Genomic DNA, 72,089 nt, shown 5'->3' on the forward strand with positions numbered 1-72,089 from the left:
TTAAAGGGGCGGGCACTGTGGAGGTCACTGTTAAGCGAGGAGGGGACTGTGGAGGCCACTAATAAAAGAGGCAGCCGGGTACTGTTAGGTCACTGTTAAGGCAGCAGGGTACTGTGAGGTCACTGTTAAGGGAGCAGGTACTTTGGAGGTCCCTGCTAAGGGAGCGGGGTACTGTGGCAGTCACTGTTAAAGCGGCAGTCTCTGTGGAGGTCTCTGTTAAGATGGCTGGGAATGGTGGAGGTCACAGCTAAGGGGACTGTAACCTATGGTCAGTGTTAAGGGGTGGGTACTGTAGAGATCACTGTTAAGGGGCAGGCCCCTGAGGAGGTCACTGTTGAGGGCATGGGGTGCTGTGGAACTCACTGTTTAGGGGGCAGGCTGCTGTGAAGGTCAAAGTTAAGGCGGTGGGCTGCTGTGGAGGTCCATTTTTAAGGAGGCGGGGCACTGTGGGGGGTCAGTGTTAAGGGGTGGGGGGCTGTGGAGGTCACTGTTAAGGGGCGGGGTACTGTAGATGTCACTGTTATAGTGGATACTGTCGATATCTTTTAACAACACACACAAACAATAAATGTTTTCTTTTACTCTCTGCCTTCCCAGGGCAATAACATTTTTTTTACAGTTCACATAACATTATGAGGGTTTGTTTTTTGCGGCACAAGTTGCACTTTCTAATGCCACTAATTACTTTTAGATACAATGTAGTAGACAGCTGGAAATTTGAACCCCACCCCCCCACAATTCTGCCATAGGTTTATGGGTTTTGTTTTTACGATATTCCGTATGCGGTAAAAAATGACATTATCTTCATTCTGCGGGTCAATTCAGTTACAGTGATACCAAATTTTTATAGTTTTTCTTCTGTCTTAATACTTTCAGGTGTTATGGGACACGACCATACATTTTTTTTTTTGTTTAATTTTATTTGTAAAATTGAAAAATGGGGATTATTTGAGTTTGTATTACTTTTTGGCTTTTTATAGACTTTTAAAAACATTTCTTTACTTTTTTTTTACATTTTTTGTCCCATAAAGGGACTTTAGCATGCAATTGTTTGCCTCTCCCATAGACTGCAATGATTTACCAGCTTGATACGGTTTAATTAGAACTTAGCTCTGACAGGAATCGGTTCCTTCAGAAAGTCCCAGGCTGCCAAAGCAACCAAAATGCACCTCATAGAGGGAGAAACAGTTCAATGCTCCTGGAAAATAGAGTAACCACTTAGTTGCCATGGTCACAATTGACCATGGCATCTGAGAGGTTAAAAGTCTGTGATCAGCATTATCACTGATCACAACAGCAGGCATCTGGTGGGTATGGCAATAACTGAACTCCAGAGTGAGCGCCATTTTTAAAGATTCAACATCTGCTGTACATTTATGACAGATCTCAGGAAGGAGTTAAATTTCTCACCTCTCTTCCAGAGTAACAGTATAGGAGCTGTGAGGCTAGATGGAGAAGGACCTTTGATGATGTCATCAAAGCCAGGTCTTGCTCCCTACTAACCTTGGAACTACACGCTTATCAGTGTAGTTCCTGCACTCTTAAAAGGTTAAATGGTTTCTACCACCTCATTTGGACCTAATTAGCTCTCAGACACTAGCGATCTGCTCTACCTAACAATGCTATTTTCAGACCTTTGTGTGGATCCGTTTCACTAAAAAAACAACTTTTATTGATATGCTAATGAGCCTCTAGGTGCTATGTGGGCGTCTTTTCAGCACCTAGAGGCTCGGTCTACTCACACTGTATGCCGCTCCGCTCGTCCATCAAGCCCGTCCATCTCCTCTAGAATGCCATCCTCCATCTCAGCCAGCGGACGAATTCTCGCGCCTGTGCCGTGCGCGTCTGTGTTCAGCGCAGACACAGTGAATGACCACTCCCTGCACAGACATCTCCACTGCGCCTGCGCCGATTACGTCAGAGTGCTCCGAGGAACAGATGGCGCAGGCGCAGTGGAGATACCGGCGCAGGGAGCGTTCAGACAGTCACTGCGCCTGCGCTGAATACAGACGCGAACGGCGCAGGCGCGAGAATTCGTCCACTGGCTGAGATGGAGGTTGGCATTCTAGAGGAGATGGGCGGGCTTGACGGACGAGCGGGGCGGCATACAGTGTGAGTAGACCGAGCCTCTAGGTGCTGAAAAGACACCCCTGTAGCACCTAGAGGCTCATTAGCATATCAATAAAAGTTGTTTTTTTAGTGAAACGGATCCACACAAAGGTATGAAAATAGCATGGTTAGGTAGAGCAGACACTAGCAGATCGCTAGTGTCTGAGAGCTAATTAGGTCAAAATCAGGAGGTAGAAACCCTTTTAAGGACCTGTGTTGACATAACCTTGGAACTGCAATTCCTATAAGCTCAGAGGGTTAAGGAAGGAAGGGGGGGGGGGGGGGGGTTAAAGGACCTGTGATGATAATATCACTCGGAACTGCACTCATGCTGCAGGTTGCATCTTGAGTGCAGTTCATATTCATGTCAGGCAGTCCCCTGACAGAGCGGTCCCCCAATAATTATTGGAAATGATAAAATAAAGAAAAGACACAACATGTATTGAATATTTTATTTATTTATTTACATGTAAACCAGTAAGCCTTCCTTTTGCCATATGCAGATAATGCCAGAACTACTTTCTGCCACAGACAGCTTTTGAAATTCCGCCAATTGATTTGCTGAGCATCTCACATTGATAGGGCTGGGGGTCCATTGCTGTCTAAAAGTCCCTAGTGAAATGACACTCAATTATAATACATTTTACTCAAACCTTTTGAACAATTCATTTAGTTGCAACTGTTTCTTTGGCTGTAAAAATCACTTTAAACTGTTTACAGTTGCTATATGCTCCCCTACTGATCATCGGTGTGTCACGTAACAGTGGAAAAGCTGAAAAGCAGATTTTTCTTACAAAAAAATCAAAACAAAAACAACTGCAGTAAACAGTTATCAATATTAATATAAGCTCTAATCTGTCTGCGACTCAAACAAAATACACTCACATACACATCTAATGAATAGCATAGGCAGCTAACAGTTTAATAAGAAAAATATTCATTATTTCAAAGAAAAGTATAGTGCAGGATGTTGTAGCGAACAACAAACACAACATAACATTACGGCTCATCTCTATTACTGGCTGAAAATAACAGCTATTCTTGCAGCTTGGGAAAATAAGTTACACAACCATTTTCAGCCCACACAACATTGCTCAGAAAATGACGTAGTGTATTTTATGCTCACATTGGTTAACGTTTTAACACCAAAAGGTTAACGTCAAAGTCAACAAGTAAGAAACTTCCAATTTTTAGGCCTGGTCTACACTGTGACTTTTTGTAGTGTGACTGATTGATTCTAACTATTGACAGTTGCAGTCCACAAGATTGCAGTCACCTGAATGCATTTATTTGGACTGCAGCGTTAGTTCAATAGTGAAAATCAATCAGTCGTGCTACAAAAAGAAAAATTGCAGTGTAGCCTCACCATTAGGCCTCTTGCACACAACCTAATGCCCTCTGAGACATAAGGTCAGTGAGCGGGCCATATGTCCCGGAGTGGCATTGCTCGTGCACATGGGAGTACACAGCATCATATATTACAATGATGCTGTGCACATCGGGCCACCCGCAGGGCTATTGTCCCGCACTCATAAGATCATATGAGTGCGGGACAATAGCCCCACAGGTGGCCCGACGTGCACAGCATCATTGTAATCTATGATGCTATTTACTCCGGTGCTCACGATCAATGCCGCTCCGGGACATATGGCCCGTTCACAGACCGTATGTCTCGGAGGGCATACGGTAGCGTGCAAGGGCCCTTAAGTGAACAAAATAAGTCAAGAGGCTAGACCGTGACATAATTACTAGCAGCATGTTGTAGCTCTTGCCTTTTTTTAAAACGTTTTGCTAACACTCTCTTTATGGGGAAAAATGCCATAAAGAAAATGCTAGCAGTGATACAAGCTGTGTGGAAAAAAAATGACAGCAAAAAACCCCCCACAAAATTATGCAAGGCCCCAAGGTCTAACCTGCAAGTGCACTTCAAGAACACTCTGAGACCGCTGAAGCTATTAAGGGCATTCGCATCTGCAAAGCCAACAAATGCTTAAAAGATGTCAACCTGAAGACGAAGTGCATACCATTCAATCGTAACGATGTAACAATTGAGGTGTTAACCGTTATGCCAGTCCAAGCATTGGGACTGGACACAAGGATGTTGGCCGAAGAAAAGCACAACATTTTTCCTGCATATATTACAAAACATAGAGAGCATTGCAGAACTGAAGAGGTTGGATGTTGATTGTCAGGTTATCAAGCACATTCAGGTGAACAAGGCCTTCAAGATTCGCAGATGAACCTACCACGCTCACGGACACATTAAACCTTACATGAACTCCCCCTGCCACACTGAGATTCTGACTGAAAAGGAGCAGATCATCCCCAAACCAGATGAGTAAGTTGCCCAAAAGAAAAAGATCTCTCAAGAGAAGCTTAAAAAGCATAAGCTCTGCAGAAAAATGTCTAGGCAGAAAAATTTAAATGTACAGAAATCGAGTCTTTCTAAAAAAAAAAAAAAACTGCAGTTGCTTATTCTGACTTTTTTTTTTAATGGTAGATAAACACCAGAGCCAAATTCATGTGTGGAAAGATCCTAAAACTGCAATTTCTGTAATTTATTATGGACCAAGAGAAATAAAATTAACTGTTGAACGGGCAAAACACTTGCCTGGAGTCCTCCTTTTCATCTTTTCAGCTACAGATTAGCAAATTCTTCTCCTACCCTTCTGCCACACCACTTCTCAAAACGACATGATGCATACTGTGCATTTGGTAGCCCAAGACAATTTCGGCAGCCCCGGATTGGCCATCACTGTTCACATGAGCCGCCTTCTTCTGGATCAACACAGTAGGATTATAGGTTTGAGTTGATGGACCTGTGTGTTGATGTTCCTGTGTTCACCTGTATGTTCTTCTAACCTTACCAACTATGTAATGTGGGGTTTCGCTCTGTTAGATAGGGTATTTACAGAGGCAAAATACAAGTTCTTAGCTCAAAACTTCTGTGTTTATTCACACTTGAGGCAATTGCACAAAACAGCACGTAACTTTGCAGTCTTGGTGTTAATTCACACATGGAAAGTTCATATAACACAAGTCACCTTGCTGGCAGTTCCGCTTCCAGTAGTCAAGAGCAGGCTTTAGGGGGCATGTTTCCCCAACAAGCGGTTCTCAGCCCTCCAGCATGGCACAAAGCCTAAGATCCCAAAAAAACTGAGACTTCTCTGCTGAGCCCAGCTGTCTATTTAAGGACTTTTTCCTGGGGCTCAGTGACAATGTCATGCTGAATTATGGAAGTGCTTTCAGGGAGGTCCGAGAGCACATCTGTGTTCCTACTAACAAACTCCCTGTCCTCCTGAGTCTGTATAGAGTAGAGGCTGTCAGCAATTTTTACTGTGGCAGCCACCTCTCTTGCATCAGACTGAGGCTGCGGGCTGTCTTCTGTACAGGTTTCCCTATCTTTCCACTGTTTGAGTAAATTCACATGGTAAACCTGCACGGCTTTCGCCGCCCTGGCTGATGTACCTTGTAGCTTACATCTCCAATTTTTTTGAGTACCTCGTAGGGCCCCTGCCACCTAGTCAGGAAATTACTGTCCACGGTCGGCACCAGAACCAAAAGCCGATCACCCGGGTTAAAGATCCGGACCCGAGCCTGCCGATTATAGACCCAAATCTGGGCTCGCTGAGCTGCCTCCATATGCTCGCTTACAAGAGGCAACACTGTCTCTATCCGATCTTTAATCTGAGTAATGTACTCAATTACACTTTTATGTGGAGTGGGTTGTTATTTATAAGCCTCTTTGGCCACGTCCAAGAGACCGCAAAGGTGTCTGCCATATAGCAGCAAGGGCTGAGAACCCAGTAGAGGCCTGTGGTACCTCTCTCACTGTCAACATGAGATAGGGCAGAAGGAGGTCCCAGTCCTTCCCATCTTTAGACACTACCTTTTTCAACATATTTTTTAATGTTTGGTTAAACCGTTCTACCTAGACTGTCCATTTGCGGATGGTAAATGGACGTCCGTAGTTATTTTATGTGTAGCAACTTACAGAGTTCCCTCATCACCTTGGACATAAAAGGGGTCCCTTGGTCAGTCAGAACCTCTTTAGGTAGTACTACTCGGGGAACATCTCCATTAACTCCTTAGCTATGAGTTTGGCCGAGGTATGTGTCACCGCCTCGGGGAATGAAGTGACGTAGTGTAGAATGACTAAAATGTGTTGATGCCCTCTGGCGGACTTCGGTACTGGGCCTATGAGGATCATAGCTATTCAGTAAAAATGTACTTTGATAATTGGGAGAGATACTAGGGGACTACGGAAATGTGGCAGGGGGCTAATTATCTGACAGGTCGGGCAAGACTTACAAAACTCTTCCACTTCTTTGAATATGCTGGGCCAGTAAAACCGCTGTAGAATACGATCCTGAGTTTTCTGCAGCCCCAGGTGACCCTCGAGAATGTGTTGTGGGCTAGATCTAACACAAGCTTGCGGTAAGCCTTGGGGACCACCAACTGTTCAATAGGCTCACCCCGTAGTTGGTTTACCCGATACAACATATTCTGATAAACCACAAAACTGGGAAACACTAACTCTACTCCAGGTTGTTGTGGTTCACCATCCACTCTCAACACATTTTCCAAGGTGCGGGATAGGGTTGGGTCCCAACGTTGGGCGGTACCAAAATTATCCCTGGAGAAATTGAGGTCTGCCATTTCAGGATCCAGCGGCAAGTCCTCCACGTCTCCCACCATCACATTTTGTGGGGCTGTCTTCCACCGAACTGGGGGGTCACCCCTACCTCTGGTCCTTCAGTCTCAGGTTCCCAGGGTTCTGGTTCCCCCCCTAAGCCAGGCTACTCTGCTAGGGTTACCCCTGTCTCATGGGTATCAGTCACTCTCATAGCAGGCCACAGTGCCGGGAACTATCTCCCTATTATAAGTTCGTAGTGTAAATATGGGGCAATTGCCACTACATGAGTCCATCTGCCAGCCCCTTTGGTTAGAGACACCAGGGCGGTTGAATAGTCTTTTAAGTCTCCATGGATGCACATAACCCCAACTTTCGGCCAGTTTACTCCACTGACCATACCAGGGGAGCCCTTACTAGGGACACCAGGCTCCCTGAGTCCAGCAGAGCCTCCGCTGGAGTGTCTCTTACTTCCACCTGGCACAGTTTTTTTTAGAGTTTTTGGGGTGCCTGCATCACACAGCTTCCTGGCATATAGCGACTGATGGTAGCCATAGTTAGTATCCATGGGTTCCACCTGATGGGTACAGTCAGCTCTTACATGGCACAGCTCCTGACTCCGCCAGCAGACTATCGGAGCCAGGTCCGTAGAGGGTACACCTCGGGTGGGTTTGGATGGCACAAGTCACCGGGTCTAGGATGGATATTTACGGGGTTACATAGTTACATAGTTAATATGGTTGAAAAAATACTTACGTCCATCAAGTTCAACCAAGGGATAGGTGGTGATGCGAATACCAAAAGAAATTGAGACTCCGATTTCTACACATAAAAATGTTTTTTACTTTTAAGAATTTGTCTAAACCCTTTTTGAAACTGTCTACTGTTCCTGCTGTGACCACGTCCTGAGGAAGTCTATTCCACAGATTCACAGTCCTTACAGTAAAGAAGCTTTGACGCTTCCTGAAACTGAACTTTTTCCTCTCCATTCGGAAGCAGTGCCCCCTTGTCTTTTCACCGTATTTTTTGTATGGCCCATTTATATATGGGCCATACATGTCCCCCCTTAGATGTCTCTTCTCAAGACTAAATAAATTAAAATATTTTAATCTTTCTTCATAACTAAGATCCTCCATTCCCCTTATCAGTTTAGCCGCTCTCTCCTCTGTACTTTTTGCAGCCGCAGTGAGTCCTTTCTATGTACTGGTGCCCAGAACTGAACTGCATATTTCAGATGAGGCCGCACCAACACTTTGTAAAGTGGTAGTATTACATCCCTGCACTGCGAGTCCATGCCTCGTTTAATGCATGACAATATTCTGGTGGCCTTAGAAGCAGCTGATTGACATTGTATGCTGTAATTTAATCTACCATCTACAAGGACACCCAAATTCTTCTCTATAAGTGACTCTCCCAGTGCTACATCATCTAGGACGTATGAAGGACCGAGATTATTACTACCAAGATGCATAGCTTTACATTTGTAATTTCACTCAGAGTGTTCAAGTCAGCTTGTAGTTTATGGACATCTTCCATAGACTGTACAGTTCTAAACAGCTTAGTGTCATGTGCAAAAATAGATATGGTGCTATTAATCCCGTCCTCATTATCATTAATAAATAAAATACATAATAAAGGTACCCAGCACTGAACCTTGGGGTACACCATTTATGACCTGGGACTAGAGTTGAGCGAACACCTGGATGTTCGGGTTCGAGAAGTTCGGCCGAACATCCCGGAAATGTTCGGGTTCGGGATCCGAACCCGATCCGAACTTCGTCCCGAACCCGAACCCCATTGAAGTCAATGGGGACCCGAACTTTTCGGCACTAAAAAGGCTGTAAAACAGCCCAGGAAAGAGCTAGAGGGCTGCAAAAGGCAGCAACATGTAGGTAAATCCCCTGCAAACAAATGTGGATAGGGAAATGAATTAAAATAAAAATTAAATAAATAAAAATTAACCAAAATCAATTGGAGAGAGGTTCCATAGCAGAGAATCTGGCTTCCCGTCACCCACCACTGGAACAGTCCATTCTCAGATATTTAGGCCCCGGCACCCAGGCAGAGGAGAGAGGTCCCGTAACAGAGAATCTGTCTTCATGTCAGCAGAGAATTAGTCTGCATGTCATAGCAGAGAATGAGGCTTCACGTCAGCCACCACTGCAACAGTCCATTGGCATATATTTAGGCCCAGCACCCAGGCAGAGGAGGGAGGTCCCGTAACAGAGAATCTGTCTTCATGTCAGCAGAGAATTAGTCTGCATGTCATAGCAGAGAATGAGGCTTCACGTCAGCCACCACTGCAACAGTCCATTGGCATATATTTAGGCCCAGCACACACACAGGCAGAGGAGAGAGGTCCCGTAACAGAGAATCTGGCTTCATGTCAGCAGAGAATCAGTCTGCATGTCATAGCAGAGAATGAGGCTTCACGTCAGCCACCACTGCAACAGTCCATTGGCATATATTTAGGCCCAGCACACACACAGGCAGAGGAGAGAGGTCCCGTAACAGAGAATCTGGCTTCATGTCAGCAGAGAATCAGTCTGCATGTCATAGCAGAGAATGAGGCTTCACGTCAGCCACCACTGCAACAGTCCATTGGCATATATTTAGGCCCAGCACCCAGGCAGAGGAGGGAGGTCCCGTAACAGAGAATCTGTCTTCATGTCAGCAGAGAATTAGTCTGCATGTCATAGCAGAGAATGAGGCTTCACGTCAGCCACCACTGCAACAGTCCATTGGCATATATTTAGGCCCAGCACACACACAGGCAGAGGAGAGAGGTCCCGTAACAGAGAATCTGGCTTCATGTCAGCAGAGAATCAGTCTGCATGTCATAGCAGAGAATGAGGCTTCACGTCAGCCACCACTGCAACAGTCCATTGGCATATATTTAGGCCCAGCACACACACAGGCAGAGGAGAGAGGTCCCGTAACAGAGAATCTGGCTTCATGTCAGCAGAGAATCAGTCTGCATGTCATAGCAGAGAATGAGGCTTCACGTCAGCCACCACTGCAACAGTCCATTGGCATATATTTAGGCCCAGCACCCAGGCAGAGGAGGGAGGTCCCGTAACAGAGAATCTGTCTTCATGTCAGCAGAGAATTAGTCTGCATGTCATAGCAGAGAATGAGGCTTCACGTCAGCCACCACTGCAACAGTCCATTGGCATATATTTAGGCCCAGCACCCAGGCAGAGGAGGGAGGTCCCGTAACAGAGAATCTGTCTTCATGTCAGCAGAGAATTAGTCTGCATGTCATAGCAGAGAATGAGGCTTCACGTCAGCCACCACTGGAACAGTCCATTCTCAGATATTTAGGCCCCGGCACCCAGGCAGAGGAGAGAGGTCCCGTAACAGAGAATCTGTCTTCATGTCAGCAGAGAATTAGTCTGCATGTCATAGCAGAGAATGAGGCTTCACGTCAGCCACCACTGCAACAGTCCATTGGCATATATTTAGGCCCAGCACCCAGGCAGAGGAGAGAGGTCCCGTAACAGACAATCTGGCTTCATGTCAGCAGAGAATCAGTCTGCATGTCATAGCAGAGAATCAGGCTTCACGTCACCCACCACTGCAACAGTCCATTGTCATAAATTTAGGCCCAGCACTAGTGTTGAGCGGCATGTCCCATATTCGAATTCGCGAAATTTTGTGAATATTCGAAAGAATATTCGTAAAATATTCGCGATTATTCAAATTCGTTATTATTTCGCATATGCGATAATTCGAATTATCGCATAATACATATGCTATGCAAAATTCACATGTGCGCTAATGAAATCGCCTTACGAAGATTCGCAACTCAATTCAATCACTAATGTATGAATGCAATGCCCTTTGCCTCTGTTCTGGGACAAGTGTAGATATTCGCATGTGCGCTAATAAAATCGCCTTACGAAGATTCGCACCTCAATCACTTTCTAGGGAATGTGAGACTTTTGGGAATCAATCGAGATACAGTGGGGGGTGATGACAGTAGTTGACAGAGTACAGATCAATGTAATCTGTAAGGTGGAAAGTAAAATAAAAAATACGAATATTCGTAAATCGACTTTTACGAAGTTCTACGTATTCGCGAATATGGTGCTATACTATATGAATGCACAGGCCTTTGCCTCTCTGTTCTGGGGACAAGTGTAGATATTTGCATTTGCGTTAATAAAATCGCCTTACGAAGATTCGCAGCTCAATTCAATCACTAATGTATGAATGCAAAGCCCTTTGCCTCTGTTCTGGGACAAGTGTAGATATTCGCATGTGCGCTAATAAAATCGCCTTACGAAGATTCGCAACTCAATTCACTAATGTATGAATGCAAAGCCCTTTGCCTCTGTTCTGGGACGTGCCGATATTCGCATGTGCGCTAATAAAATCGCCTTACGAAGATTCGCGCCTCAATCACTTTCTAGGCAATGTGAGTAAGATCTGAGCTGTTGGACCTTTGGGAAACAATCAATTATATGTGTACTGTAATTTTGTGGGGGGGGGGGGGAAACAAAAAACGAATATTCGTTTTTACGAATATATAGCACTATATTCGAAATATTCGCGAAATCGCGAAGTTGCGATATTCGCGAAAAAAATTTGCTTTTCGAATATTCGCGCTCAACACTACCCAGCACCCAGGCAGAGGAGAGAGGTCCCGTAACAGAGAATCTGGCTTCATGTCAGCAGAGAATCAGTCTTCATATCATAGCAGAGAATCAGGCTTCACGTCACCCACCACTGTAAGAGTCAATTTTCATAAATTTAGGCCCAGAACCCAGGCAGAGGAGAAAGGTCCCGTAACAGACAATCTGGCTTCATGTCAGCAGAGAATCAGTCTTCATATCATAGCAGAGAATCAGGCTTCACGTCACCCACCACTGCAACAGTCAATTGTCATAAATTTAGGCCCAGCACCCAGGCAGAGGAGAGAGCTCCCGTAACAGAGGATCTGGCTTCATGTCAGCAGAGAATCAGTCTGCATGTCATAGCAGAGAATGAGGCTTCACGTCACCCACCACTGCAACAGTCCATTGGCATATATTTAGGCCTAGCACACAGGCAGAGCAGAGAGGTCCCGTAACAGACAATCTGGCTTCATGTCAGCAGAGAATCAGTCTGCATGTCATAGCAGAGAATGAGGCTTCACGTCACCCACCACTGCAACAGTCCATTGGCATATATTTAGGCCTAGCACACAGGCAGAGCAGAGAGGTCCCGTAACAGACAATCTGGCTTCATGTCAGCAGAGAATCAGTCTGCATGTCATAGCAGAGAATGAGGCTTCACGTCACCCACCACTGCAACAGTCCATTGGCATATATTTAGGCCTAGCACACAGGCAGAGCAGAGAGGTCCCGTAACAGACAATCTGGCTTCATGTCAGCAGAGAATCAGTCTGCATGTCATAGCAGAGAATGAGGCTTCACGTCACCCACCACTGCAACAGTCCATTGGCATATATTTAGGCCTAGCACACAGGCAGAGCAGAGAGGTCCCGTAACAGACAATCTGGCTTCATGTCAGCAGAGAATCAGTCTGCATGTCATAGCAGAGAATGAGGCTTCACGTCACCCACCACTGCAACAGTCCATTGGCATATATTTAGGCCTAGCACACAGGCAGAGCAGAGAGGTCCCGTAACAGACAATCTGGCTTCATGACAGCAGAGAATCAGTCTGCATGTCATAGCAGAGAATGAGGCTTCACGTCAGCCACCACTGCAACAGTCCATTGGCATATATTTAGGCCTAGCACACAGGCAGAGCAGAGAGGTCCCGTAACAGACAATCTGGCTTCATGACAGCAGAGAATCAGTCTGCATGTCATAGCAGAGAATCAGGCTTCACGTCAGCCACCACTGCAACAGTCCATTGTCATAAATTTAGGCCCAGCACCCAGGCAGAGGAGAGAGGTCCCGTAACAGAGAATCTGGCTTCATGTCAGCAGAGAATCAGTCTTCATATCATAGCAGAGAATCAGGCTTCACGTCACCCACCACTGTAAGAGTCAATTTTCATAAATTTAGGCCCAGAACCCAGGCAGAGGAGAAAGGTCCCGTAACAGACAATCTGGCTTCATGTCAGCAGAGAATCAGTCTTCATATCATAGCAGAGAATCAGGCTTCACGTCACCCACCACTGCAACAGTCAATTTTCATAAATTTAGGCCCAGAACCCAGGCAGAGGAGAAAGGTCCCGTAACAGACAATCTGGCTTCATGTCAGCAGAGAATCAGTCTTCATATCATAGCAGAGAATCAGGCTTCACGTCACCCACCACTGCAACAGTCAATTGTCATAAATTTAGGCCCAGCACCCAGGCAGAGGAGAGAGCTCCCGTAACAGAGGATCTGGCTTCATGTCAGCAGAGAATCAGTCTGCATGTCATAGCAGAGAATGAGGCTTCACGTCACCCACCACTGCAACAGTCCATTGGCATATATTTAGGCCTAGCACACAGGCAGAGGAGAGGTTCATTCAACTTTGGGTAGCCTCGCAATATAATGGTAAAATGAAAATAAAAATAGGATTGAATGAGGAAGTGCCCTGGAGTCCAATAATATATGGTTATGGGGAGGTAGTTAATGTCTAATCTGGACAAGGGACGGACAGGTCCTGTGGGATCCATGCCTGGTTCATTTTTATGAACGTCAGCTTGTCCACATTGGCTGTAGACAGGCGGCTGCGTTTGTCTGTAATGACGCCCCCTGCCGTGCTGAATACACGTTCAGACAAAACGCTGGCTGCCGGGCAGGCCAGCACCTCCAAGGCATAAAAGGCTAGCTCTGGCCACGTGGACAATTTAGAGACCCAGAAGTTGAATGGGGCCGAACCATCAGTCAGTACGTGGAGGGGTGTGCACACGTACTGTTCCACCATGTTAGTGAAATGTTGCCTCCTGCTAACACGTTGCGTATCAGGTGGTGGTGCAGTTAGCTGTGGCGTGTTGACAAAAGTTTTCCACATCTCTGCCATGCTAACCCTGCCCTCAGAGGAGCTGGCCGTGACACAGCTGCCTTGGCGACCTCTTGCTCCTCCTCTGCCTTGGCCTTGGGCTTCCACTTGTTCCCCTGTGACATTTGGGAATGCTCTCAGTAGCGTGTCTACCAACGTGCGCTTGTACTCGCGCATCTTCCTATCACGCTCCAGTGCAGGAAGTAAGGTGGGCACATTGTCTTTGTAGCGTGGATCCAGCAGGGTGGCAACCCAGTAGTCCGCACAGGTTAAAATGTGGGCAACTCTGCTGTCGTTGCGCAGGCACTGCAGCATGTAGTCGCTCATGTGTGCCAGGCTGCCCAGGGATAAGGACAAGCTGTCCTCTGTGGGAGGCGTATCGTCATCGTCCTGCCTTTCCCCCCAGCCACGCACCAGTGATGGACCCGAGCTGCGTTGGGTGCCACCCCGCTGTGACCATGCTTCATCCTCATCCTCCTCCACCTCCTCCTCATCCTCGTCCTCCTCGTCCTCCAGTAGTGGGCCCTGGCTGGCCACATTTGTACCTGGCCTCTGCTGTTGCCAAAAACCTCCCTCTGAGTCACTTCGAAGAGACTGGCCTGAAAGTGCTAAAAATGACCCCTCTTCCTCCTCCTCCTCCTCCTCCTCCTGGGCCACCTCCTCTTCCATCATCGCCCTAAGTGTTTTCTCAAGGAGACATAGAAGTGGTATTGTAACGCTGATAACGGTGTCATCGCCACTGGCCATGTTGGTGGAGTACTCGAAACAGCGCAACAGGGCACACAGGTCTCGCATGGAGGCCCAGTCATTGGTGGTGAAGTGGTGCTGTTCTGTAGTGCGACTGACCCGTGCGTGCTGCAGCTGAAACTCCACTATGGCCTGCTGCTGCTCGCACAGTCTGTCCAGCATGTGCAAGGTGGAGTTCCACCTGGTGGGCACGTCGCATATGAGGCGGTGAGCGGGAAGGCCGAAGTTACGCTGTAGCGCAGACAGGCGAGCAGCAGCAGGATGTGAACGCCGGAAGCGCGAACAGACGGCCCGCACTTTATGCAGCAGCTCTGACATGTCGGGGTAGTTGTGAATGAACTTCTGCACCACCAAATTCAGCACATGCGCCAAGCAAGGGATGTGCGTCAAATTGGCTAGTCCCAGAGCTGCAACGAGATTTCGCCCATTATCACACACCACCAGGCCGGGCTTGAGGCTCACCGGCAGCAACCACTCGTCGGTCTGTTGTTCTATACCCCGCCACAACTCCTGTGCGGTGTGGGGCCTGTCCCCCAAACATATGAGTTTCAGAATGGCCTGCTGACGTTTACCCCGGGCTGTGCTGAAGTTGGTGGTGAAGGTGTGTGGCTGACTGGATGAGCAGGTGGAAGAAGAGGAGGAGGAAGCCGAGAAGGAGGAGGTGGCAACAGGAGGCAAAGAATGTTGCCCTGCGATCCTTGGCGGCGGAAGGACGTGCGCCAAACAGCTCTCCGCCTGGGGCCCAGCTGCCACTACATTTACCCAGTGTGCAGTTAGGGAGATATAGCGTCCCTGGCCGTGCTTACTGGTCCACGTATCTGTGGTTAGGTGGACCTTGCTACAGATGGCGTTGCGCAGTGCACACTTGATTTTATCGGATACTTGGTTGTGCAGGGAAGGCACGGCTCTCTTGGAGAAGTAGTGCCGGCTGGGAACAACATACTGTGGGACAGCAAGCGACATGAGCTGTTTGAAGCTGTCTGTGTCCACCAGCCTAAATGACAGCATTTCATAGGCCAGTAGTTTAGAAATGCTGGCATTCAGGGCCAGGGATCGAGGGTGGCTAGGTGGGAATTTACGCTTTCTATCAAATGTTTGTGAGATGGAGAGCTGAACGCTGGCGTGTGACATGGTTGAGACGCTTGGTGACGGAGGTGGTGGTGGTGGTGTTGGTGGTACATCCCCTGTTTGCTGGGCGGCAGGTGCCAACGTTCCTCCAGAGGCGGAGGAAGAGGCCGAGGCGGCAGCAGCAGAATAGGCCGAGGCGGCAGCAGCAGAAGAGGTAGCAGGGGGAGCCTGAGTGACTTCCTTGGTTTTAAGGTGTTTACTCCACTGCAGTTCATGCTTTGCATGCAGGTGCCTGGTCATGCAGGTTGTGCTCAGGTTCAGAACGTTAATGCCTCGCTTCAGGCTCTGATGGCACAGCGTGCAAACCACTCGGGTCTTGTCGTCAGCACATTGTTTGAAGAAGTGCCATGCCAGGGAACTCCTTGAAGCTGCCTTTGGGGTGCTCGGTCCCAGATGGCGGCGGTCAGTAGCAGGCGGAGTCTCTTGGCGGCGGGTGTTCTGCTTTTGCCCACTGCTCCCTCTTTTGCTACGCTGTTGGCTCGGTCTCACCACTGCCTCTTCCTCCGAACTGTGAAAGTCAGTGGCACGACCTTCATTCCATGTGGGGTCTAGGACCTCATCGTCCCCTGCATCGTCTTCCACCCAGTCTTGATCCCTGACCTCCTGTTCAGTCTGCACACTGCAGAAAGACGCAGCAGTTGGCACCTGTGTTTCGTCATCATCAGAGACATGCTGAGGTGGTATTCCCATGTCCTCATCATCAGGAAACATAAGTGGTTGTGCGTCAGTGCATTCTATGTCTTTCACCGCTGGGGAAGGGCTAGGTGGATGCCCTTGGGAAACCCTGCCAGCGGAGTCTTCAAACAGCATAAGAGACTGCTGCATAACTTGAGGCTGAGACAGTTTCCCTGGTATGCATGGGGGTGATGTGACAGACTGATGGGGTTGGTTTTCAGGCGCCATCTGTGCGCTTTCTGCAGAAGACTGGGTGGGAGATAATGTGAACGTGCTGGATCCACTGTCGGCCACCCAATTGACTAATGCCTGTACCTGCTCAGGCCTTACCATCCTTAGAACGGCATTGGGCCCCACCATATATCGCTGTAAATTCTGGCGGCTACTGGGACCTGAGGTAGTTGGTACACTAGGACGTGTGGATGTGGCAGAACGGCCACGTCCTCTCCCAGCACCAGAGGGTCCACTAACACCACCACGACCATGTCCACGTCCGCGTCCCTTACTAGATGTTTTTCTCATTGTTATGGTTCACCACAACAACAAATATATTATTTGGCCCAATGTATTGTATTCAAATTCAGCGGGATATAAATTTGAGGCCTAGTATTTAGGCGCTGGGTGACCGGTATGGATTTAGTGACAGAATTAGACTTGGAAATGCACAGAAGCGTGTGTGTGTGAAGTTATTCTGAATGACCCAATGTGCACCTTGAATATTATATACCCTTTTAGGGATAGATTTCAAATAGCTCTGATATAGCAGAAACCACTAAATTATGAAATTGCTAAATTGGGAATTGTACTTCAACCCAGAACAAAAAATGTGCTTTGACGGACACTAAATATCTTGCCCAGCAACAACAGTACAACGGTGGGTAACGAGAGATTTAGAGGGAATTAAATTTGAGGCCTAGTATTTAGGCGCTGGGTCACCGGTATGGATTTAGTGACAGAATTAGACTTGGAAATACACAGTAGCGGGTGTGTGTGAAGTTATTCTGAATGACCCTATGTGCACCTTCAATATTATATACCCTTTTAGGGATAGATTTCAAATAGCTCTGATATAGCAGAAACCACTAAATTATGAAATTGCTAAATTGGGAATTGTACTTCAACCCAGAACAAAAAATGTGCTTTGACGGACACTAAATATCTTGCCCAGCAACAACAGTACAGCGGTGGGTAACGAGAGATTTAGAGGGAATTAAATTTGAGGCCTAGTATTTAGGCGCTGGGTCACCGGTATGGATTTAGTGACAGAATTAGACTTGGAAATGCACAGAAGCGTGTGTGTGAAGTTATTCTGAATGACCCAATGTGCACCTTCAATATTATATACCCTTTTTGGGATAGATTTCAAATAGCTCTGATATAGCAGGAACCACTAAATTATGAAATTGCTAAATTGGGAATTGTACTTCAACCCAGAACAAAAAATGTGCTTTGACGGGCACTAAATAACTTTCCCAGCTACAACAGGACAACGGTAACGAGAGATTTAGAGGGATTTAAATTTGAGGCCTAGTATTTAGGCGCTGGGTGACAGGTATGGGTTTAGTGACAGAATTAGACTTGGAAATACACAGTAGCGGGTGTGTGTGAAGTTATTCTGAATGACCCTATGTGCACCTTCAATATTATATACCCTTTTAGGGATAGATTTCAAATAGCTCTGATATAGCAGAAACCACTAAATTATGAAATTGCTAAATTGGGAATTGTACTTCAACCCAGAACAAAGAATGTGCTTTGACGGACACTAAATATCTTGCCCAGCAACAACAGTACACCGGTGGGTAACGAGAGATTTAGAGGGAATTAAATTTGAGGCCTAGTATTTAGGCGCTGGGTCACCGGTATGGATTTAGTGACAGAATTAGACTTGGAAATACACAGTAGCGGGTGTGTGTGAAGTTATTCTGAATGACCCTATGTGCACCTTCAATATTATATACCCTTTTTGGGATAGATTTCAAATAGCTCTGATATAGCAGGAACCACTAAATTATGAAATTGCTAAATTGGGAATTGTACTTCAACCCAGAACAAAAAATGTGCTTTGACGGGCACTAAATAACTTTCCCAGCTACAACAGGACAACGGTAACGAGAGATTTAGAGGGATTTAAATTTGAGGCCTAGTATTTAGGCGCTGGGTGACAGGTATGGGTTTAGTGACAGAATTAGACTTGGAAATACACAGTAGCGGGTGTGTGTGAAGTTATTCTGAATGACCCTATGTGCACCTTCAATATTATATACCCTTTTTGGGATAGATTTCAAATAGCTCTGATATAGCAGAAACCACTAAATTATGAAATTGCTAAATTGGGAATTGTACTTCAACCCAGAACAAAAAATGTGCTTTGACGGACACTAAATATCTTGCCCAGCAACAACAGTACAGCGGTGGGTAACGAGAGATTTAGAGGGAATTAAATTTGAGGCCTAGTATTTAGGCGCTGGGTCACCGGTATGGATTTAGTGACAGAATTAGACTTGGAAATACACAGTAGCGGGTGTGTGTGAAGTTACTCTGAATGACCCTATGTGCACCTTCAATATTATATACCCTTTTTGGGATAGATTTCAAAGAGCTCTGATATAGCAGGAACCACTAAATTATGAAATTGCTAAATTGGGAATTGTATTTCAACCCAGAACAAGAAATGTGCTTGAACGGACACTAAATAACTCGCCCAGCTACAGCACTAGGGACAGATTTAGCTGGATATAAATTTGAGGCCTAGTATTTAGGCGCTGGGTGACAGGTATGGGTTTAGTGACAGAATTAGACTTGGAAATACACAGTAGCGGGTGTGTGTGAAGTTATTCTGAATGACCCTATGTGCACCTTCAATATTATATACCCTTTTAGGGATAGATTTCAAATAGCTCTGATATAGCAGAAACCACTAAATTATGAAATTGCTAAATTGGGAATTGTACTTCAACCCAGAACAAAAAATGTGCTTTGACGGACACTAAATATCTTGCCCAGCAACAACAGTACAGCGTTGGGTAACGAGAGATTTAGAGGGAATTAAATTTGAGGCCTAGTATTTAGGCGCTGGGTCACCGGTATGGATTTAGTGACAGAATTAGACTTGGAAATACACAGTAGCGGGTGTGTGTGAAGTTATTCTGAATGACCCTATGTGCACCTTCAATATTATATACCCTTTTTGGGATAGATTTCAAATAGCTCTGATATAGCAGGAACCACTAAATTATGAAATTGCTAAATTGGGAATTGTACTTCAACCCAGAACAAAAAATGTGCTTTGACGGGCACTAAATAACTTTCCCAGCTACAACAGGACAACGGTAACGAGAGATTTAGAGGGATTTAAATTTGAGGCCTAGTATTTAGGCGCTGGGTGACAGGTATGGGTTTAGTGACAGAATTAGACTTGGAAATACACAGTAGCGGGTGTGTGTGAAGTTATTCTGAATGACCCTATGTGCACCTTCAATATTATATACCCTTTTTGGGATAGATTTCAAATAGCTCTGATATAGCAGAAACCACTAAATTATGAAATTGCTAAATTGGGAATTGTACTTCAACCCAGAACAAAAAATGTGCTTTGACGGACACTAAATATCTTGCCCAGCAACAACAGTACAGCGGTGGGTAACGAGAGATTTAGAGGGAATTAAATTTGAGGCCTAGTATTTAGGCGCTGGGTCACCGGTATGGATTTAGTGACAGAATTAGACTTGGAAATACACAGTAGCGGGTGTGTGTGAAGTTACTCTGAATGACCCTATGTGCACCTTCAATATTATATACCCTTTTTGGGATAGATTTCAAAGAGCTCTGATATAGCAGGAACCACTAAATTATGAAATTGCTAAATTGGGAATTGTATTTCAACCCAGAACAAGAAATGTGCTTGAACGGACACTAAATAACTCGCCCAGCTACAGCACTAGGGACAGATTTAGCTGGATATAAATTTGAGGCCTAGTATTTAGGCGCTGGGTGACCGGTATGGATTTAGTGACAGAATTAGACTGGGATATGGCCAAAAAATGAACAGACTATTGCTGGTTAAATGCACTTGGTGTCACAGCTTCACCCTGATGTAGGCTTTAGCCAAAAAACAACCACACCATTGAGGGTTAAATGCACTTGGTCGCAGCTTGTGCTGGCGCACCACAAGACACAAAATGGCCGCCGATCACCCCAGAAAAATGAGACTGACAAACGGTCTGTGCAGCCTAAAAACAGTGAGCAATTGAGGATCAGCAGCTCAATGATCCACAGCTGCAGATCGATCAGTTAATCAAGTCCTTTGGAGGAGTTAATCTGCCTAATCTCGCCCTACTGTCGCAGCCGCAACCTCTCCCTACGCTAATCAGAGCAGAGTGACGGGCGGCGCTATGTGACTCCAGCTTAAATAGAGGCTGGGTCACATGGTGCTCTGGCCAATCACAGCCATGCCAATAGTAGGCATGGCTGTGATGGCCTCTTGGGGCAAGTAGTATGACGCTTGTTGATTGGCTGCTTTGCAGCCTTTCAAAAAGCGCCAAGAAAGCGTCACAAAAGCGCGAAGAAAGCGACGAACACCGAACCCGAACCCGGACTTTTACGAAAATGTCCGGGTTCGGGTCCGTGTCACGGACACCCCAAAATTCGGTACGAACCCGAACTATACAGTTCGGGTTCGCTCATCCCTACCTGGGACCATTCTGAATAGGAATCATTGACCACAACTCTATGGACACTGTCCTTCAGCCAGTTTTTAATTCACTTACAAACTATACTTTCCAAGCCTATAGACCTTACTTTACCTATTAAGCGTCTATGAGGGACAGTATCAAAAGCCTTTGCAAAATCCAGAAACACTACATCCACAGCCACCCCTCTGACTGCCTTCCTCCCAAAATAACCCCCTATAACAGTCTTAGTAGCCTCGTAGCGCTCCACCACTTCAACCATTTCTAGGGCATTGCCAGGAGACACCTGGCCGATCCAGTGCTGGAGAGGGGGTGGCAGAGCCCTCCAGAACATATCAGCCAATAGTCTATCCAGCATATCCATGGGACTCAGCACATCATCAGGCTGTAGCCACTTTTGCAAGAGGTGGAGTAAGTCATAATACTGGATCCTCGCAGGCTCAGTCGGCTTAAACCCCCACTGATGTACCTGCTGGGCCCAGACCAACACATTCACCCCCAGTCTTGCCAAAATCTCACCCTTTACTTTTTGGTAGTCGGCCGCTTGAACGCCTGGCAAGCCGAAATAAACCCGCTGGGAATTGGATGCCAGTAATGGAGCGACGGCCTCAGCCCACTGGTCACGGGGTAGCTTTTCCCTGATGGCCACTTTCTTGTACATCGCCAGTTAGGTTTCGATGTCGTCTGCAGGGGTCATCTTAGGAATCATGGCACAGACATCTCTGCTGAGCTCAGCTGTCTATTTAAGGACAGCCAGGTGTTGCCAAAACCCAGACCGGCATTTAAACTCTGGTCCGGTATTTGACCTCACCTAGCTGGAAACCAGCCCAGCCGCACATGCTGGGAAGAAAATGCCTGCCTTGCCAGACACAACCCCTCACTGTGTCACAGTAACTATACAGTAAGTAACTATTTCATAGTTTATTTGTGAAACAAGGGATAAGAAATAACCCTGTTGACAAGTAATTAGCCATATAATTATATCAGAGCATTGGACCACTGAAATGTTCTCTTGTACACTGGAGGTATTGTCGAAATAGCACATGCTTAAGTCTGCTTTGCTGAATTTTTTTTTTTTTCCCCAAGGGTGTAGGGGATAGGGGGAAGGGATTTTATTGTGCTTGTTACTGTGTGCTAGCTGAGGATGTATTTTATCTTTGTTCTGATGTCTTATCCACATATGGTATAGTATTAAAAATTTTGATCAACACATCTCAGAAAAAACATACTCTACCTATTTCCAATTATTTTAATATTATTCTTTTTCCTGCCATGACTGCTATTTATTCTGAAAAGTCAATCATCATCATAGAAGACAATGTATCACGACGATTAGCCGTGGGCTATAATGGACTGGAGCGTATGTTCTCGTTTTTCTCTGTAAAAAATAAATAAAAATATCTAATGCATATGATCTAAAAAATTGATGGTTTTATGTTATGGATCAATATTCTCTAGATATCACATTGGACAGCTGATAGAGTTTCTGTTTCCAGCACATATCAATCACTTCATCTACTCAAAGGTCTTACCAGTAACTTTCTGAACTTAAAGGGACACTGACAGGCCCAAAAAGCATATTATGGGTTATATATGACAGTATAGGTCTTATAAAGGGATCGCATAGCGCATCTGCAGCGCCCGGCGCATGCGCATAAAACAGATGCGCGATGCGATCCCGGCCAGTGAGGGTGCCGGGCGCATGCGTTGAAGATAGACGGGGACACTAGTACAGCGCTTCAGAGTAGCCGCCCAGCTCAGTGAATATTGATGAGCTGGGCGTAGCTTCAAACGGCAGTTGTGGCGAGGCTGGCTGGGCGCAAGTTGATATGAAGCACCGCTCCTTGGGCAGATTGAACAAGAGGAAAGCAGGTTATAAAACGTCATATTATTGTATTTATGAGGTGGACAGGGGCGATACTTAGATGATTCTAATACCCTTTATAAGACCTATACTGTCATATATAACCCATAATATGCTTTTTGGGCCTGTCAGTGTCCCTTTAATCTTTGATAGTTGTCTCTGGGATGCATTAGTAAGGGTGGTCAATGTAATCCACTGTCATAGGCAGTTCATGTCATGAATTCAGTAAATCTTGGAAACATTATTTCTTTCCACAAATAATGGATTTTTTTATATTCACATAAGATAATTTTTATCACAACCCAATATCAACTTGTCTAATCTGCTAAGAGCATCTGCAATTGTATATATCCTTTCTGTGTTTGCCTAAAATTAGTATTATTATATCTGTGTGCTTTTTATGCTGCTTATTTCCACCATTTGTTTTTAATTAGAAAACTTAACTTACTTGTCACAATGATACTTTCCTGCCAGCCATAAGATTCCTGGGCTACAAATTTTAATTGCGATGATGATAACAAAGGAACTTTACCTTACATTACCTTTTTTTTAAGTTTATTAACTGAAATGCAACTTTTGATTTGCCATATAAACATAAATGTAAAATATAACAGAATAGTTTTTTAAAGGATGTGCCATTCTAGTGAAATAATCTATTCTCACAGAAATTTAATAGAGTTTAAAGGGTTTCTGTCACCAGATTTAACACTATTAAGCTAGCTGACATTAGCGATGTGCTAATGTCAGCCTAATCTAGCCTATTCCTACTTTTATCTATGCCCCCATGACGCCAGAAATCTAACTTTTATAATAGGCTAATTAGCCTCTAGGAGCACAGGGGTATGGGTTCCTGCTCCTAGAGGCTCCGTTCTCCCACCTTTGTCGCCTCCCTCCAAGTCCTGATTGACAGGGCCAGGCAGCGCTCGCATCTGTCTGCAAGCCCTGTGCTCTGGTGAAATCTCACACTGTTCAGTATTCGGCGCAGGTGCGGTGAGGAAGCTGGCAGCCTGCGAGCGTCTTTCCCTCACCACGCCTGCACCGTTCACCAGATCACAGGGCTGGCAGACAGATGCGAGCACTGCCTGGCCCTGACAATCAGGACTTGAAGGGAGGCGACAAAGGTGGGAGAACGGAGCCTCTAGGAGCAGGAGCAATGCCCCCCCCCCCTTATACTAGAGGCTAATTAGCATATTATAAAAGTTAGATTTCTGGCGTAACGGGGGCATAGATAAAAGTAGGATTAGGCTAGTTAGGTTTAGCTGACATTAGCACATCGCTAAAGTCAGCTAGCTTAATAGGGTTAAATCTGGTGACAGAAACCCTTTAAAAGGTTTACTGATGACCTATCCTATCCTACCCAGGACCCGCACTGATCAGCATTTTTAAGAAGGCACCGACACACCAGTGAGCACCGCTGCCTTCTCTCAGCTTACCAAGCACAGCGCTGCACATTGTATAGTGGCTGTGCTTGGTATTGTGATCTGCTAGGCCACATAAATGATGAATGTGACATCACTGGCCTAGGAATGGCAGAAAGAAGGCCATGGTGCTCATAAGAGTTCTAGGTGTTGGACCCCCACCGATCAGATACTGATGACCTATCCAGAGAATAGGTCATCATTTATCATCTGTCTCATATATTAGTTTCTACTGTTTTAGGCTTAGAAAATTATCTAGATCTATGCCAGCAAGGGAGCTGGCATAGATTTAGACAGGATGTGGACACCTTTACATAAATTCGGCACATCCACCACCAGCTAAAATGCCGGTCTTAATAAATGACCCCCACATTTTTTTTAATCTTTGTAAATTTATTGTAAAGGAAAAACTAAAATATTAATTGACCTAAGTATTCAGACACTTTACTTAGTACTTAGTTTAATTTACTTTGACAGAGTTTTCAGCCTCCAACTTCTTGGGTATAATGCCAAAAGGTTTGCACACTTGGATATAGGGAGTTTCTGCCATTCTTCTCTGCAGATCCGCTCAAGCTCTGTCATGGCTCTGGCTTGGTCACTCAAGGACACTCACAGAGTTACCCCAAACCACTTCTGTGTTGTCTTGGCTGTGTGCTTAAGGTAATTGTCTTGTTGAAAGATAAACCTTTAACCCTGTCTGAGGTCCAGAGCAATCTGGATCAGGTTTTCATTAAGAGTAGCTCTGTACTTTGTTCCATTCTGCTGTTGAAAATCACCCTTACAGCAGGATGCTGCCACATTGGTATTGGGCAAATGATGAGCAGTATATGTTTTCCTCAACACAAAAAGTTCAATCTTGGTTTCATCAGACCAGAAAATTGTATTTCTCAAAGTCTAAAGTCCTTTAGGTGCCTTTTTTTCAAACTTCAGATGGGCCTTCATTTGTCTTACTGAAGAAAGGCTTCCATTGAACCACTTTGCCAAAAAGCCCAGATAGGTGGGATTGATGCAGTGATGGTTAACCTTCTAGAGGTTTCTCCCATCTGCACATAGGTTCTTTGTAGATCATCCAGAGTGACCATTGGGTTTGTAGCCTTAACAAGGCCCTTCTCCTCCGATTACTTAATTTGGTGGGGCATCCGGCATCAAACTTTTTCCATTTGAGAATTATAGAATCCACTGTGCTCTTGGGAACTTTCACTGTGGCAGAAATGTTTACCATTCTCCAGATTTGTGCCTCTACACAATCCTGTTTCTGAGCTCTGCAGGCAGATTGTCCATTGATCTCAGGCTTCATTCTGAATTTAGATTCTTGAAGCCTCAAAGGACAGACCAAGCATCTAGCATAAAAATCCAAAAACAAAGTCAGCACTAGAAGTACTAGTGCACTACATATAGTAATCCATGACACATAAAAGTACTTAGACTTGAAGGGTTACTGCGTTTTCAAAACACTTAATTGATATGTCATAGAGACATATAAAAAGTTCAGATCGCTGAGGGTTTAAGTACTGAGAACTCCATTGATCTTTAGAACGAGGAGAGAGAAACACTTATAATATTGTTGTCCCTCATTGCTGTAGAGGGCAGAATAGAGATGGTCTTCTATTGCGCCTTTATTGATTAGAGAATGTATGATATGCGAGTTCAAACATTTTTTGAAAACTTAGTGACCCGTTAAACAGTCAGAGGTAAGTGTTGTCAGAAAGGAAGTTGTCTGTTCATCCTTAAGTACGGAATATTCTTCTTCTGCATAGCACTCTTACTATCTGAGTAGAGCAGCCAAATGGAAATATATAGAGTGGAGCTATTACAGGAACCAGGGTAAGAAGTGTATCATCCTGGATCCAGAAGCAATAGATTTGTCGAGAAAAGGGGATATTGTACTTTACCATCAAAAAAGGAATTGATTGGCATCTAGGTACTGGGATTATATACATGTATACTGTTCAGGTTCCAGCTGAACACCTCCAGTTGGGATGAAGACGTTAATCAAAACCTATAAGAAAATAATCTTAGCTTTTTTTGTCAGATGGGCACCATCATTGTGTAGTGTTGACACTTATTATGTGTTCTTTTGCTTTACTTGTTCTGTCCTAGATATTGGATATAATAGAAAATCCACTGGTGTTCAAAAGACAATATAGAATATATAGTATAGAAAATGTCATATTGTCCCCATGGTCTCTGCCAGACAGGTGAATGAGGTCATATTGCATTTCCTAATTTCAATGTTACTGATAGCATAATGTATTTTCATGTATGAATTTTCATGCTGTACAGTTTTATACAGTTTTAATGTACTAAACTCTCTGTCACAACATTGTGAGTGCCATTTTCTCTTCTAATTACAGTCACTGCCAAAGGAAAAAAAACATTGCTTTTGTAAAGTTCCATCCATGCTGTCAGCTATAATTGCGGGCATACCTGCTCTGACCTTTATGTTGTTCCTAGCATTATCAAACTGGTCTTTTTGTTCTGCATTTCAAATCTTAACCTAAGGGAACCATCCAAACATAGTTTTACTTAAATGAAATTTTTCTTTGCTTTATGCAATACTAAATCTAATGAAATAACTATACATTTTTTCCTATTATTGTCAAAGCCAAAATGATTGTTCTAGATTGTGAAATTATAGTGTAAAAAAGATCAGTTACTACATGGATTAGGAATACAGATTGGTTACAATTGACATGAAATACAATTGTAGCACCTACACTTTAAGCCATGAGACACAGCCAGGAGGTTGTATGTACTGGTGGTAAATGTTGCTGTTCTTGTCACAACCTTATCCCTACTGCTTCTATCTCTTGTTTATATATATTAATCATATAAAAAGGGGTCATCAGGAACAGCTCTAATAAACCAAGGGCAGTGACAATTAATATTAACTAACCTGATGTAAATGCTGTTTGTAAATCCATTGTGACAAAATCACTTTAAATAATTATGCAATTTAGTAGTACCATGCACAGAGGGTGCATGAAAGATCCCCTCCTTCAACCATCCAGCTACTCCCTCTGAATGTTGATTGACAGGGTCAGGCATTATATACATCATCTTACCTGTGCCTGTTTTCTCGCATAATTACCATGCTATTACACATTATTGCATGTCTGGTTGGCTTATTTTCATCCCGGCAGAGACTTTGGGCTCTACTGCTTATGTGCTAATGTGTAATTGCACAGGACTTGCACTAGCAGGAATGACTAAGCACAGAAGGAATGCTAATCTTATGCTTCTCATTCATTACAAATGACAAATATTTGTTTAGCTTGAAATTAAACTTCAGACGTTAGATAAGTTGCTGTTATCAACTTTCCAGTGAGCAATCAGCAACAATTCACTATTTGTCATCCTACTGTGTCATAGTGTTGATTGCAAATATTCTTATTTTTTCGTGAATATTGGCACTTTGAGAATTTGCAAATATTTAGAATATAGTGCTATATCTTAATAATCGTGAATATTCTAGATTTTTTTCATCAGTACCCATGATCCTTTACTGCTTCTTGCATGTGGGCCAATGAGAAGGCTGCAATAGCTTTGAATTTAGGATTTTCGTATCGCAAAATTTTAACGTAAATTTTCCATCTGCCGATTTTCGAAATCAAGAAAATAATGACTGGAGATCACGAATTTTCGAATATATGACGAATATTTGCCCAAATATTCGCAAAATATCGAGCATTTGAATATTGCCCCTGCCGCTCATCACTACTGTGTCATTTGTCAACCCATAGAAACATATCTGTTACCTGTAAAGAAATAAGCCTACTTGGGGCACTAGGGCATTTATTCTATCATGTATTATGCATTATAGTGACTATGATGACTACTGGAATATGTAAAAATACTACCTAAAGTGCAATTTTTCCAACCCAAATATCCAGTGATAGCTTAACAAAACCTGCTGAGCACCTGACCAAACTGATAGATCTAATCTTTGTACCTAAACATGTCTATTTTAGAAGCGCAAGTGAATGATGAAAGTGCTTCTAATTTATACATTATTTGATAGATATTGAGGCTGTATATATCTCAAAACTGTTACCAATTCCATTCACCATAATAAGGAGACAGTTTGCAAACAGACCGATTTCTAACTCTTGTGTCTCTTTGGCAAATAAATTTACTTATACTTGTGGTTGGATCGGCTATCAAAATCGTCCTATCCTACATCACCCTAGCTATACCTAGCAGTTGAGTTGTGCCATAACTGCTGTAGTAGGGCAACCTAAAGGGGACCTTAGGTTTCAAAATATTTATTTAAACATACTATTACATCACCAATATCCGAAAAGCGAGAGACATTTCATGATGAGGGTCTGGAATATATTGAACATAACAGCATGATTTCCACCGGCCCAATCACTTAATGATGTGCACCGGGATGTTGTTTTTGGAAGCAGCTGACGCAGCTCCAATTCTGAAGGAGTGGCCAGATATTGACATAGGATTCACCCCCATATTGACTAACAAAATGTGAATGTACGTCATGAAGGTGTGAGTACTGAGGGGTGCGCTATTAATGGCTAACAATGGCGACTCCTCCGGAGCAGCCATGACTAAATCTAACCCCTCATTAAAGACCCTGACCGGGCACCAACTGTTACCTATTGGCAAAATATTTTACCTCTATTAGTTCCCCAGGCTGAGCTGTTTTAGAAGAATCCAAAGTCAAAATATAACACAAGTTATGCCATACAAGCTGACCTTTACGTAAGAAAGCTTTAGGCAATGCGGAACGTGTAAATTTACTAGGCCTAAGAAAACCGTAGAAACTTAAATACATAGCTGTTTTAATCAATAGACTAATAGTATGGCCGAAAGGTTTGTTTTGCAACAAATCAGATAATAATCTAAACATCTGCCCTGATACTGGCTGACGAGTAGACTGACTCTTGGCAGTCACTTTCTGAATTCCTCTTAACACTGCTGTGAGATTGTGGATAAGCTCTGCATGTGTGATATTTACGTTGAAATTGTATTGGAGCTGTCATTTGGCATTCCGGGCACTAGAGGCCACTGTTTTGCAGCACAGTCAGCACACTCTGGGATCTGCATATGCAAAGCAGATGATGACTCATGCTTCTGTGTGAACCAGGAAGTGTTGATCTGACATGGTGGAAGGATTGTGCTGTGAGGGACTGAATCCGATTCCATCCTGGCTTGCGGATGTCCGGCAGTGAATGGACGCTCAAAGGAAGGAGAGTATCTGCTATCCCCTGTCTGGATCCAGCTCTTTGAAAGAGACGTTGTCCCAGGAAGACCAGTTCCAGTGTATGGACAGAAAAGGTTATCATCAAGCAAGGCCACACGGAGTAACAGAGACTAGCCTAGGCCTTGCATTAGCTAGTTAGATAGGGTTATAGCTTTGTTAGGCCTTACTGTACTGGACTGCAGCGCAGTAATTGACTTGCAAGTAACAGAGACTAGCCTAGGCCTTGCATTAGCTAGTTAGATAGGGTTATAGCTTTGTTAGGCCTTACTGTACTGGACTGCAGCGCAGTAATTGACTTGCAGGCTCTGCTGCGTCTGCCACTGGTTAGGTGTGTCCTCTATAGCGGCTCAGTACGACTTGTAGGCTCTGCTGTGTACGCCAACGGGCCTGTCCCTCGGACAGGGACGGTGACTGTGAGCCTGGGGTATTACTTATACTGTTTGTACTTGTGTTAATACTGTTTCCAAAGTAAAGTTTCTATTCTTGCATATAAAGCTGGTGTCAGTGTCGCTTTCCTTGTCTGTGACTTTTCTGTGTCCTGGGGAGCCCACCCCGGTAGACGGCTTACAAATTGGCGTAGTCGGCAGGATACAGCGACCGTTATGGACGGGAACGCGGCAGGAGATCATCCCCTGGCGCCAGTGGTGCACAGGCGCAAGTCCAGCTTGCCCCCAACAATATGGCTACCCCAGTAGGATACATCCCTGTAGGGGCACTGCTGCCTCATCTGCCAAAGTATGATGGTAGAAACATGACATTGCAGGACTGGACTGAAAGGGTGCGAAGTGCGGTTAAAATGTGTAACCTGACCCCCGAACTGCGGGACGAGGATGCGTTGGGAGCCCTAGAGGGTGACGTCAGGCGGACAGTAATGGTAAGGCCTGACTCCGAGAGAGATACCCTAGAGAAGATATTCTCCCTGCTAGAGAGAGCCCAAGGGGGGCGGGCCAAAGTGGTACAGTTACGGAGTCACTTCTTTAACCGACCCCAGCGAGAGGGCGAGACCCTGATGCAATATTCCAATGCTCTACAGAAGACACTGAATGAGATACAACGACGAGACCCTGAGGCAATGGGCGCCTTCCGGGAGGTGGACCGGCTTCTACGAGTTCAGTTCATATTGGGACTCTCCAATAAATTTTTACAAGATAAATTACAAGAGATGACCTGAACAATGGCCGATATAACATTCTACAGCTCTACTTAGCCGCCGTAGAGAGAGAGGAAGAGCCCATACCTGCTGCAGCGAGAGTGGTGAATAGCACGCATGTTACAAGGGAGCGGCCGGGGTCTGAAGAATCAGAGTCCTTAAAGGATGTGGTCCAAGCCCTGTGGGCGGAATTGAAAGAGCTCCGGCTGGAAGTGCCCCAGATGAAGGCAGAACCGTCCCGGCCTCCGGAAATGGCCCTCGCACCTCGTGCCACTCCACCCAGAACAACCCCGGTGAGGAGGCCGGTCAGAAGAGGGGCACTCTGTTGGGCTTGCCGAAAGTACGGCCATATGGCCAGAGAGTGCCCAGAACAGGAAGCGTCTGAGCCGACGTTAAACTTCCGACCGCTGCAGTAGCTGGGCGTCCTGCGGCGGTGCACCAGAAGTTAAGCCCTCTGCTTGAAGAACGTGATCTGTATGCCAGCAGCCCCGTATTAGAAGCCAAGTTGTCTGCTGCCTAGTCGATACAGGGTCAGAGTGCACCCTAATGCCTCTGGAGTTCTTCGAGAGACACTTTGGGCATATGATGGAGCCCGAAGATGGGAGCGTCATCAGGCTGATGGCTGCCGATAATAGAGAGATGGATGTTCGAGGGATAGTCTGGATGCAGGTTCGACTGTTTGCGCAAGACATCGGAAGAAAGGGTTTGTGCTGGTGGACCATTCGTCCCGGAAAGGAATGGACGTGACCCTGGGCATGAATATACTGAGAGACCTAGACAATCAACTCTATGACAAGGAAGGTCCGAAGTACTGAAACGGGCCACCGCACACCGGCCTACCCAGAAGGTCCTACAACAAATGGTGAGGAGCTGTAGCCTGCAAAAGACTAACCTGTCCGGACAGGCCATTAGAGACGTGAGGGTGCTAAGGAGGACTCCGTTGAAGATCCCACCTCGACAGGAGCAAATATTGATGCTGCCAGTGGGGGCTGGGCGACGACTGAATGGACTGAAGGTCCTGATCAAGCCCGCTTATCAAGAAGAAACGCAGATTCGCCCACTGGTAGCCTGGGCCCTCGCTGTTGTGAAGGACGGATGTGTGCCTATACGTTGCTGTAATGTTGAGGACTGCGAATTAACCATCCCTGCAAACACCCTGCTGGCCAAAGTTTATGTGTCTGAAGGGGGTATCACTCGACGAAGGGGCTTCACGCTGCAGCCGGATAGGAGATCAGACTGGACCTATGCTGTGGAGATCCATTCAAGGGAAGCCCCGACAGCGGAGAGGAACGGTCGAGTGATCATGGCCCGTATGGGGGTGGACTGCAGAACCCTGACCCCGGGGGAACAAAAGCTGCTGGAAGACACCCTCTGGGAATTTCAGGAGGCCTTCTCAAGACATGATGAGGACTTTGGGTGTGCTACTGCCATCGAACATGAAATCCCAACGGGCGATGCCGCGCCGATCAGGGAACGTTACCGGCAGATCCCACCTAAGATGTATCAGGAGGTGAAAGACATGTTGGCCAGCATGTTGGAGAACCGGGTGATGCAGGAGAGTCAAAGTCCGTGGGCTGCTCCGGTAGTCTTGGTGCGGAAGAAAGACGGGAGTCTCCGGTTATGCGTGGATTATCGGAAGCTGAATGCTCAGACTGTCCGGGATGCCTACCCCCTTCCACGGATTGAGGAGTCATTATCAACCCTAAGCCAGGCAAAGTTCTTCTCAACTCTTGACCTGGCTAGTGGGTACTGGCAGGTGCCGGTGGCCAAAAAGGACAAAGCCAAGACAACCTTCTTTCTACCTATGGGACTCTACGAGTTCAACCGGATGCCCTTCGGCCTCTCCAATGCTCCGGGGACATTCCAGCGATTGATGGAACACTGTCTGGGGGACCTCAACTTCGAATCAGTATTGATATACCTGGATGACATAGTAGTGTTCGGGTCTTCCTTTGAAGATCACCTTCAGAAGCTGCGACAAGTCTTGGGACTGGCTACGAGACCATGGGCTCAAGATCAAGCCAAAAAATGCCAGCTGTTCCGACAGCAGATAGAGTACTTAGGACATGTGGTCACCCAGGAGGGGTTAAACCGGCCCCCAGCAAGGTGGAGGCTGTTCAGAAGTGGCCCCGGCCAAGTACGCTATGGGAGGAACTGGCGTTCATGGGACTGGCTGGCTACTACAGGAGGTTTATACCCAAATTCGCTCATCTGGTGGGCCCGTTGAACGAGTTGCTAAGAGGCATGGCTGGACACCCGAAGAAATGCCCCGTCGACTGGGGGCCCCCGACAACAAGAGGTCTTTGAAACGGTGAAAGAGGCGATGACGAATGCGCCAATCCTGGCTTATGCGCGGTTTGATACCCCATTCCTGCTGTATACTGATGGAAGCCTACATGGTCTGGGGGACGTATTGTCCCAAGTCCAGGATGGACGGGAGAGAGCCATCGCCTATGGGAGCCGGTCCCTTAGAGAGTCAGAACGCAACCCTGATAACTATAGCTCCTGTAAACTGGAACGGCTGGCACTGGTGTGGGCCATGACCGAAAGGTTTGCAGAATTCCTGACTGGTGCAGAAGTGACCGTGATGATGGACAACAACCCGTTGGCACACCTGGAGAATGCCAAGCTCGGTGCACTCAAGCAAAGATGGTTGGCCTGCCTTTCTAAGTACCAATACCGCATCAAGTTCCGGTCCGGTACGGAGAATGGCAACGCCGATGCACTCTCTCGAGTTCCAGTAGGACAGTCGACTCATAGAGCCGATGAGGAGTTAGAGGATACTGAAACTCCTGACCTTGGTCGTTTACCTCTGTTCCCGGATGTGGCACATTCAAGTGGTGTGGCGTCTGGAACGACGCTGGTGCTAGGGAAAACGTTGACTGATTGGGAGAGAGTCCAGGATAGCTGCCGAGACTTGTGGAAATTGAAAGAATGGGTTCGGAGCAAGATCTGGCCTCGGCCAGAAGAATGAGCTCCCTGGCCCCAGAGGGTCAGAAGTTGTTGAGGCAGTGGGATAAGCTGACAATTACCCAGGGCCTCCTGTGCCGTATCGTATACTTACAGTCAGAGCTGCAGTACCAGCAACAGATTGTCATTCCCATGTCATTGGGACCGGAGGCCGCCAGGGAAGCTCATGAAAAGGGAGCTCATTTTGGGAGCGACAAAACGTTCAAGTGGCTCCAACGGCTGGTATATGTCATGGTCTTACCTCCTTGCTGTTCTCCTTCGTTTGACATGTGCTGGCGGCCATATTGGTTTCTGGGTTTCTTGTAGCCTCCCACCCTGCGGCTCCTCCTTCCCACTGGGAGGAGCTGGATGCCTAGCTCATATATATAGGAGGTCTGTGGCTTCAGTTCCCTGCTTGGTCCTCCTGTGCTCACATGCTTCTAAGACTGCTGCTGCTTCTGGTTCCTGATCCTGGCTTCGTCTGACTACCCTGCTGATTCCTGATCCTGGCTTCGTCTGACTACCCTGTTGGTTCCTGATCCTGGCTTCATCTGACTACCCTTCTGGTTCCTGATCTCTGGTTTCGCAAGACCCTGCTTCGGTTTAGCCATCCGTTTGGACTTTTGCCTTACAGCTTTATTTTCAATAAAGCCTTCTTATTTCCACTCATCTCTTGTTGTACGTCTGGTTCATGGTTCCTTGACAGTATACTGTCAAGATCTGGCTGACATGGTGGCCGTGGCATGTCTTAAGTGTCGATCCTGTGGGTTGAGTAAGAGTACTGAACAGCGGGCTCCTGTGCAGACCATCCGCACCTCAGCGCCCCTAGAACTACTGATGATCGATTATGTACAGGTTGAATACTCTACCTTGGGACACTCATACTGTCTAGTTATGACAGATCACTTTACCAAGTATGCGGTGGCTGTGCCCACCAGAGACCAAACCGCAGAGTTGGCTGCCAAAGCTGTTTGTAAACACTTTATACAGGTGTTCGGGTGTCCACGGAGGATACAGTCTGACCAGGGAGCATGCTTTCAGGGTACTCTAATGAATGAACTGTACCAACTGTATGGGTATGAACGCTCCCGCACCACTCCGTATCACCCACAAGGAAACGGGGCGCGCTAACGCTTCAATCACACCTTGCTTCAGATGCTGCAGACTCTAGAAGACAGTCAAAAAGACCAGTGGCCCGTGTACCTGCCTGTGTTGATGTGGGCCTATAAAAACAGAGTACACAGTACCACCAGATACTCTCCACATATGTTGTGGTGGAGCTCCTGGGACAGGTGGTACACCCTAACCCAAGACCAGTGCAGAAAGATGGGTATGTCCCTGGTGATCGGGTGATGGTCAAAGCCAAACGGCCGTCAGGGAAGTTGGATGGATGGTGGGAGGCAGTTCCATACACGGTGAAGAGAAGGGTAGACCCCGCTATTCCGGTCTATGAGGTAGAGCCAGTAAAGACAGGGGGACCCTCACGGAACTTACACTGTAATATGTTGAGACATTGCAATTTTGATGAGCCGTTGTGCGTGGAGGGGGTGCCTTCTCACACTCAGGGTATGGAGGAAAGTCCCTCAGATGAGGAGAGGAGGAATGGTTGGTCGTCCACACAGGTTCTGGCCATGGCAGGTTTGCCACCCAGATGCAATGCTGAGAAATCAACAGCTCCTCTCTTGTCAAATATGCCTGATGCCCCCATTATTTCTGAAACCCCCAATCTGAGAAAGGTCAGCGAGGCCCAATGCTGGTGTGCCTCCACAGAGCTATGCCCAGAATGAGTTTGTATGGGGAGAGTTGCCAAGGACAACTTCTAGTGGGGTGGCATGTGAGATTGTGGATAAACTCTGCCTGTATGATACGAATTATGTTTAAATTGTATTGAAGCTTTCATTTGGCATTCCGGGCACTAGAGCCCACTGTTTTGCAGCACAGTCAGCACATTCTGCAAAGCAGATGATGACTCATGCTTCTGTGTGAACCAGGAAGTGTTGATCTATCACGGTGGAAGGATTGTGCTGTGAGGGACTGAATCCGATTCCATCCTGGCTTGCGGATGTCCGGCAGTGAATGGACGCTCAAAGGAAGGAGAGTATCTCGTGTCCCCTGTCTGGATCCAGCTTTTTTTTTTTTTTTTTTTTTTTTATTCAATTTTTATTGTAGGTTATACAATATAACAAAAGGGACAAGTATCAAGGTGTAGGCTCGCAGGCCTCAACTTACATATGTAAAAATATGTCACATACATGTAAGGATCGACAAAGGCATAGTATACAGATGCAAATGTACAGGGCCGTCGGCTACTATTAACAAAAAAAGCATCCTAACTCTAGGTGAGGTAACAATGGATCAGTTAATTAAAGCCTAGAAAGAAGAGAAGATCCTGTCGAAAAAGCAAGCTGACTCCTATGCATGGGGAGCGTGTAATCAGGTAGGCATAAAGGCATTTGAACCTCAATGGTCATTAGCTAAAGGGTCAATTCCTCCAATGAATCCCAATGGGGAGCCTAGGGTTTGGGGGATCTGAAAGTTGCCCACAATAACCATTTTTTAAGGAAAACTAGATGTGTACGGGATTCCCACGACGATAGTTCCTCAAATCTATGGATCTGATCAATTTTCTGCATCCACTGATCTAAAGTTGGGACCGTGGTCTGAAGCCAAAATTTGGGAAGCAGAAGGCGGGCCGCTAATATCATCTGCTTAAACACAAATGGGGGATTGTCCTTACCGGAACTCTGAGGGAGCGAAAGAAGGGCGACTTGCGGGGAGGGCTGGAGTGTTGTTCCACAAACCGTATTTGCAGTATTGAAGATGTCACTCCACCACCTCTGTATGGGGGGGCAGGTCCACCAAACATGGAGGAAGGTACCTCTCTCCCCAAGGCATCTCCAGCAAGCGTCAGACCCCGTTCCGACAAATCTTGATGTCTTATCCGGAGTGTTGTACCACCTTGTGAGGATTTTATAGCTGTTTTCTCGGATCCTAACACAGCGGGAGGTGCCATGGGGGGAGTCAAGAAGTCTGGGTAGAGATTCAAAGGGGATTGTGATACCCAAATCCAATTCCCACTGTTTAACAAAAGAGGGTTTAGCTAGCATGGGGGGTTGGCGTAGTTTGCTGTACATCCGTGAGGTAAGCTTTCTAGGTAGTGTATGTGAGGCAGACAAGGCTTCAAGCCAGACTAAGGGCCGAGAGAGGTCCCCTACCTTGATGTGCTGCTTCAAATAAGCCCTGAGGTAAGCTACCTGTATGAAATCTCGTGGGTGAGGATTAAGTAGAGTATTTGTGTCCCTAGAATCCATCCACTCTCCATTCGGGAGAGCTAAAGACATTAGATGTATCGAAGAGGACAGCAGTCCTGGTGAAGTGGCCTTCCTTAACGCTAGGGGGGCCGTGTTCAGCGCATCTGATACAGTCAAGGTGGGTGAAGGGAAAGGGATGGAGCAGTGTGTGTGCGACAGCCACTTCCATGCTTCCAGTGTAGCCCGGATAATCGGGTATGCGGATGTATGGCCGGGAAGAGCGGTTTCCTGACCCAGTAGGAGCGCCCTAGCTGGTGTATTTAGTATGTCTATTTCTATCTGCGCCACTACAGAGTGTTGGGGAGGGTTCAACCAAGTTAGTGCTCGGGAGAGAAGAATAGCCTTCCCATATAGCTCCGGGCTCGGTAATCCTATCCCTCCCGCGTCTCTGGGCTTGATAAGTAGGGATTGGGAGAGCCTCGCCTTCTTCCCATTCCAGATGAAGGAACAGAATTTCCTCATTATCGAGACATAATAATGTTTGGGGACGGAGATGGGGAGAGCTTGTTGTAAATATGTCAGTCTGGGAAGTATCAGGGAGGAAAGAAGGTTCTTTCGCCCAAACCAAGAAAGAGTTGGGTTGGCTCGAGCCAGTTTGTCAATAGAATCAATGATAGACTTCCTCAAGGGAATATAATTAAGGGAGAAAAGCTCTGTTATGTCTGGGCTTATTTTGATCCCTAGATACGTGATGTTAGGGGATGACCAATTAAATGGGGAGTCCTTCATTAAGAGGTGTCGGGTCGATTGGGGGATACCCAAGCAGAGGACCAAGGATTTGTTGGAGTTAATTTTAAAATCGGACATTAGACTATATGCCTTAAAGTGAGTCTGGAGTCTAGGGAGGGATGTTTTTGGATTAGTTGTCATTACAAGAACATCGTCCGCAAAGGCGGCAATCTTTTGTTCCCTGCCTCCCAAACACAGACCTCCAATCCCCTGGTCCAATCTAATGCTCGCCAAGAGAGGCTCCAGGGCCAGGACGAATAGAAGAGGGGATAGGGGGCAGCCCTGGCGCGTCCCGTTCCTAATGGCAAAGGAAGGTGATATGGTGCCATTAACTAGGACCGAGGCTGTCGCATGCTCATACATCGAGAAAACTGCCTTGATGAAGGAGTCAGGTAGGCCAAATCCCGCCAGAGCAAGCCTTAGGTATGACCAGTTGACTCTGTCAAATGCTTTTTCAGCATCCGTGCTGAGTAAAAGCAGAGGAGAGGAAAGTCGTTTAGCATGGCAGAGGGTATTGATGACCCTTGAAGTGTTATCTTTCCCTTCTCTGTTACGGATGAAGCCCACCTGATCTCCGTGTATAAGGTGAGGAAGGATGGTAGCAAGTCTGTTGGCTAACATCCTGGCCAGGAGCTTGAGGTCTATGTTTAGGAGGGAGATGGGCCTATAATTAGAACACAATCTAGGATCCTTCCCTTCTTTGGGAATGATAGTAATATGTGCCGTTGTCATGTCTCTTGAAAGTGGGATCCCCTTAAGAGTCTGGTTACACACATCCAAGAGGTGAGGGAGGAGTATTGCCTGGAATGTTTTATAGTAGGCCAACGGTAAGCCGTCCGGGCCTGGGCTTTTCCCCGACGGCATTTGGTTCATTGCATCTTTTAATTCAGTTAGGGAGAAAGGGGCTGTTAGGCATGATTCCTGGTCAGGGTTAATCCTAGGGAGTTTGGCCTTTTCCAAAAAGGAAGAGATCGCAGTGGCGCGATCTTCAGGGGCTGATGTAGAGGGCAAGTTATATAAGTCATTGTAAAAGGAACAGAATTGGGCGGCAATCCGTTCGACTAAGAAGATGGGGGACCCCTCCTGTGTTGAAAGTTGGTGAACAAAGTTTGAGGATCTCCTCCCCTTAATTCTGTTCATTACAAACTTGGTGGCCTTATCTCCGTGAGCGAAGAATTTGTGTTGTGAGCTCATATGGTATTTGGCTGCTCTAGCGGCTAACAGGGATCTAAGTTTTGCCCTATAGTCAGATAGCGTCTGGAGTAGAGCCTCAGAGGGTTGAGTTTTATGGTTGGACTCGTGTAGTTGAATGTTTCTCAGGGTGTCATCTATTTCTCTTTCTCTCTCTCTCTTGAGATGTGTGCCCAAGCTAATAAACTGCCCTCTGACTACAGGCTTGTGGGCGTCCCAGAGTGTGTTAGCCGATACCTCAGGATCCTTGTTAAGGGAAAAATATTCGGTAATTTGCTTGGAAATCCGGTCAACCGAATCTTGGAATCCTAGTAGCGTCTCATTTAAGCGCCAGTTGAAGCACGAAGGTGTCGATCTAGGGGCCTTAACTGAGAGATAGACTGGGGAGTGGTCCGAGATGTGAATGGCACCTATGGATGCTTCTCTGCACAGATGTAAATGTTCTTTAGAGATGAATAAGTAGTCTAGTCTGTGATATGTTTTGTGTGTCGAGGAGAAAAATGTGAAGTCTGAGGTATTTGGGTTAAGGGACCGCCAGGCATCAACTAGGTGTAGTTCCCAAAGAGTATTCCTTATATTTTTTAGGAAGTTTTTGGAGTGAGAGGATTTATGTGTGGAGATATCTAGTTGGGGGCTAAGAGCGACGTTTAAGTCACCTCCAAGAATAACTATGCCTTCCTTAAAAGCCTCTATGATGGGGAATATTGCAGATAACCAGCGGCATTGACAAGTGTTGGGGGCATATAGGTTAATAAAGGTATATACCTGTGACCCTATGGAGCCCTTGAGAAGAATATATCTGCCCTCCGGGTCCAAGCTCTGGTTTATAAATTTGAAGGGAATTCTCCTCTGAAACCCTATACTAACTCCACAGGAAGCTGAGGAGTCGCTCCCACAATGATACCAATTGGAGTAATGTGAGAACCTCATGTCTGGGTAGCGATTGAAGCGTAAGTGCGTCTCCTGGAGAAACACCACCCCCGCCCCGGCTTTTCTCAGAATGGCAAAGACTTGGCTCTGTTTAGAAGGGGAGTGAAAGCCCTTGACATTGTAAGAGGCCACTGAAATGTCAGCCATAATGTGTTATATGCACAAGTTTACCTAGGAGCTGTGGTAGCCTCCCCCCAGGAGACGCACCTGAACCACTGTGGACCCTTATCTCTTGCACCATAGATGTCGCCCTTGAGCCATAGACGATCCTGTCTGACAATGGAGCCGAGTACCTTGAGTCAGGGGAAAATAGGGGGAATAAAACATAACATAATGAACAAACATAGGGTACAAACATAGACATCGTACGTAATGTCTAGATCTAGATTTAGTGGGGGTAACTTGGTCAGTAGACCGTTTAAGAGATCGATTAACGCCCTATTATATGCAACGGACAGGCGTAATCAAATCATAGCGCAGGAAGGAACTAAAGGAACATTAAGCGCCAAAAAGTGAGCAAGAGGACATTGCGCTAAAAGTGAGAGTATGGAAACTTAGTAATAAGATAGACAATATAGAGAGACGGATTACTTATATCAATACTACTGTATACAGACATATCCCTCTAATGGTCTTGTGAGAGGCTTCTCGGAGTGAGATGATGGCCCCTTTTCTTAGAGCGAGATGACTTTGGCGTGCGCAGTATCTCGAATTGGGCCACTTTAGGTAAATCAGGCAAAGCGCCAAGATCTTGGAAAAGTTCCCAGTTCTCGATCCGTAATGGCGGCACATTTAAAATCTCAAAGGCTGATGCAAGGTCTGTGTAGGACGAGATGTTCACTCTCTTTCCTGCGTATGAGAAGGATAATCCAAAGGGAAAAGACCAGCGATAGAGCACCTTTTTGGAGCGCAACCAGTCTGTTAAGGGCTTGAGGGCTCTACGTTTCTTTAATGTGGACGGCGCTAAGTCCTGAAATAGTTCTATCTTGGATCCTTCAAAAGTTAGATCAGGGTGTGCACGTGCAGCCTCCAGGACAGCTGATTTGACTTGAAAGTTCAGGTACTTACAAATAATATCTCTGGGCGGCTCATCCGGCTTAGGCTTGGGTCTAAGGGCCCTGTGTGCCCGCTCCAAGACTATCTCTTGTGGAGAATCAGTCCCCAGCAGCGAACTGCTGATATCAATGATGGCCGCCGCGACTTCTCCCGGAGCGACCGACTCAGGTATACCCCTGAATCTGAGGTTGTTCCGGCGCCCCCTGTTCTCCTGGTCTTCCAGGGAGCAGTGGATGTCATTCAAATAGAGGGCACAGCGTCGGAAAGTGTCCGTTACCGCAGACTGATGGTGCAGGATTTCTGCTTGATGTGTCTCTAGGCTCTCCACCCTGTCTCCTATTTGTCTTACTTCGCTCCTGCAGGCCGATAGTTCCGCTAGCAACGGTTCCATCATTCTGCTCAGAGCACGATCCAGGTATTTCCTTGTTACAGGGAGATCGGAGCCGGCCTGCGCTTCATCAGAGTCGCTCTCACCTCCCGATGGTGCAGGGGTGCGCTTCGGAGCTTTAGCCTGCGGTGTCGGCGCCATCTTAGGTTCCCTGGCAGCCACTGTAGCGGCAGCTTTCTTCAGAAATTTCTCCATGTCACCTCCTGCAACCTGAGTTTTAGGCAGAGCAGGGGTGTCCACATGCTTGGTGTTCCCGATTTTCACCATCTCCGTCTTTGTTAGCTAATGTTAGCAGGCGTCAGGGACGAATCTCTTCACAGAGCACGGAGCTATGCGACCATCTTCATCCGGCGCTAGCTCCGCCCCCTGGATCCAGCTTTTTAAAAGAGAGGCTGTCCCAGGAAGACCAGTTCCAGTGTATGGAAAGAAAACCTTATCATCAAGCAAGGCCGCACGGTTGATGAGAGCTTGGTGGCCATCCCGGGTAAGCGGCATCCTAGGGCCCAGAACGGACGCAGGTCAGTACACCTGATTACCAATTGTACTTTACTGTTTGGCACCTTAAGTAACAGAGACTAGCCTAGGCCTTGTATTAGCTAGTTAGATAGGGTTATAGCTTTGTTAGGCCTTACTGTACTGGACTGCAGCGCAGTAATTGACTTGCAGGCTCTGCTGCGGCTGCCACCGGTTAGGTGTGTCCTCTATAGCGGCACAGTACGACTTGTAGGCTCTGCTGTGTACGCCAATGGGCTAGGCCTGTCCCTCGGACAGGGACGGTGACTGTGGGCCTGGGGTATTACTTATACTGTTTGTACTTGTGTTAATACTGTTTCCAAAGTAAAGTTTCTATTCTTGTATATAAAGCTGAAGTCAGTGTTGCTTTCCTTGTCTGTGACTTTGCTGTATTCTGGGGAGCCCATCCCGGTACACGGCTTAGACTGCTTTGATGGGCTGAGCTGAAAATAGAGACGGTTGATCAGAATGTTGAAGATAATAATAATGCTGTATGCAAGCAAGATATCATTTAATAGTACTATATGCTAGTTTAAGGTAAGAGTGGCAGAAAGCTACAAATCCATTAAATAGGATATGTGTCTCGAGCCACACGGTGGGTAAGTTTCCTTAAACTTGTTGAATAATACCCAAGCAGTCTTATGTACTTTAACCACGTTGCTGGATAATGATTTAACAATGAGACTCCTAGCTGTAGCGAGGTGTAATGCTAGCCCATCACTAGTTGATTGTGATGAGGAGTTGGTGTTGGCAAGGAGTCTGCCTCTGTGAATACCTGGAAGAAGAGCTGAAAGTTAAGCTGGGAAAGAGCATCTGCTGCAACATTCTTTTCACCACTAATATGTGTACATACAAAATGAAACCCATACTGTAATGCCAGAGAAACAAACCTTCTAACAAATTACATAATTTCTATGGAACCTGATCTCCCGTTCATAAGGATGTCTGCAGTAACAGCATTATCTGTCAAAAACAAAACTGTATGGTTTCTCCACTGCCTACCCCAGGCCTGTGCCACCCCCACTATGGGGTAGATCTCAAATAACGGAGATGACAGAGGTAAAGCTAGCTCAGTTGGCCACCAGTGTTTCCCATATATGGCAGCGAATCCTACTGATGAAGCCACATCTGTATAAACCAAGGGGGACTGCCTTGACACTGTAGGAACAAATAGGGAAATACTAATCCACTGTTCTAAAAAGGTATCCCACATGAGTAAATCGGCCATAGCTTGTTGATCTAGATACACTGAACTGTCTTGATCTGGGGCTGAAGGAAGCAGCTTGAGTAGTCTAGATATAAATATCCTCCCCTGAGGAATGATACACATTGCAAAATTCATTATGCCCAGGAGGCACTGGAGATTTGCCCTTGTGGTGACCCTAACATGTGCTAACCTGTGTACCAGATCTCTGATTCTGCACAACTTATCTTGCGGAAGACTGGCCTGCATTTTTACTATATCTAGCTGTAAACCCAAGAAGGTAATTGAAGTGCTAGGGCCCTCCACCTTATTAGGTTCAACTGGTACTCTGAGATCACTGAACACGGAAAGTAACGTATGCAGGTCTTGAGGGGCTTGTGATGGAGGTTTGATTAACAAAAAAATAATCCAAGTAATGTATGACGTAATTGGCATAGAATCTAGTAGACAAAATCCAGTGCAGTGCCTTAGCAAATTGGCCAAATACCCATGGACTGGATTATGAACCGAAGGTTAACTTAAAAATAATATTGAATTTCCCACCTAATAATACAGTGCCACTGCCACAACTTAGGCTGTAATGGGAGTAACTTCAACACGTCATCAACGATGATCCTTTACATAAGAGGAGTATCATCTGGATTGCCTCATCAATAGAAGAGCACTTCATAGAGAACTCCTCTGACAGTATAAAGGAGTTTAGACTAAGGATAGGTAAAGAATATGATGCTGATAAATCATATATCAATCTTTTTCTATTAGAAAATTTTTCGGTTACAACCCCCACAGTGTTCACCCTCCAACAGTCAAAAGGGGGCTGACTCAATGGCCCTATTAAATACCCCTTATCTAATTCTGTCTGAACCAGCTCCGAGACTGACCCTGGGTCTTTGAGGGCCGACAGAAGGTCCTACATTCATAAGATGACTGAGGTTAGGCAACCATACCTGTCACGGATGAGCCGCGAGAATATTGAACTGTCCTCCCAATATTATCAATATTACTCTGCCTTATTAAACAGTAATTATTTCCCTAGGCCCCAGAACCTACAATTTGATTATTCAGAGCGTCTTCTTCTGTTGTACCCAGAGAACAACATAGTCCTTTTGTTCAAGTCAGTCAATAGATGCCTAGCAGATAACGCAATTACAGCTGGCTTCCTATGGTTGACAAAAGAACTTCTCTTCCTGAAGAGATATCACAGCTAGGTGTGAAGACGGCACCTGGGGGGAGCCGATTGGTGTCGCTGCTATCAGGATCTGTAAGCTGGCTTGCTGCAGACAAGCCGGCACCAAGGTTTCCCAGACTGCAACATGAATCTGAGATATGATTTTTACCTTTTTTAAGAGAGACCATGCATCTTACGGACGTAAAAATTACATCATCGTGTCACTCAGAATTCACTGGACGTTTACATAGGACAAACATAACTCTAAGATGTGCCCAGGTAAAGTTATGGTGTTACCCCATCATAGAACCAGTTCTAATAGTAATATTTGGTATCCCTGAACTCCATATTTTGTAGGGAATGTGAATATGTGCTTGTTACTTGTGTACAGCGGAGACATCCCACGATATGGCACATGCCATATTTCAGAACTGACATTCACCTCAGGAATACAGCCGGCCCCAGCAGGCGGACTCTCAATTCCCCGCCTTGATTCTGAGACCCTTTATAACACATCTAGAATCTGCTAAAGGAGTTCTCCACTTTTAACAACACCTAAAGAGGGCCTCAGCCAGAGAACCTGTGGGCTGTAGGCATATTACACTGGACAAAGGCTTCTTGGACTTGACCCCTGCAACGGACTATTTCCCCAACGGACATCTTTTCTGCGGAAACTAAGTATTTTCTTTCTTTTCTCTCTTTTTGTTTATTGGACTATACTCTCCTTGATTATTGTGTTAATAATTACTGTGCATCGTGATAATTTGTATTGTATATAGATATATAATAAATGACCTCCAAGTCATTTCTCTAGCCATATGCCTGTTTTCAAACACTGCAAAAACTTACCCTAGCCTCTCCGAAGGGAAAGCTACTCGGTTGTGTTATCTAGATAGTGGGGTCCTTGCTCCCATAACTTGCAAGGTGGTGGCAGTTAAACTACCCTGTGTGTAGTTCCGGTCGCAGTTCGTCGCACGCTTACTTGCGGTCAATCGGAGGTCCACTCCCTGCGCTTTCAGCCTATCGACTGTACGGACTCAAGTTAGACTGTCGGTGTGCTGGAAGTGGCTGGGGGGGCCTGTTTGCGGATTGACCACTAGGGGCGCTGTGACGGTTTCGTGACGTATTGTGGCCGCGGCGGTCGCAGTTCGTCACAATACCCGTATGGAACCCATTTTTTAAACCGTCAACTACATACTGAACCCAGCAGGGATCAGGATAGTCTTTTAAAAGAGGTTGGTCCTCTGTGGGCAAGCGACTCGGGAATGGGTCCTAAGACATATGGAACACAAGTGTAATAACCTACACTGACTGTAGTGACATGCTGTATAATAAAAATTATTACAAACTTGTGACCTACCAAGATACTTTATGGGCCGGCCCAGTTTATCCACCACTGAAAAAACCCTACTAGTATTATGTGATGGACCTAGAGCGTTCCTAGTCTGTGTCGTTTCTGTCGGTAAATTAAGACTGGAACACCATTCAGCTGTATGTGAGAAAGAATTACACGTAGCACACTTTGGGGCTTTAAGACCCGCAAAACAATTCTGTGTCGATATTAGACCAATAGTGATGTGTTGGAACTGTGCAAGAGCAGCTGTTGCTTTACATGAAAATGAACAGTGGTAGTCATAGAAAGACGTACCCCCGTATTTATGACCTAAACCCACCACCTTATATAAATAAAGGTCCAACTCTTCCCTCCTATGTGGGCTAACTGAACAGATAACATCACAAAATAGACTAAAAGCTAAGATAAACTTGGAAATATTTAACTTTCTATTAAGTCTTACATCTTTAGATTTGAGAATGATGGAAACTTTCCTACAGGCTATAGTCTTATTGTCAGGGACCTCATGTGCTGCTATAAGAAGTGAAGCTAAATTAACATCCTTACCCTCGAGGATGCACTGACGGATGAATGGCTGGAATAAAATGTGATGGTGCTATGTTGGGAAAATTTGATGACCAACCAGCAACACTAGTTTGCGATGTTGAGGCCACTGGAGGCCTCTGTGCAACTAAGCTAGAGGAAACAGCCCTACTTTCAACCTTCTCCAGTCTAGTCTGAATGTCTGAAATGTAAGTGGTTATTTAATTGATCACTGCATGAAGTTGGGTAAGAGATGTTCGTATGGTGTTCATAGACACTATCTCCTGACTAGGACCTGCAGTCTCTGAGGAGAGGAGACGGAAAAGATCTGCTTTCCTAGCTCTTGCTGGGAAATGAGTTCCCTTTTTCAACAATTACGCCGTCAACTTAGGAATAGTCCAAGACCTCATTGAAGGAACAGTTCCCTGTTCAGACTGGAGATCAAAATTCCCATGTAATGAAGATGTTTCCTCAATGTCGGAGACATGTGACGTTATCTATCTAAAATAAAATAAACAAAACAACAACAAAAATAATAAAAAAATGGAATAGAAGAGTAACTAACCTTAACCAGCCCCCCTACTCGGGACACCCCTAAAACGGACTTGTGAAACCTAGTGCCTTTAATATGACAGCTTTCACAACCCTTCCAGTAGACGTAACCTAGATATCGTAAATATCGTCCCTGTACCTACTACCAATTACCTAGTAATCATGCCTATAGTTGCGACAGGAATAATGTAACTCCTCTGCTGTATACGTGGATGCGTGAAATAGTGCCTGTAGTTGTGACAGGACTGTCGTAATTGCAGTACCTGTAGTTATGACAAGCTTACGTAAACCTAGCGCCTGTAGTCTTGACAGGCTTTGTAATATCATGCCTGTAGTCGTGAGAGGATTCGTAACATCATGTCTGTAGTCGTGACAGGATTCGTAATATCGTGCCTGTAGTCGTGACAGACTTCGTAATATCATGCCTGTAGTCGTGACAGGATTCGTAATATCGTGCCTGTAGTCGTGAAAGGATTAGTAATAATGTGCCTGTAGTCATGACAGGTCTTGCGTATAATTGTGCCTATTGATGTGACAAGTTTGAATTTGAAACAGAACTACACATATCAACCACGCCAACCACTTACATCTACTATTTGTGATCTTACCCAAAACAACAACCATGAAGAAACCTAGGTGAAACCTAGTACACCCCAACATTGACTTGACCGTCAAGACCATACCTACCCTCTGGCAACCAATAGCCCCGAAAACGACACAAATTTTCCCAACGATGGCACACACGGACCTAACCATACTATGGGAGAGAGAAAAAACGGAAAATAAAAATGTATACATAACAGTTAAACAGTCAGACAAAAAGCGCCCTGAAGTACGTGCAACAATACGCACCTGGTTTGCTGAACTCTAAATGCTGCTCCCCTGTACTGATAGATAGACTACACCATACTGTGGAGAAAAACATAATCAATACATACAATATTATATTACTATAATTATTCACTATCCTTGGACTACCCCCAAAATGTTTTTTGTTTTTTTAACACACCTGCAATAAAAAATACAACTGTCATGTTATACAACCTCTTCCTATTCCTTTACAAATACCGCCTGCCTACAGGCTATCAGCAGACTTGCTCCTCTTGTGCCCGATATACAGTGAGGAACAGAAATATTTGAACACCCTGTGATTTTGCAAGTTCTCCCACTTAGAAATCATGGAGGGGTCTGAAATTCACATTGTAGGTGCATTCCCTCTCTGAGAACCTTGATATGCTTCTTATGGAGCTACTCCATGGTTATCCTGGCTGTGTGCTTCGGGTCGTTGTCATGTTGGAAGACCTAGCCATGACCCATCTTCAATGTTCTGACTAAGGGAAGGAGGCTGTTGCTCAAAATCTCACAATAAATGGCCCCATTCATCCTCTCCTTAATATAGTACAGTCGTTCTGTCCCCTTCGCTTAAAAGCACCCCCAAAGCATGATGTTACCACCCCATGCTTCACAGTAGGGATGGTGTTCTTGGGATGCAACTCATCCTTCTTTTTCCTCCAAACACGACGAGTGAAGTTTAGACCAAAAATTTCTACTTTGGTCTCATCTGACCACATGACTTTCTCCCATGCCTCCTCTGGATCATCCAGCTGGTCATTGGCAAACTTCAGACGGGCCTGTATATGTGATGACTTGAGCAAGGGAACCTTCCGTGCAATGCATGATTTGAAACCATGATGGTGTAGTGTTCTACCGACAGTGACCTTTGAAACTGTGGTCCCAGCTCTCTTTGTGTCATTGACTAGCTCCTCCCTTGTAGTTCTGGGCTGATTCCTCTCCTTTCTTATCATCAGTGATACCCCACGAGGTGAGATCTTGCATGGAGCTCCAGTCCGAGGGAGAATAACAGTCGTCTTTAGCCTCTTCCATTTTCTAACAATTGCTCCAACAGTTGATCAATTTTCACAATTGTCCCGTAGCCCTTTCCAGCATTATGGAGGTCCACAATTTTGTCTCTGGTATCTTTTGACAGCTCTTTGGTCTTGTGCATGGTAGTAGTTGGCGTCTCACTAACTGTGGGGTGGACAGGGGTCTTTAAAGAGCTGAGACAGGTGTTACTAAGTTAGATTGAGTGGAGTAGAGGTGGACTTTTTAAAGGCACAGTAACAGGTCTTTAAGAGACAGAATTCTTGCTGTTTCTCAGGTGTTCAAATACTTATATTCAGCAGTGCAAGACAAATACATTCTTTAAAAATCATACAATGTGATTTCCTGAATTCTTTTTTTTTATTCTGTCTCTCAGAGTGGGAATGCACCTACAATGTGAATTTCAGAACCCTCCATTATTTTTAAGTGGGAGAACTTGCAAAATCGCAGGATGTTCAAATACTTCTGTTCCTCACTGTAAGCCTCTAAAACGACAGTCACTCAACATGATAGCTTGACTCTGTATAAAACAGTGCATCTGACCGTTATTGTGGCTTATCAGCATACATTCACCTAAGCTGAATAAAACATTTTCTTCGAACAGCACCTGACCTGTACAAAAATTATTTGACTGCCTTGAGCCAGTGCCGAACCGTGATGTGACCCACAACCCAGATCTTACTTGGTCAGTTGTGGCTCCCTAGAGATGGGGAACCGCTCCCCAATAGCACCGCACTGAAAAGCTGCTGATGCGCCGAAGCATGACGCCGCCGAGATCGCCCTCACGCTGACCCAGAAATGCCGAAATGCCGTCGTGCTGACGTCACCCTGAGACCTGACGTTGACTATAAATAGAGCCGCCAATAAGCCTCCCCTCCCACAAACACGGCAAATAAATTTGCCTATACCTAATATCGCCTGGCTCTTGTGAGCCAAAACCAAGTGCGGGTCAAAAACACAGAACAGGTGCAAAACTTTCCATTATATCTTATATCTGTGTAGGCTCCACTCCTGGTTTTGGCTCACAATCACTGATAGAAATCACTTATCAAACATTGACCAAACACTGATGGTGTGAAAGCGGCCTTATATGGTCAAAACAAATTATGGAAAATATTGAGGAATATGAGGCAGTTTTAAAATTTAAAAAAGAGGACTATGCAAGATTGGCATGGAGCAGTACTTACCTGTAAATAAATTCTTGACAGATGACCAAACAAGTAAAAGTTATACAACGTCACTTTTAACAATAGATATACAAAATTCAATAGGCAATTGCAAGGGGAAAAGGCTGCCTCAAACTTTACTGATACATTGCATTATCCAAGAACCAACAAAGGTCCATTGAATAATGTAGATTTGTCATATAATTTTAATTCTGTATCACAAGCTCTTTAACTATTTTATAATTTTGCTATCAATTTTAATTTTGTTTTTATCATTTCTTTTTGCTAAATATTTTTGTGCCCCTCTCTTGTTTTTAAGTGAACTGGTATACATACGTACCTAATCATTTGTTTTAAAAACGTACATGCTGCTTTAGCAGTATTTTCTTACATAATGGGATGGGATGCTAAGTCCGGCAGTTCTAGTATTTTGTTCCTATGCAGAACAGGACATTAGAATTAGTGTTAAGCAAAGGGAGCTTTGGAGAATAGATCCAAAGTCGCTGCGGTCAAAACTTTGTTTGAATACTGTACAGAGATCCGTCTGTGTACAGCATTTAAAGGTGTGGGCTCTGGCGAGGTGATATTATCACAAGCCTTCTGTGAATAACTTCGGACTTTGATTTTACAACTTGAAAACCATTTTAAAACTTGAATCAGATGTTGACTTACCGAGCAGCCGGTACCGAAGCAGATTTCAAATTAAAATTTTAAAATGGTTTTCAAGTAATAGAATCGATGGCCGAAGTTATTCAATGAAGTCTTGCGCGACTTTGGAGATAAAGAATTTCACCTCGCCAGAGCCCATACATTTGATGTATCTTCATACAGCCTTCAAGCTATGTTTTGACCGAAGTGACTTCAGATCTGTGATCCGAAGCTTGCTTTGCTCAACAATAATCAGAACTGAAAAATGCTGATATGTTTCTAGCCTTATTAAAGTACACTTTTTTAAGCCTCTTTTACCTTTGGCTGTTAGATCATATGACCACCAATGAGTCCTATGAGTCCTATGAGAACCTCAATATTTGTCCCATAGGGATGAATAGGCAAACTGGCTTTCAGTCCACACCACTGGTGCCGTGGGATCCAGCATGTCTAATTAGTAGTCATATAATCTAATAGCCAAAGGTAACAGAGGCTCAAAATAAATCAATAAAGTAACATATAAGTTTGTTAAACAATATATATTCACTTGCTCACTTTCAAACTGAGAGGGTGGGAGGCAACATTTTTTTGGGGGGAGTGCACCTTCAAGAGCTTGGTAAGAAGATGGAAGGGTTAAAAGAAACAGACGGGCAGAGGGGAGTTCTGTATTAATTTTATGGCTGTGGTTAGAGTTGAGCGGACACCTGGATGTTCGGTTTCGGCCGAACTTGTGAAAAAAGTTTGAGTTCGGGACTCGAACTTGACCCGAACTTGACCCCGAACCCCATTGAGGTCAATGGGGACCCAAACTTTTGAGCACTGAAATGGCTATAAAAATGTCATGGAAAGGGCTAGAGGGCTGCAAATAGCATCAAAATGTGGTTAAGAGCATGGCAAGTTCTCTGCAAAGAAATGTGGATAGGGAAATGACTTTAAATAACATAAAATAGATAAAAATAAAAATAATAATCTTGATCTATGAGGACGAGGTCCATATGGAGTAGGAGGTTGAGGAGGCGGTGGATGTGGCAGTGTAGGTGGAAGCGGCGGTGGAAGAGGTGGAGGTAGCCTACACTGCTTTTTGGTTTTAAATTTTATTTTTAAAATTAGGATACACCCCAAAACATTGGGAAATATAACCGGTGATAACCCCCTCCAGTCATGCTAAACACACGTTCAGTTAATACATTGGCTGCAGGTTAGGCCAGCACCTCCAAGGGGTAAAGGGCAAGCTCAGGCCATGTGCCCAATTTGGAAACCCAGAAGTTGCAGGGGCTGACCCCTGTCAGTCAGTTCATGTAGGCGTGTGCACACTTACTGCCCCACCATGTCGCACGTCCCCGTGATGTTCACGATCCAATTTGATATCTGCTCTATCAACTTTCGATGTTCTTTTATGCGCCTACCATGGTGATCACGGCTGGCGGGGAATCAGGGTTCCAGGCCAGAGAGGGAGCGTGAGAAAGAGAGACCACATCCAAGGGAGGATTCATTTTTCAAATTTAAATTTATAGAGTTGAAATATGAGAGAAATGATTAAAGTGTAAAAGTGTGACAACTTTTCAAAGTTTAAGCATTGAATGAAAGGATGTGGCGGGCATTAATTTCTGAATAATATATTAAATTTTATTCCATGTCACTTGTGCATAACAGGTGTTTATTCACATCTAAAATTGTATAATGTCAACCCAAGAATGTAAAAGAAAAATTATTTAAATTTATTAAGCTGTTAACTAGGTAGAGGAGGGGTATATTACACCCCAAAATTTGTGAATTTCACCCAAAAAAAGTAACTGACAAATATATATTTTTTTAAACCTGTCTATTAGGTATAGTAGTGGTACATCACACCCAAGAATTGGTGATTTTCATCGGAAAATGTAACTGACTATTTATTTATTTTTTTAACCTGTCTACTAGGTATAGCAGTGGTACATCACACCCAAAAACTGGTGAATTTCACCAGAATATATAACTGACATTTTTTTTTTGTTTAACCTGTCTACTAGGTATAGCAGTGGTACTTTACACCCCAAAATTTGTTAATTTCACCAGAAAATGTAATTGAGAATTTTTTTTATTTTTTTTACCGGTCTACTAGCTATAGCAGTGGTGAATTTTACCCTAAAATGTAAATGACAATTTATTTATTTTTCAACCGGCCTACTAGGTATAGCAGTGGTACTATACACCTGAAAATTTGTTAATTTCACCAGGAAATGTCACTGACAATTTTTATTTTATTTTTTTTTACCGGTCTACTAGGTATAGCAGTGGTACTATACACACCAAAATTGGTGAATTTCACCTGAAAATGTAAATGACAATTATAATTTTTTTACCGGCCTACTAGGTATAACAGTGGTACTATACACCCCAAAATTTGAGAATCTCACCCGAAAATGTAAATGACAATTTTTTTTTTAACCAGCCTGCTAGGTATAGCAGTGGTTCTATCTACCCACAAATTGGTGGATCTCACCCGAAAATGTAAATGATAATTTATTTATTTTTATACTGGCCTACTTGGTATAGCAGTGGTACTATACACCCAAAAATTGGTGGATCTCACCCGAAAATGTAAATGATAATTTATTTATTTTTATACCGGCCTACTTGGTATAGCAGTGGTACTATACACCCAAAAATTTGTGAATTTCACTAGAAAATGTAAATGACAAAGTAGTGAAATGATATAAAATAAAATACGTGCAAATAAAAAAAATTGATTTATGAGGTGGAGTTCCATATGGAGTAGGAGTTTGAGGAGGCGGTGGACGCAGCAGTGTAGGTGGAAGCGGCGGTGGAGGAGGACGAGGTAGCCAACACAGGTTTTAATTTTTTATTTTTTTTTATATTTTGTGAAATATCCAAAATACAAGAATGAGCAATTGCTTTGCAGTATAACAATGGCTGGTTAGTGCTGGTATACATGTCTATTCTGCACAAGGTACAGACAAGTCCTGAGGGATCCATGCCTGGTTCATTTTAATGAACGTGAGCTTGTCCACATTGACTGTGGACGGGCGGCTGCACTTGTCTGTGATGACGCCCCCTGCCATGCTAAACACACGTTCAGATAATACACTAGCTGCAGGGTAGGCCAGCACCTCCAAGGCATAAAGGGCAAGCTCAGGCCATGTGCACAATTTGGAGACCTAGAAGTTAAAGGGGGCAGACCCGTCATTTAGTACGTGTAGGCGTGTGCACACATACTGCTCCACCATGTTGGTGAAATGCTGCCTCCTGCTAAGACGTTCTGCAGCCAGCCAGAACCGCAGGGGCAATACGTGAGGTGCACGGTGGGCCGATGAGGGGCCAAATGATAACACAGTTCATCGGTTTACTCATGGTTAGCAGAAAGCCTCCCTGGGCCAGCAGTACAGCGGTAGGGAAGCACCAGCCTAGATGGAGGTTGAGGTGCCCTTGATGGCAGTGGTGTTTAGGGTGCTTGTGGCGCCTGGGTCCCTTGGTGTTATTTGTCATGACGCCAGTACCATTAATGGTGGTACAACTGGTCAAAGAAGTGTTGAAGAATGAAGTAGACAGTGGTAGGATACAACTCACAACTTTTGCTAAGGTTGGTTCCAGTTGCGGCATATACATCCAGACAGAATACAGTCTTTTCCAATTTAGAGGAATTCTGTTGATCCTGTGTTAATAGGTTTGGCTGGGTTTAACTTAGCTTGAAGGTCCTTTTTAAACCAGTAGAACTTGGTAAGGTTGCCTGTAATACTTATTGGTATGCTTAGTCCTATTATTCCTGTTTCTCCCAAGCCCTTAAACAGGTAGCTAATCTGTATTCTTCAATGTATGGTGAGGCTGCCTGTAGCTAGATTGTCCTCCACAATGTGCAAAGGTGCCCATTAAGCCTTTAGTAGTGGCTGTTATCACCGATGACAGCTTGGTTTTCTTCCAGGGACGCAAACACTAACCTCTGGTTTTAGGATGTAGGAACTAAGAGGATCACAGGAGGAAAACGCTCTCCTGCGCCTCATACCTTGGCTCTACCTCATTTCTGCAGCTGGCTTCACCCACTACTCTGTGGTGTGTAGCTCAGCTTAACAACATGTCTACTACTCTCTTCTCCTCTCTCTATACTCTCTACTCCCTTACACTAGGCCTGACTTAAGTATATATATGACCTAAGCGCTATCCACATCTAGTGGTGGGATGTATAAATTACACCAGACCAGCCTATGAACAGGGATACAACAGGTGTTGCAATACAAGATGACATGCAATATGATAATGCCATTTCACAGTAATTTTGCAGTTCCCACGTGTCCTGAGTGGGACGCTGCAGTTCCATATTAGCTGGTGGTGCTGGTGCTGGTTGTTGTGGCGTGCTGACAAAGCTTTTCCACATTTCAGCCATGCTAACCCTGCCTTCTGAGGTGCTGGCGGTGCCCCAGCTGCGTTTGCGACCTCTTCCTCATTCTCTGCCTACTCCTTGTGCTTCCACTGTGCCTCCGCTGTCAGGTGGGAATGCCACCAGCAGCACGTCTACCAGTGTGCGCCTGTACTCGCGCATCTTACGATCACGCTCCAGTGAGGGAATTAAGGATGGTATGTTGTCCTTGTAACGGGGATCCAGCAGCTTGGCCACCCAGTAATCAGTACAAGTTAGAAAGTGGGCAACTCGGCGGTCGTTGCGGAGACACTGCAGCATATAATCGCTCATGTGTGCCAGGCTGCCCAGAGGCAACGAAAAGCTGTCCTCTGTGGGAGGTGTATTGTCTGTGTCCTCTGTATCCCTCCATCCATGCACCAGTGATGGCCATGAGCTGGTCTGGGTGCCACCCTGCTGTGAACATGGTTTCTCCTCCTCCTCATTCTTCACCTTGTCATCCTCCAGAACTGTGCCCTGGCTGTACAATTTTGTACCTTGGGTTTGTGGGTGCAGGATCCCACCCTAGGAGCCACTTGGGAATGACTGGCTGGAAACCCTACGAAATGATCCCTCTTCCTCCTCCTCCTCCTCCTGTGCAACATCCTCTTCCATCATCGCCAGGAGCGTTTTTTTCAAGGAGGCATAGAAGCGACTCACCCGTGCATGCTGCAGCTGAAACTCCACTATCACCTGCTGCTTGCACAGTCTGGCCAGCATGTGCAAGGTGGAGTTCCATCATGTGGGCACGTCGTATATGAGGCGGTGAGTGGGAAGGCCGAAGTTACACTGCAGTGCTGACAGGCGAGCAGCAGCAGGGTGAGAACACCAAAAGCGAGCACAGACGGCCCGCACTTTATGCAGCAGCTCTGACATATCGGGGTAATTTTTAAGCAATCTCTGCTCCACCAAATTCAGCACATGCGCCAGGCAAGGTAGGTGCGTCAAACCAGCTAGTCCCAGAGCTGCTACGAGATTTCGCCCATTATCGCACACCATCAGGCTGGGCTTCAGGCTGACTGGAACAAACCACTCATCGGTCGGTTGTTCAAGGCCCGTCCACAGCTCCTGCGCGGTGTGGGGTTTGTCCCCCAAACAGATACGTTTTAAAACTGCCTGCTGTCATTTACCCCTGGCTGTTCTGAAAGGTCGCATGACCTTGATTCCATGTGGGGTCGAGGACTTCATCGTCCTCCACATCATCTTCCACCCAGTCTTCACCCCTACATTCCTTGTCGGTCTGCACACTTTCAAAGCCCAAGCAGTTGGCACCTGTGTTTCGTCATCATCCGAGACGTGCTGCGATGGTCCTCCCATGTACTCATCTTGAAACATAAGTGGTTGGGCATCGGTGCACTCAATCTCTTCCACTTCTGGGGCAGGGATAGGTGGATGGCCCTGGAAAACCCTGCTAACAGAGTCATCAAAAAGCAGAAGAGACTGCTGCATGACTTGGGTCTCAGACTGCTTGGCTGATTTGCAAGGGGGTGAGGTGAAAGACTGATGGACATCAGCTGCAGGTGCCAACTGTGGTCTTTCAGTAGGAGACTAGGTGGGAGACAATGTGAAGGAACTGTATCCACTGTCAGCAACCCAATCTACTAAAGCCTGTACTTGTTCAGGCCTCACCATTCGTAGAGCAGACTTAGGCCCTACCAAATACCGTTGCAGGTTCTGTCGTATACTCGCACCCGAGGAAGGTGTTTCAATTGAGTGTGTAGCTGCACAGATTGACCACGTCCTCTCCCTGCAAAAGGAGCTCCACCAGAAGCACCACGACCTGGGCCATGTCCCTTATTTGACTCTCTCCTCATATTTTTCGAATTTAGGATCTTGCCCTAAATGGGTGTTTAATTAATAGTAGAATAAAACGACAGCATGTAAAGGGGGTATCTCACACTGACTGAACCAGACTAAACCTCAATTAAAGATTTTTTTTGCCCAAAATGGCTGTATTTCAAATGCCTGAATCAAACCCCTGTATGTAGAGGGTGTATCTCACAGGGCCTGAACCATTGTAGGCCTGAATTATATATTTCTTTGCCCAAAATGGCTATATTTGAAATGGCTGTATTTCAAATGCCAGAATCAAACAAATATATTAAAGGGAACCTGTCACCAGTATTTTGGGTATAGAGCTGAGGACATGGGTTGCTAGATGGCCACTAGCACATCCACAATATCCAGTTCCCATAGCTCTGTGTGCTTTAATTGTGTAAAAAAAACATATGCAAATTAACATAAAAGAGTCATATCTTACTTGTGTGACCAGAAAAGAGTCAAATTGGTTTTTATACACGATAAAGTCAAATCGGTTTTTATACACGATAAAAGCACACAGAGCTATGGGGACTGGATATTGCGGATGAGCTAGCGGCCATCTAGCAACCCATGTCCTCAGCTCTATACCCAAAATCCTGGTGACAGGTTCCCTTTAAGAGGGTGTATCTCACACGGCCTGAACCAGTGTTGGCCTAAATTAAATATTTCTTTGCCCCAAATGGCTGTATTTCAAATGGCTGCATATCAAATGCCTGAATCAAACTCCTGTATGTAGAGAGTGTGTCTCACACAGTCTGAACCTTTGTAGGCCTGAATTAAAGATTTGTTTGCCCAAAATGGCTGTATTTCAAATGCCTGAATCAAACCCTTGCATGTAGAAGGTGTATCTCATAGGGCCTGAACCAGTGTAGGCAAAAATTAAAGATTTCTTTTCCCAAAATGGCTGTATTTCAAATGGCTGTATTTCAACTGCCTGAATCCAAACCCTGTATTTAGAGGTTGTATCTCACATGGTCTTAACCAGTGTAGGCCTAAATTAAAGATTTTTTTGCCCACAATGACTGTATTTCAAATGCTTGATTGAATCAAAGCCCTGTATGTAGAGGGTGTATCTCACACAGCCTGAATTATTGTAGGCCTGAATTAAATATTTATTTGCCGAAAATGGCTGTATTTCAAATGGCTGTATTTCAAATGCCTGAATCAAATCCCTGTATGTAGAGGGTGTATCTCACATGGTCTGAACCAGTGTAGGCCTGAATTACAGATTTCTTTGCCCAAAATATCTCTATTTCAAATCCCTGAATCAAACGCCTGTATGTAGAGAGTGTATCTCACACAGCCTAAATCAGAGTAGGCCTGAATTAAATATTTATTTGCACAAAATGGCTGAATTTCTAATTGCTCTATTTCAAATGCCTGAATCAAACCCCTGTATGTAGAGGGTGTATCACTCAGGGCCTGAACCAGTGTAGGCAAAAATTAAAGATTTCTTTCCCCAAAATGGCTGTATTTCAAATGCCTGAATTAAACCCCTGGATGTAGAGGATGTATCTCACACAGCCTGAACCAGTGTAGGTCTGAATTCAATATTGGTGCACCAAATGGCGATATTTCAAATCTCTGAATTTAACCCAAATGTATTAAGGGTGTATCTCACAATGACATCTGCATTAAAGGCTGCCAACAATTTTTTTTTTTTCCCAAACAAGTGTTTGTTTAACAACTGAATTTGACAGCAGTATATAAGCCTGTAATTTCACACATGCTGATGCTGAAAGGCCTGAAAATAGTGTTTTATTTTGGCAAAAAAGTGTGTTTTTAAAACCCCAGAAAATGATGGGTGTATTTCTAGCTTAAATTGCACACTGACTAATCCAGATGTTGTAGATTGCCCAAAAAGTTTTTTTTTGGTAACAGAATACGAAATCTGTATATATTAAACTTGAATTTAACACTTGCAGATCAGGAAAATAGTGTTTTTGGGCAAAAAAAGTGTGTTTTTAAAACCCCAGAAAATGATAGGTGTATTTCTACCTTAAATTGCACACTGACTAAGGCTACTTTCACACTAGCGTTCGGCTGTCCGCTCGTGAGCTCCGTTTGAAGGGGCTCACGAGCGGACCCGAACGCTTCCGTCCAGCCCTGATGCAGTCTGAATGGATGCGGATCCGCTCAGACTGCATCAGTCTGGCGGCGTTCAGCCTCCGCTCCGCTCGCCTCCGCACGGACAGGCGGACAGCTGAACGCTGCTTGCAGCGTTCGGGTGTCCGCCTGGCCATGCGGAGGCGTGCGGATCCGTCCAGACTTACAATGTAAGTCAATGGGGACGGATCCATTTGAAGATGCCACAATATGGCTCAATCTTCAAGCGGATCCGTCCCCCTTTGACTTTACATTGAAAGTCTGGACGGATCCGTCCGAGGCTATTTTCACACTTAGCTTTTATATGCCAATATAATGCAGACGGATCCGTTCTGAACGGAGCCTCCGTCTGCATTATTATGATCGGATCCGTTCAGAACGGATCCGATCGAACGCTAGTGTGAAAGTAGCCTAATCCAGATGTTGTAGATTGCCCAAAAAATTGTGGTTTGCAATGTCACAAAAGCTCAGATGCAGTGCTGGTGCACTGAGCTTGCATAAAATGGTTGCCGCCGCCGCCGCCCACCTAACTAACAGAATTATAAAAGTTATTATTTTTTTGGTCAATGGGATCAGGGCAAGGTAAAACGATTGTGCCCTGCACCCACACAACTATTTCTATGTAGATCGCTGAGTTAGATTCTCTCCTATTCTCTCCCTGAAATCACAAGTCCAGCAGCATCCTCTCCCTACACTTGTAACAGCAGAGTGACGTGCAGCGCTATGTGACTCAAGCTTATGGGTCACATGCTGCTCTGGCCAATCACAGCCATGCCATTAGTAGGCATGGCTGTGATGGCTTCTAAAGTCAGACAGTTAACAGCTTGTTGATCAGCTGCTCTGCAGCCTTTCAAAAAGAGCCAAGAAAGTGCCGAACACCGAACCCGAACCCAAACTTTTACTGAAATGTTCGGGTTCGGGTCCGGGGTCCAAAAATCCTAAAGTTTGGTAATAACCCGAACTTTACAATTTTGGTTCGCTCAACCCTAGTTGTGGTCTGTTTTTTTTCCCCACTAATAAACAAGGTAGCTGGATATCCTATCTGTTAGCAAACAAATTACAATACCCAATCCCTATGGTGAACAGCATTGAGCAGGTTACCCGCACCTGTCAGTAAAGCATAGACACAGGGCGATCCCTTCAGTGTGGTGAGAGTGCAGCCCTTGACATCTAAGGCCATCACAGAACTGTTGCTGAATGACACTTGTCCTTTGAAGATCTTGAACTTCGACCACCTGGGGTCAAATTACTACTTAGCACGGACGATTCTCATTGGTTTTCGGAATGAACCACACAAATCGCTTCACCAACTCGCCCCAAATTGATACGTTCATTTAGCAAAAAAAATATTATCAAAACCATTTATGGTTGGAACTATGACGGTATTACCAAACAAATCGCTCCACTGGTCATTGGGCTTGCTGCACATCCCAGCGGGACCATTTTTAAATGCATCAGAGCGCCCCATGCGCATGGATGACGTGCCATACGATCACGTCATCCATGCGCTTGGGGCGCCCTGACGTCACTCTGGAGCGCCCGGGAGCCGCACGGACGGTAAGTATACTGCTCCCCAGCTCCCCACTACACTTTACCATGGCTGTCAGGACTTTAGCGTCCCGGCAGCCATGGTAACCATTCAGAAAAAGCTAAACGTCGGATCCGGCAATGCGCCGAAACAACGTTTAGCTTAAGGCCGGATCAATGCCTTTCAATGGGCATTCATTCTGGATCCGGCCTTGCGGCAAGTCTTCAGGATTTTTGGCCGGAGCAAAAAGCGCAGCATGCTGCAGTATTTTCTCCGGCCAAAAAACGTTCCGGTCCGGAACTGAAGACATCCTGATGCATCCTGAACGGATTTCTCTCCCTTCAGAATGCATTAGGATAAAACTGATCAGGATTCTTCCGGCATAGAGCCCCGACGACAGAACTCTATGCAGGAAGAAAAGAACGCAAGTGTGAAAGAGCCCTAAGGGCCAAACTGCATGAAAAACACAGCATATGTACCAACATAAGACCAACAAGGTCACCAATATCAAAACAATATATCATGTAGATATTGGAACTGCTGGATATATAAAAAAAAGGGGTTATGCAATGATTAATGCATAAATGAAAATCAGACATCATATAGTCCATGATAATCTCTTTCTAACAAAGATAGAACCAGCCCTGTACCTAACATGGATCCAGAAATCTTGACATTCATTGCTCCAGTTGTTCTGCTAGATTAGCATCAGCCTGGCAGCTCAGGGAACATGTCCTTTCTGCATTCTCCTTATAATTGCACAGCTTCTAACAGTAGATATGTCTGGTGGCAGATGAAGGTGGTATAATGCTACCATGTTTCCCCAAAAATAAGACATCCCCGAAAATAAGACCTACTTCCAGTTTTGCCTCTTGCTGTAAAATAAGGCATCCCCATGAAAATAAGACCTCCCCAATAATAAGGCCTCCCCGATGATAAGGCCCCCCCCCCAGAATATAAGGCCCCCGAAGCTACCGTAAGGTGTCTGACTCCTCTGGACCGTAGCGGTGGGCGCCGGCACGCAGCTCACTGGTTGGTCTCTTTAAATCAGAGAGCCTGCACCGGCGCCAGGATAAGCTGCCGCCTGCTGGTCGCTCTGCCCTGACGGAGTCTGGCTTGTTCACAATTAGACAGTGAGTCGCGCGGGGCAGGAGTCGGGCACATTGTATGGAATCTGGCCGACACGTACACACAGGGATGACTGAGGTAGGGGAGGGGTAAATGTCTGATAAAGTGGTGGGGGATGTCTGGTGAAGGTGGGAGGGGGGGGAGACTAAATAATCCACTGTCCACTGGCACAGGGGAGGGGGTCACTTAAAATGACACAGGGGGATCAGAGGGGGAATCAAAATGACACAGGAGGATCAGAAGGGGGTACTAAAATGGTAATCTTATTCTCCTGTGCCATTTTAATTCCCCCTTCTGATCCCCCTGTGTAATGGAAAAATAAGACATCCCTGAAAATACACTGTCTTATTTTTGGGAAAACATGGTAGTTTGAAAAAGGTTGTTAGCCACCAATCATCAGATGTTGATGACCTATCCTGAGGCTCTGTGAAGTGCATTTGTATCTGCTGCCATAAAGCACATACACTCTGCTGCACAGTCCACCCATACAATACAGGAAGAAAATATGTTTCTCTAATATGGCCTCTCCCAAAGAAGTTTAAAAAAATAAATAGCTACATTTAAAAATTATTAATGTAACTATAACACAAACACAGGAGATTCCCTTTAAAGGAAACCTGTCATCAACTTTATGCTGCCCATACTAATGGCAGCATAAAGTAGAGACAGGCGAGTTGATTTCAGCGGTCTGACATTAAAGATGGCCTTGCGGTTCGCCCGGCGGTCGTTTTTTTCTGCAAACTTTGCTTGTTCGCGATTCGCAGAACATGCAAACATATGGCGATATTTTTTTGCATAGCGCCGAAATTTGACCCATGACAGGACAGCCAATTGAGACGTTTTAGCATATGGATACACCACCAACCCTATAACAGAACAAGATCTGGCAGCCATTTTACATTATGTGTTTTGCTAGTGTAGGAAGAGATTGCATGTTGGAGCAGGGACAGTTAGGGACACCAAACGCTAGCTAACAGGGCCGCAAAAGTGCTTTTAAGGACTGGTATAGATGTGCTAATGATAGGTGTTATATAGAGGGGTGTAATATACTTATAATATACTTTCTAACATAGAAATTATATTATAGCATATTTGTATTGTGCAGCAGTTGTGTGCAGTTCTGCTGCAATACCGCAGGTGAATAGAGGGACAAACACTATTGGAGTAACTAATTGCAACGGGTGTGATATACCTGTTGTCACCAAAAAAAACTGCTTGAGGGCTGCGATATACCTTCATCCACAACATCCTGATTGAGGGGTGCTATATACCTGTTTCCGCCATATACTGATTGAGGGGTGCTATATACCAGTTTCTGCCAAATACTGATTGAGGGGTGCTATATGCCTTCTTCCACAAAATACTGATTGAGGGGTGCTATTGCTACATACCTTCTTCAACCAAATACTGATTGAGGTCTGCGATACACCTGCTTCCACAAAATACTGATTGAGGGGTGCCATATACCTGTTTCTGCCAAATACTGATTGAGGGGTGTTATATACCTGTTTCTGCCAAATACTGATTGAGGGGTGCTATATACCTGCTTCCACAAAATACTTATTGAGGGGTGCCATATACCTGTTTCTGCCAAATACTGATTGAGGGGTGTTATATACCTGTTTCTGACAAATACTGATTGAGGGGTGTTATATACCTGTTTCTGACAAATACTGATTGAGGAGTGCCATATACCTTCTTTCACAAAATACTGATTGAGGGGTGATATTGCTATATACCTTCTTCCACCAAATACTGAATGAGGGCTACGATACACCTACTTCCACAAAATACTGATTGAGGGGTGCCATATACCTATTTCCCCCAAATACTGATTGAGAGGTGCTATATACCTGTTTCCGCCAAATACTGATTGAGGGCTGCGATATACCTTCTACCACAAATATTGCTCTTCTCTACGAACATCGGCAGAGGGTCATTTAGAAAATCACAGGCAGAGGGGTCAGGCAGATGCACCAGGCAGAAGCCTAAGTGGGAAGTTGGAGAAGGCATGTGCGATAACTTCAAAGGGCGCACTAGAGTTGGTTGAATTGGTCACTCAGCCTTCCGCTTCTGCACCCTCCTCATCCTCTGTATCTGCACCCTTCTCACTCTCTGCTGTGTGCACCCCCAAAGACACCACCACCACCATCATTGCCCCTCCACTCGAGTCAGAGGAATTATTTTCCCATCCATTCCCAGACCTTACCGATGTGCAGCCATTCTTGTCATCAGATGAGGAGGTAGCAACAGCGGCCACCCAGCGGTGTGACAACAGCACCCAGATCAGCCCAAGGAGGGTGGTCCCCGCTGTTGCTGCCTACTCTGAGATCTCTAATGTCAGTGGTAGTGAAGGTGACAATGATGACGTGTCGATGGACGTCATGGGGGTGCCCACAAGATAGGAAGAGGAAGGGAGTTCAGAGGGAGAGATGGAGCAGCAGATAAGGAGGAGAAGGAGGAGAAGCAGGCATAACTTGCAGTGCACAGGAGGCAAAATCAGACTGCAAATGTATCTGGAGCGAGCCATCCACCAAGCACGGTCACATCTTGCGCTCCCATGACGCTGGCACATGGCTCCGCAGTGAGGGCTTTTTTTAACGTGTCAGCTGCTGATAATAGTGTTGCTATCTGCAGCCTGTGCAGTCAACGCATATGTCGCGGTAAGCCCAGCACTCACCTAGGGACGACCGCCTTAAAAGGCACCTGGCCTCCCATCACTGAGCCCAGAACCCACAAAGCCACCCTCCCGGGGCTACACATCCTGCCTCTTTTCCTTCTCCTCTCTCCTCCCATTTGTACTCCACTACACCTTCCACCGCACCGTCATCGCATTCATCTAGCACAAGGCAGGATTCTATGGGCCAAATGTTTGAGCGTAAAAAAAAATTATGATGCTGGATAATCCTCTTGCACAATGGCTGACCGCTGGCTTGTCGGAACTGCTAGCCTGCCAACTACTGCCATATAAATTGTTGGATTCGGAGGCCTTTAGAAAATTTGTGGCCATTAGCACAGCACAATGGAAGGTCCCCGGAAGGAAATATTTCTCCTAGAAGGGCATCCCTGAACTATATGGCCACGTTTAGCGGCAAGTTAATATTTCTCTGGCACAAAGTGTCGGTGCCAAGATACATCTGACCACAGACACGTGCTCTAGCAAACACGGACAGGGAAGGTACATAACTTTTACTGCCCACTGAGTGAACCTTCTGACGGCAGTCAAGCATGTAACCCGTGGCACCCGTGTGGATTTGGTGTTACCACCACGGATTGCATGCAGGCCTGCCTTTTCTTCTCCTCCTCCTACTCCATCCTCCGTCTCCTCCTCGGCTGACCCCTCATTTTACACTGCTACCGCCTCTTCCGCTGCATCCCCCAAGCTCCCCAGAACCTATTTGACGTGCCAGGTGAGACGTTGCATGTTCTGCTGCGGCTGTTGTGCCTGGAAGCCAAGAGCCACAACGGTCCAGCACTGCTTTCAGATCTGCGGTCACAGGCCGATCAGTGGCTAACCCTGCTCAATTTGACAGTTGGTAAAGTGGTGTGTGACAACGGTGCCAATTTGCTGAGCGTGCTGAAACAGTGCAAAATGACACACGTCCTGAACTTAGTCGTGCAGCAATTCATTGCCAAATACCCCTTATGCCTTCTTTCTGGAGCATGCATTGTGTTGTGTCATTGATCAAGCTGTCGAGGAGCAGGAGCTGAAAGATGAGGAAGTTGCAACACTGAATGACAACCCAGGGGGGCTGCTCCATCTGAGTGAAAGTCAGCAGGAGTCTGAAGAGGAGTCAGAGGAGGATGGTGGCTGGAGGGAGGAGGAGGAGGAGCAAGAAGAGCAGCCTTTAAACTTTTTGGGAATCCCTGGTATTGTCAGTGGCTGTGGGAAGAAGACCGAGGGTGACATTGTCCTGGGCGATGAGCAGGAGCCAAGGTGCTCCACCGCTTCCAATTTAGTGCAAATGGGGGCTTTCATGCTCCAGTGTTTAAAGCGGGATCCCCGTATAAAAAGCATAAAGGTCAAGGACCTGTACTGAGTGGCAACGTACTTAGACCCCCGGTACAAACACAAAATGGCGGACATGTTACCAGCATCACAGAGGACTGTCAGAATGCAGAATTTTCAGGCTTTGCTGTGAGAGATGCTGCATTCTGCTGTTGCGTGCACTCGCAGAGGAATACCAATCCTACCGCACCTGCAAAAAGAGGGCGGTTTGAAGATGTGTTGGTCACTTCGGATATGAGATCATTCTTGCAAACAACCCATTGACAACCGCCCTTCAGATCTAGCCTCAGGGAACGCCTAGACCGACAGGTGCCGGACCATATTGGGTTAACAGCCAATGTGGACGCTCTGAGAAGCGAGGAAACCCTTGACCACTGCGTGTGCAGGCTTGACCTGTGGCCAGAACTGGCACAATTTGCCATGGAACTTTTGGCTTGCCCCTCTTCAAGTGTCCTGTCCGAAAGGACGTTCAGCGTAGCAGGGGGATCGTTACCGATAAGTGCACTCGCCTAGCTCACGACAGTGTGGACTACCTCACATTTTTAAAAATGAATGAGGCATTGATCTCGGAGGAATTCAACACAAGTGATGACCACGTGTAATTGAATTTCCTCATGTCAGCCCACACATATCTGCCACCACGCTAAACAAAGAATGGTCCTTGCCTTATGTATATACAGCAGCATAAAGGCCTTTTATGTCAGGTGACTGCCTAATTTTTGGGGCCTATACTGACAGACAGTTATATATTTATCCTGTGATCACCTAATATACCTCCATCCACAGAATCCAAAGTTCTTTGCTGTCAGGAGAATTCCTATTGCCTAATTATAGGAGTCTGTACTGTCCGACAGTTAAATTTTTATCCTGTGACTGCCTAATGTACCTCCAGCCACAGAATCCAAAGTTCTTTGCTGTCAGATGAATGCCTATTGGCTAATTTGTGGGGCCTGTACTGGCCGACAGGTACATATTTATCCTGTGAACGCCTAATATACCTCCAGCCACAGACTCCAAAGTTATTTGCTGTCAGGTGAATTCCTATCGCCTAATTTTTGGGGCCTGTACTGGCCGACAGTTACATTTTTATCCTGTGACAGCCTAATGTACCTCCAGCCACAGAATCCAAAGTTCTTTGCTGTCAGGTGAATGCCTATTGGCTAATTTTTGGGGCCTGTACTGGCCGACAGTTAAATTTTTATCCTGTGACCGCCTAATGTACCTCCAGCCACAGAATCCAAAGTTCTTTGCTGTCAGGTGAATGCCTATTGGCTAATCTTTGGGGCCTCTACTGGCCGACAGTTACATTTTTATCCTGTGAACGCCTAATATACCTCCAGCCACAGACTCCAAAGTTATTTGCTGTCAGGTGAATTCATATTGCCTAATTTTTGGGGCCTGTACTGGCCGACAGTTACATTTTTATCCTGTGACTGCCTAATGTACCTCCAGCCACAGAATCCAAAGTTCTTTGCTGTCAGGTGAATGCCTATTGGCTAATCTTTGGGGCCTGTACTGGCCGACAGTTACATTTTTATTCTGTGACAGCCTAATGTACCTTCAGCCACAGAATCCAAAGTTCTTTGCTGTCAGGTGAATGCCTATTGGCTAATTTTTAGAGCCTGTAATGGCCGACAGTTACATATTTATCCTGTGAACGCCTAATGTACCTCCAGCCACAGACTCCAAAGTTATTTGCTGTCAGGTGAATTCATATTGCCTAATTTTTGGGGCCTGTACTGGCCGACAGTTAAATTTTTATCCTGTGACCACCTAATGTACCTCCAGCCACAGAATCCAAAGTTATTTGCTGTCAGGTGAATGCCTATTGGCTAATTTTTGGGGCCTGTACTGGCCAACGGTTACATATTTATCCTGTGACCGCCTAATGTACCTCCAGCCACAGAATCCAAAGTTCTTTGCTGTCAGGTGAATGCCTATTGCCTAATTTTTGGGGCATGGACTGGCCGACAGTTACATTTTTTTTATCTCTAGCCACATAATCACATCCCTGTCTCACTCCTCTGTCTCTCATTATGGTGGCGTATGAAACGCATTCACCATAAGGACCTTCTAATGTCACAGGGTCATGTGACTGTAACCCCCACCCCGTATTGTGCCCCCTTATACCCTGCATTGTGCCCTCTTACTACACCCTGTGCAGTGCACCTAGTCATTCTCTGTACTGTGCCCTCTTATACCCTTTTATCGGGTCACGGTATGGCAGTGTTATCCGGTCACTGTACAGAGGTGTCATCCGGTCAATGTATGGCGGTGGTATCCAATAACTGGATGGCCATAACTGTATCCCTTTCCCTGCCCACGCCATTCTATTTTAGACCTGGCCTAAATGACCACCTAATTGCATTATTATTTGGGGGTAGGGATAATATCTTTATATTATATATAGAGTTGAGCGAACACCTGGATGTTCGGGTTCGAGAAGTTCGGCCGAACATCCCGGAAATGTTCGGGTTCGGGATCCGAACCCGATCCGAACTTCGTCCCGAACCCGAACCCCATTGAAGTCAATGGGGACCCGAACTTTTCGGCACTAAAACGGCTGTAAAACAGCCCAGGAAAGGGCTAGAGGGCTGCAAAAGGCAGCAACATGTAGGTAAATCCCCTGCAAACAAATGTGGATAGGGAAATTAATTAAAATAAAAATTAAATAAATAAAAATTAACCAAAATCAATTGGAGAGAGGTTCCATAGCAGAGAATCTGGCTTCCCGTCACCCACCACTGGAACAGTCCATTCTCAGATATTTAGGCCCCGGCACCCAGGCAGAGGAGAGAGGTCCCGTAACAGACAATCTGGCTTCATGTCAGCAGAGAATCAGTCTTCATGTCATAGCAGAGAATCAGGCTTCACGTCACCCACCACTGTAAGAGTCCATTTTCATAAATTTAGGCCCAGCACCCAGGCAGAGGAGAGAGGTCCCGTAACAGACAATCTGGCTTCATGTCAGCAGAGAATCAGTCTTCATATCATAGCAGAGAATCAGGCTTCACGTCACCCACCACTGTAACAGTCCATTTTCATAAATTTAGGCCCAGCACCCAGGCAGAGGAGAGAGGTCCCGTAACAGACAATCTGGCTTCATGTCAGGAGAGAATCAGTCTTCATGTCATAGCAGAGAATCAGGCTTCACGTCACCCACCACTGCAACAGTCCATTTTCATAAATTTAGGCCCAGCACCCAGGCAGAGGAGAGAGGTCCCGTAACAGACAATCTGGCTTCATGTCAGCAGAGAATTAGTCTGCATGTCATAGCAGAGAATCAGGCTTCACGTCAGCCACCAATGCAACAGTCCATTGTCAGATATTTAGGCCCAGCACCCAGGCAGAGGAGAGAGGTCCCGTAACAGAGGATCTGGCTTCATGTCACCAGAGAATCAGTCTGCATGTCATAGCAGAGAATCAGGCTTCACGTCACCCACCACTGCAACAGTCCATTTTCATAAATTTAGGCCCAGCACCCAGGCAGAGGAGAGAGGTCCCGTAACAGAGGATCTGGCTTCATGTCACCAGAGAATCAGTCTGCATGTCATAGCAGAGAATCAGGCTTCACGTCAGCCACCACTGCAACAATCCATTGGCATATATTTAGGCCTAGCACACAGGCAGAGGAGAGAGGTCCCGTAACAGACAATCTGGCTTCATGTCAGCAGAGAATCAGTCTTCATATCATAGCAGAGAATCAGGCTTCACGTCAGCCACCAATGCAACAGTCCATTGTCAGATATTTAGGCCCAGCACCCAGGCAGAGGAGAGAGGTCCCGTAACAGAGGATCTGGCTTCATGTCAGCAGAGAATCAGTCTTCATGTCATAGCAGAGAATCAGGCTTCACGTCACCCACCACTGTAAGAGTCCATTTTCATAAATTTAGGCCCAGCACCCAGGCAGAGGAGAGAGGTCCCGTAACAGACGATCTGGCTTCATGTCAGCAGAGAATCAGTCTGCATGTCATAGCAGAGAATGAGGCTTCACGTCACCCACCACTGCAACAGTCCATTTTCATAAATTTAGGCCCAGCACCCAGGCAGAGGAGAGAGGTCCCGTAACAGAGGATCTGGCTTCATGTCACCAGAGAATCAGTCTGCATGTCATAGCAGAGAATCAGGCTTCACGTCACCCACCACTGCAACAGTCCATTGTCATAAATTCAGGCCCAGCACCCAGGCAGAGGAGAGAGGTCCCGTAACAGACAATCTGGCTTCATGTCACCAGAGAATCAGTCTGCATGTCATAGCAGAGAATGAGGCTTCACGTCAGCCACCACTGCAACAATCCATTGGCATATATTTAGGCCTAGCACACAGGCAGAGGAGAGGTTCATTCAACTTTGGGTAGCCTTGCAATATAATGGTAAAATGAAAATAAAAATAGGATTGAATGAGGAAGTGCCCTGGAGTCCAATAATATATGGTTATGGGGAGGTAGTTAATGTCTAATCTGGACAAGGGACGGACAGGTCCTGTGGGATCCATGCCTGGTTCATTTTTATGAACGTCAGCTTGTCCACATTGGCTGTAGACAGGCGGCTGCGTTTGTCTGTAATGACGCCCCCTGCCGTGCTGAATACACGTTCAGACAAAACGCTGGCTGCCGGGCAGGCCAGCACCTCCAAGGCATAAAAGGCTAGCTCTGGCCACGTGGACAATTTAGAGACCCAGAAGTTGAATGGGGCCGAACCATCAGTCAGTACGTGGAGGGGTGTGCACACGTACTGTTCCACCATGTTAGTGAAATGTTGCCTCCTGCTAACACGTTGCGTATCAGGTGGTGGTGCAGTTAGCTGTGGCGTGTTGACAAAAGTTTTCCACATCTCTGCCATGCTAACCCTGCCCTCAGAGGAGCTGGCCGTGACACAGCTGCCTTGGCGACCTCTTGCTCCTCCTCTGCCTTGGCCTTGGGCTTCCACTTGTTCCCCTGTGACATTTGGGAATGCTCTCAGTAGCGCGTCTACCAACGTGCGCTTGTACTCGCGCATCTTCCTATCACGCTCCAGTGCAGGAAGTAAGGTGGGCACATTGTCTTTGTAGCGTGGATCCAGCAGGGTGGCAACCCAGTAGTCCGCACAGGTTAAAATGTGGGCAACTCTGCTGTCGTTGCGCAGGCACTGCAGCATGTAGTCGCTCATGTGTGCCAGGCTGCCCAGGGGTAAGGACAAGCTGTCCTCTGTGGGAGGCGTATCGTCATCGTCCTGCCTTTCCCCCCAGCCACGCACCAGTGATGGACCCGAGCTGCGTTGGGTGCCACCCCGCTGTGACCATGCTTCATCCTCATCCTCCTCCACCTCCTCCTCATCCTCGTCCTCCTCGTCCTCCAGTAGTGGGCCCTGGCTGGCCACATTTGTACCTGGCCTCTGCTGTTGCCAAAAACCTCCCTCTGAGTCACTTCGAAGAGACTGGCCTGAAAGTGCTAAAAATGACCCCTCTTCCTCCTCCTCCTCCTCCTCCTCCTGGGCCACCTCCTCTTCCATCATCGCCCTAAGTGTTTTCTCAAGGAGACATAGAAGTGGTATTGTAACGCTGATAACGGTGTCATCGCCACTGGCCATGTTGGTGGAGTACTCGAAACAGCGCAACAGGGCACACAGGTCTCGCATGGAGGCCCAGTCATTGGTGGTGAAGTGGTGCTGTTCTGTAGTGCGACTGACCCGTGCGTGCTGCAGCTGAAACTCCACTATGGCCTGCTGCTGCTCGCACAGTCTGTCCAGCATGTGCAAGGTGGAGTTCCACCTGGTGGGCACGTCGCATATGAGGCGGTGAGCGGGAAGGCCGAAGTTACGCTGTAGCGCAGACAGGCGAGCAGCGGCAGGATGTGAACGCCGGAAGCGCGAACAGACGGCCCGCACTTTATGCAGCAGCTCTGACATGTCGGGGTAGTTGTGAATGAACTTCTGCACCACCAAATTCAGCACATGCGCCAAGCAAGGGATGTGCGTCAAATTGGCTAGTCCCAGAGCTGCAACGAGATTTCGCCCATTATCACACACCACCAGGCCGGGCTTGAGGCTCACCGGCAGCAACCACTCGTCGGTCTGTTGTTCAATACCCCGCCACAACTCCTGTGCGGTGTGGGGCCTGTCCCCCAAACATATGAGTTTCAGAATGGCCTGCTGACGTTTACCCCGGGCTGTGCTGAAGTTGGTGGTGAAGGTGTGTGGCTGACTGGATGAGCAGGTGGAAGAAGAGGAGGAGGAAGCCGAGAAGGAGGAGGTGGCAACAGGAGGCAAAGAATGTTGCCCTGCGATCCTTGGCGGCGGAAGGACGTGCGCCAAACAGCTCTCCGCCTGGGGCCCAGCTGCCACTACATTTACCCAGTGTGCAGTTAGGGAGATATAGCGTCCCTGGCCGTGCTTACTGGTCCACGTATCTGTGGTTAGGTGGACCTTGCTACAGATGGCGTTGCGCAGTGCACACTTGATTTTATCGGATACTTGGTTGTGCAGGGAAGGCACGGCTCTCTTGGAGAAGTAGTGCCGGCTGGGAACAACATACTGTGGGACAGCAAGCGACATGAGCTGTTTGAAGCTGTCTGTGTCCACCAGCCTAAATGACAGCATTTCATAGGCCAGTAGTTTAGAAATTCTGGCATTCAGGGCCAGGGATCGAGGGTGGCTAGGTGGGAATTTACGCTTTCTATCAAATGTTTGTGAGATGGAGAGCTGAACGCTGGCGTGTGACATGGTTGAGACGCTTGGTGACGGAGGTGGTGGTGGTGGTGTTGGTGGTACATCCCCTGTTTGCTGGGCGGCAGGTGCCAACGTTCCTCCAGAGGCGGAGGAAGAGGCCGAGGCGGCAGCAGCAGAATAGGCCGAGGCGGCAGCAGCAGAAGAGGTAGCAGGGGGAGCCTGAGTGACTTCCTTGGTTTTAAGGTGTTTACTCCACTGCAGTTCATGCTTTGCATGCAGGTGCCTGGTCATGCAGGTTGTGCTCAGGTTCAGAACG

General features: G+C 45.9%; 1 pseudogene; it reads left to right on the forward strand.

Moving 5' to 3' along the window:
* The first annotated feature begins 3,938 nt into the window (after positions 1 to 3,938).
* LOC122927686 lies at positions 3,939 to 30,606 on the forward strand (annotated as a pseudogene).
* Positions 30,607 to 72,089: the final 41,483 nt, after the last annotated feature.

Source organism: Bufo gargarizans, chromosome 1, assembly GCF_014858855.1.
Source record: "Bufo gargarizans isolate SCDJY-AF-19 chromosome 1, ASM1485885v1, whole genome shotgun sequence".
NCBI lineage: Eukaryota > Metazoa > Chordata > Amphibia > Anura > Bufonidae > Bufo > Bufo gargarizans.